The 70,390-nt window shown below is 51.1% G+C and overlaps 2 protein-coding genes and 1 pseudogene across 4 annotated transcripts; all 3 read right to left on the bottom strand.

The window, feature by feature from the left end:
- Positions 1–12,311: 12,311 nt before the first annotated feature.
- On the bottom strand, positions 12,312–17,260 carry LOC126037157 (olfactory receptor 14A16-like). 3 transcript variants are annotated; one of them, XM_049797423.1, is made up of 3 exons: positions 16,907–16,920; positions 14,345–15,272; positions 12,312–12,377 (listed from the first exon to the last, which is right to left on the bottom strand). In XM_049797423.1, exons 2-3 carry the CDS (start codon positions 15,247–15,249, stop codon positions 12,326–12,328), a joined length of 957 nt encoding a protein of 318 aa, XP_049653380.1. In that variant the 5' UTR covers positions 15,250–15,272; positions 16,907–16,920; the 3' UTR covers positions 12,312–12,325. The 3 variants fall into 3 exon arrangements, with proteins under 3 accessions (XP_049653380.1, XP_049653381.1, XP_049653379.1); XM_049797424.1 differs by lacking the exons at positions 12,312–12,377; positions 16,907–16,920 and adding an exon at positions 17,075–17,260 and having other exon boundaries at positions 14,284–15,272; XM_049797422.1 differs by lacking the exon at positions 12,312–12,377 and having other exon boundaries at positions 14,284–15,272; positions 16,907–16,952.
- A 20,526-nt stretch (positions 17,261–37,786) lies between these two features.
- Positions 37,787–38,721, bottom strand: LOC126037169 (olfactory receptor 14C36-like; annotated as a pseudogene).
- Positions 38,722–55,161: 16,440 nt separating this feature from the next.
- Positions 55,162–58,261, bottom strand: LOC126037186 (myosin-6-like). The gene is given in 6 exon segments (XM_049797450.1): positions 55,162–55,324; positions 55,452–55,645; positions 56,251–56,519; positions 56,621–56,759; positions 57,718–57,840; positions 58,199–58,261. Coding segments are annotated over 6 exon segments (951 nt in total).
- Between the last annotated feature and the right edge of the window lie 12,129 nt (positions 58,262–70,390).

The following is a 70,390-nucleotide window of genomic DNA, read 5'->3' as shown; positions in this document are numbered from 1 at the left end:
CACCCCTGCCCTGAAGAACCCTGAGTCCACAAAGTGAGCCCACACCCTAAACACTAACCAGACAGCCAAAGCAGAACACCAGACCATCACCTTAAACCTTTGCCTAATCCCTAACCCTGAAAGGCAAGCTCTAATCCCTAAACCCTAACATGAACACTTAACACCTGAAGCCCTCATTCCCATGCTCTAAGCCACTCCCTTTGAACCCCTCTCCTACCCTAATTTAGGTTGTTTTGTCCCTGGGGGCAGGCCAGGGATGGTGAGTTCCCAAAGCGGAGTCATGGTGTTGGAAGAGGAATGTGAGGTGACCTTTATCTGATCAGATCCTAGGCAAGAAGACATGGGTGGCAATGCTGTGATGAGGTGAGCTGTGCCTCAGGATCTCATGGGCCAGCAGGAGACACATGGCTGGGAAGGTGGCTGTGAGGGCACCTCTGCTGGCATCCCTGATAGGCCCGCAGCAGACTTGTGTGTTGTTTTGCATCAGGAGGTGCTTTTGATCATTGTGCAGCAAGCTGTGTAGATCCCACCCATGTAAGGGTTATTCTGGTTTGGTCCTGGGAGCTCTTTCAGTGTTTTCTTATAAGAAAACAATTCTCATCATCTTTCCGACTATCCCAGAAGGGGATGTTTGTTTCTGCAGTTTTAGATGTCCTTTAGATGTCCTTAACATGCAGGTGGCCTAATTGCTGGTACCAGCTGGGAGCTTCCTGCAGGTTTCTCTGCGACAGTCAAGTTTATCCTGCATTGAGATATGCTTAGCACAACACAGCCTGAAGGCCAAGCTGTACATGGAGCCCAGCCCAGGCCAGGCCTGGGTCTGCTCAGGTTTACTGTTACATGGATCACTAACTCCTCCAGGTACCATGGTCTTCTGGTCAGGACCCCTGAACTGCCTGATGAAGGCTGCGAAGAGGATGAGGTCTCCCTCAGCTGGAGGAAGGGACACAATTTTAGGCCCTCTTAGTCACTGAGGACTTGGGAGACCATGGACCCCTGCTAGAAGGCATCTGTTGAAGGGAAGGTCTGAGGTCTCTGGGACCACAGATCTGTATCTGGGGCAAGAGCGAAGTGATTACTGTTGATGACGGAAATGCCCCTAGCCAAGGTGTAGCCGCCTCCTCAAAACTGACCTTCCAGTCCATGAGTCTTGCAGAGAGAGGCAGGTGGCACACAGCCCAGTACTGATTGTAGGATGTGGCCACCAGCAGGAAACACTCCCTACATGCAAAAGGTACAGAAAGTAGTACTAGCACTGCTGTGAGCAGCGATGGTGCTGTCCCCAGTCAGGCCAGCAGTTGGGACAGGGTGGTGGAGCTGAAGCAGGTCTTCCAGTTGTACACCACCAGCACAATGAAGAGGGTGTTGCCAAGCCCAGTCATGGGGCAGGTCATGAAAGAGAGGAGGTATTCTCTAAGGGTTGGGGACATTCCCAACTCGCAGTTCGGGAAACTCCATCCATGCTGTTTGATTGTCCCATTCCCCTTTCTCCACTGAAGGCTTGAGGTCCTTCTTGTCTGCTCTCTCCTGGTAGGACACCTAGGAGGAAAAACATTTGTTTCTCTGCTAGTGGCTTAAAGAAATCGTGAAGGAAGTTGAGAGGTGAAACGTGGAGATGTGTGTGCCTCTGAGGATATTCACACTCCATAGACATGCTCTGTGCTTTGTGAAAGCTGAGAAATGCCCCCGTCTAGAGAGCAATGCTGCTCATGCTTGCCAAACTCCTCCTAACTGCGGAGGTGAGAGACTCCACAGGCAAGCTACTTTCATGCTGTGTATTTGAGGGCACAGGTGAGAGGGCGATGCAGCAGGCAGGAGTATTTGCAAGGAACGTGTCCAAGGCAGGGGAGATGCATCTCACTGGGACAGTGGGGGTAGTTCCTGGAGTAACAGGGAAATTTCAGGGCTCTGTCAGGCATGCACATGTAAGCTGGCCTTGTGCATTCCTCATCCACAGAGGGGCGTTCAGAAAGAGGTGTCCTTCCTTTGCAGCTGTAGAGGCAGTGCATTGCAGCAGCTGTAGTGTCTCTCTGGCCTCCTGTTGCCACTCCCAGAGGGTGAGAAGCACCTAAGCCCTGTGGTGTAGTGTCCTGTTTTGCACGCCTTTGAGATGCCCCAAGGCACGAGGGATGGGCACGGAAGCTCAGTTCAAGGAAGCACATCTCAATGTGGCATTCAGGTGGTTTCCCCAGGGACATTACTCTCAGTGTGAAGTGACCTCAAGACACCATATGTCCCACAGGCCCTCACGACACCCCCAAGGACAGCTGACGGCATTTGTGCTCACTTAGGTTCATCTCATCACATGCACAAGTGGTCTTCCATCTCATAGAATCATAGAACAGTTTGGATGAGAAGGCACCTTTGAAGACCATCTAGTCCAACTCCCCTGTGATGGGCAGAGACATCTTTCACTAGATCAGAGAGCTCAAAGCCTCACCCAACCTGACTCTGAAGGCTTCCAGTGATGGGGCATCCACAACTTCTCTGTGCAACCTGCTGCAGTGTCTCACCACCCTCATTATAAAAAAAACCCAAACATTTCTTCCTTATGTCCAATCTAAAATTAACCTTTTTTGGTTTAAATCTGTTGACCTGTCTCCTTTCACTACAGGCCTTGGTCAAAAGTCTCTCTCCATCTTTCTTATATGCTGAAAGGCTGCAAGGAAGTCTCCCTGGAGCCTTCTCTTCTCCAGGCTGAACAATCCCAACTCTCCCAGCCTTTCCTCATAGGAGAGGTGTAGCAGCCCTGGCATCATTGTCGTGGCCCTCCTCTGACCCGCTCTAACAGGTCCATGTCTTCCTTGTACTTGGGGAACCCAGAGCTGGACAGAGTGCTCCAGGTGGGCTCTCACCAGAGTGGAGTAGCGGGAGACAATCACCTCCTTTGACCTGCTGGATGTGCTTTTTTTTTAGGCAGCCCAGGATATGGCTGGCTTTCTGGGCTGCCAGCGCACATTGCCGGCCCATGTCCAAGTTTTCACTCACCAATATCCCCAAGGCTTTCTCTGCAGGGCTGCTCTCAAACCACTCATCTCCCAGTCTTTATTGTCAGTGGGGATTTCTCCAACCCACGTGCAGGGCTTTGCACTTGGCCTTGTTGAACTTCATGAGGTTTGCGTGGACCTACTGCTCAAGCCTGTCAAGATCCCTGTGGATGTCATCCCTCCCCTCAAGCAAATCAACTGTCCCACTCAGCTTGGTACCACCTGCAATCTTGCTGAGGGGGCACTCAATCCCACTGATTGCATCATTGATGCAGATATTAAATAGGACTGGTCCCAGAATGGGCCCATGAGGGATACCCCTTGTTACTGGTTTCCACTCAGACATTGAGCCACTGACTGTAACTCTCTGGAGGCACCCAGCCAGCCAGTTCCTTATCCACCTAAGAGTTCATCTGTCAAGTCTGTCTCTTTCCAATTTAGCAGCAAGAATGTTGTGGGGGACCATGTCAAAGGAGTTACGGAAGTCTAGGTAGATGACATCAGCAGCTCTTCCCTTGTCCACTGATGCAGTTACTCTGTGGTAGAAGGCCACTAGGCTAGGCAGGCACAAGTTGCCCTTTGTGAAGCCATGTTGGTTATCTCTAATCACCTCCCTGTCTTCCATACATTTTGACAGCTCTTCCAGGAATATCTCCTCTGTGATCTTACATCTGTACAGCAGAAACATGGACTTCTGGCCTAGGCATTCAGTGTCCCACTGTGGAGGGATAAACCACCTGTATGAGCTGGGAAGACAGTCCAGTGCTGGAAATGGTGATTGTTCTTGGCTCGTCTGTGACCGTTGCCTTGGGGCAGCTTCCCTGGAGTGTACAGCAAACCTGGGCTCAGACCAGAGCCTGCTCTGCTGGTCCCTCCTGTCTCCCTCAGGAGGCCTGGCTGTGCAAAGACACTGCCACATGCTCCCACTCTGAATACCCAAACAGTTTAGCTGTTCAGTCATGTTTTCCTCTCAACAGCACTTTCTTGGGCTTGTTCTTGGGAGAAACGTTGGAAGAAAAAAGGGCCTTTCTTATAGGAAAGATGGGGACAAACTTTTTAGCAGGGCCTGTTGCAATAGGACAAGGGGTAATGGTTTTAAACTAAACCAGAGTAGATTTAGGCTAGATCTAAGGAAGAAAGTTTTTACAGTGAGGGTGGTGAAACACTGGCACAGGCTGCCCAAAGGGGTGGTAGATGCCACATCCCTTGAAACTTTCAAGTTGAGGTTGGATGAGGCTCTGAGCAACTTGATGTAGTTGAGGATGTCCCTGCTCATTGCAGGGGGGGTTGTTCTAGATGACCTTTAAAGGTGCCTTCCAACCCAAAGTATTCTATCATCCTATGATAAGAAGACCTAAGCTTTCAGGTTCTGCCCTCAGGTCATCCCTTTGTGCTTTCTGTTACTGAGGTGTCCTGGTTTTAGCTGGGATACAGTTATTCTTCCTAGTAGCTGGTACTGTGTGTTTTGTATTTAGTGTGAGAATAATGCTGATAACACACTGATGTTTCAGTTGTTGCTAAGTAGCGCTTATCCTAATTTAAGGATTTTTCAGTTTCCCATGCTCTACCAACAAGCAGAGGTACAAGAAGCTGGAAGGGAACATGGCGAGGACAGCTGACCTGAACTAGCCAAAGGGATATTCCATACCAAAGAACGTCATGCTCAGTATATAACCTGGGGGGAGTTGGCCAGGACAGGTGGATTTCTGCTTGAGCATCAGGAGGTGAGCAATTGCATTGTCCATTACTTGTCTTTTCTTGTATTTGTTTTTTTTTTTTTTCCCTTTTTTTTAAAAAAAATTTATTTTATTGAATTCCTTTTCATTACAATGATTAGTATTATTATGTTTTATTATTATTATTGTTAGTGTTCTATTACTTTTACTGCAGTTATGAAAGCATTCTTATCTCAACCCACAGGTTTTACTTATTTTCCGATTCTCCTCCCCACTGGCAGAGGGAAGTGAAACAGTGTCTGTGTAGTGCCTAGTTGCTGGCTGGGGTTAAACCACGACAGTTGATTTTGATGCCCAACATGGGGTCCAAAGGCTTGAGATAATGACAAACCTAACCAGAGCGTGTTAAAACAAATGTGTTATAAGCATTAATTATATTAGCTTAATAGTTGCTGGTCACGGTGTCAATTTATTGGCTCTTTCAGTTGTTGTGCTCATTCTTAGAGTTGTGTTATGTATCACCTTACTTGCCATCTATAGTCCCTGTGCTGCTGCTTATTACCCATAAGCTGAGGTGGATCAAGATTTTCGCTCTGCTGTACTATAGAACACTGGTTTATGGCATGATAAAATTATCATTAGTGGGACGAATCTGGTATTTGTACTGCGGGAGCCCTCTTGCGGAAACTGTTAATAATGACACTTTTTACCTTTTCTCCTTGGAGAGCCAACCTATGGGCAAGGCACCTTTCTTCCCCTTTCCCCTCTCCTCCAGTCTAGTTACAATGGCATTTGAGAATTTTGAAAAATGTGAATCCCTTGGGATGTCGAGACCGGCATGGTCCTATTGCTAGGAACGAGCATGTTCCTGAACGTCGTTCAGGTCTTATTTAGGTTTAAACAACTATTAAGAAGATCACCCAGAGATCAACCCCCACAACACATACTGCAGCTTCTCAGACCCTGGTGGCAGACATGGTGGCCACTCAGATGAGGGCAACAAGCCCTGTAGCCACTCAAACCCTGGCAACAAGCACTGCAGCTACTCCCACCCTGGCGACAAACACTGAGGCTACTCAAACCCCAGGGATGGGTGAGGCAGCTGAACCAGAGCATCAACCTGTGCCAGTATCAGTCGCCCCTATACAGAAGAAGAAATTAAAAAAATTCATTGATGTAGTGAGGGGTGAAGATGAACCAGGGTCATCACAAGAAGAGGAGGAAGAGGCAGAACCAGAGGTAATCAACCGATCCCTATCCCTGAGTGAACTGTGGGATATGCAATAAGATTTCAGCTGTCGTCCAGGTGAGCACCTTATCACCTGGCTGCTCCGATGCTGGGATAACAGAACCAGTAGCTTGGAATTGGAGGGTAGGGAAACCAAGCAACTGGGATCCCTTTCTAGGGAAGGGGGCATTGACAAAATGACTGGAAAAAAGACACACGCCCTCAGCCTCTGGAGGCGACTTCTGTCAGGCGTGAAGGAAAGGTATCCCTTCAAGGAAGATGTTGTATGTCATCCAAGCAAGTGGATTACCAGGGAGAAAGGTATCCAGTACCTGAGGGAATTAGCCATGTGGGAGATGGTTTATAATGAGCCAGACAATGTGCAGTTGCCCACGGGTCCAGATGAAGTCCACTGCACATGACCCATGTGGCAGCAGTTTCCACGGAAAGCACCATCATCATAGGCCAACTCATTGGCAGTAATGGACTGGAAAGATGAAGAGGGACCAACAGTGGATGAATTGCCTGCGCAAATCCTCTGGCAACACAAAGAAAGTCTCTCTTCCTCTCTCATCTGGGCTGTGGAGAAACAGCCAGACATACAAGCTAAGAAACTGTTCCAAGAGTTCTGGTGACTTGAGGATAACTTCTGCCTCCCACCTGTACAGACCAATAGCTCAGCAATTAGGAATAAGCGTCCCTCTGCTCAAGAGAGTGGAGAAAGTATGTACGCACCACGGGATACCCTGTGGTCTTACCTGCATGACCATGGAGAGGATATGATTACGTGGGATGGAAAACCTACCTTAGTCCTAGAAGCATGGATAGATGAATTGCAAGGAAAACCAATCACAAATGGGGTTTCTTCCAGGCAGATTGCTGCTCCAGTCTGCAGTGGGCAGTGTGAGCAGTGTGCCAGACAGAGTGAAAGGACTGATCTTCCTCCTGATCCTATGAGAATGAATTCTAACCAGTTTTTAGAAAAAGCAAGTGGAGAATCCTACGACCAAGACTAAAGGGGCCCTGCTCCAGCCAGGTGGAGGAGAGGGATAACTGGGTTTACTGGACTGTGAGGAGTCAATGGCCTGGCACGTCAGACCTACGAGAATATAAGGCTCTAGTGGACACCAGTGCACCGTGTACCATAATGCCATCAAGCTAGGAAGGGGTAGAACCCCTCTGTATTTCTGGGGGGACAGGGGAATCCCGACAGTTAACTGTCCTGGAGGCTGAAGCAAGCCTAACTGTGAATGAGTGGCAAAACCACCCCATTGTTGCTGGCCCAGAGGCTCTGTGAATGCTTGGCATAGCTTATCTCAGGAGAGGGTATTTCAAGAACCCAAGAGGGCACCAGTGGGCCTTTGCTATAGCTGCCTTGGAGATGGAAGGAATTGAGCAGCTGTCTACCTTGCATGATCTCTTGGAGGAGCCTTCTGTTGAAGGGTTGCTGGAGGCTGAAGAACAACAGGTGTCAGTCGCTACAACAACAGTGCATCAACGGCAATATTGCACCAACCGAGACTCCCTGATTCCCAGGCATAAGTGGATTCATCAGCTGGACAGCTAGGGGGTGATCACTAGGACTCGCTCACCCTTTTAACAGCCCCATATGGGCAGTGCAAAAATCTAATGGAGAGTGGAGACTAACAGTTGACTATTGTGGCCTGAATGAAGTCACGCTGCCGCTGAGTGCTGCCATGCCAGACATGCTAGAACTTCAATACGAACTGGAGTCAAAGGCAGCCCAGGGGTACGCCACAACTGGTATCACTAATGCGTTTTTCTCAATCCCTTTGGCAGCAGAGTGCCGGCCACAGTTTGCTTTCCCTTGGAGGGGCACCTGGAATCGACTGCCCCATGGGAGGAAACGCAGCCCCACCATTTGTCATGGACTGATCCAGGCTGCACTGGAGAAGCGGGCAGCTCTGGAACACCTGCAATACATTGGTGACATCATTGTATGGGGCAACACAGCAGAAGAAGTTTTTGAGAAAGGGAAGAAAGCAATCTAAATTCTTCTGGAAGCAATAACACAAAATAAGGTCAAGGGACCTGCATAGGAGATCCAGTTGTTAGGAACAAAATGGCAAGATGGACGTCATCAGATCCCGATGGACGTGATCAACAAAATAGCAGCTATGTCTCCACTGACTAATGACAAGGAAACCCAGGATTTCTTATGTTTTGTGGGGTTTTGGAGAATGCATATGCCAAATTGCAGTCTGATTTTTAGCCTGCTCTATCAAGTAACCCAGAATAAGAACGGTTTTAAGTAGGGCCCTGAACTACAAGCTTTTGAACAAATTAAATGGGAGATAGTTCATGCAGTAGCCCTTGGGCCAGACCGTGCAGGGCAAGATGTTAAAAATGGTCTTTAGATAACAGCCAGGGAGAATGGCCCCACCTGGAGCCTCTAGCAGAATGCACTGGGGGAGACCTGAGGTTGACCCCTGGGGTTTTGGAGTCTGGTATAGAAAGGATCAGAGGCTCGCTGTACTCCAACGGATAAAGAGATATTGGCAGCATATGAAGGAGTCTGAGCTGCCTCAGAAGTGGTTGGTACTGAAACACAGCTCCTCTTAGCACCCTGACTGCTGGTGCTGGGCTGGATGTTCAAAGGGAGGGTCTCCTCTACACATCATGCAACTGATGCCACGTGGAGTAAGTGGGTTGCACAGACAACACAACGGGCTCGCACAGGAAAACCCAGTAGCCCAGCAATCTTGCAAGCTATCATGGACTGGCCAGAAGGCAAAGATCCTGCTCAAAACAGGGTTGCTCTCCCGTGTCAGCTGCCCCTCGGCCCAGGGCTGCTCAACAAGGCACTGATGTACACAGTCCGGGCAGTTTGCCTGTTGACCACTGGGACAGCTGCCCCAGGGGAATGGGGAAATGGCTCTGCTGCATCCTGCTGCAGGAGCTGGGCTCAGCCTTGGTGTTGAGGGCTGGGAGCAAGTGATCTCCAGACAGCTAAAGACAGGGCTGTCTGTGAGTCTGCCTTGCTGCTCTCCAGCTCCTCTGTGACCAGGAATGGGAAGTATGCAGCTCCAGCACATGCCACCTGTGGATGTCACAGGTCAAACACGGAGTTCATGCCTGCACCAAGTGAGTAACGAGTCTCCAGCCATTCATTCAGGCAAGGCGAGCATGCTTTCTTTTTGGCCTTTGTTAGTGGGGTCCAAAGTGCTCAGCCCATCCCTTGAGGGAGCTGTGCCTGTTTTCAGGCTGCTGGCACTTCTGCAGCTGTTCAGGAGAGCCCCTCCAGGTGAAATTGCCTCCTCGGCTTGAAAAACAAGCCAGAACTTCATTGCTTCTGCGCTCTTGTCCTCTGCCCGAGGTGATGACTGCCCTGGCCAGTCCAAGAGACACATCTGTAAAGGCCCACCTGTGCAGTGCATGTCCTTCTGTCCCGGGGCCATCAAAGAAGACCTCCCTCCAGGTAAGTGAATGCTGGGAAATGCATACTCTTGCAGCCCGAGTGTCTTCTATTGACCATCTGCTGGTCAGCTTCTTCACCAGGGCTAGTTCAAAGCCTATGCAGCAGCATGCAACTGCTGCCCGACAAGTTTTCTTCCTGTCCTGTAAATGCTCAGCGCTGCTAATGCCATTTCTAGCTGGGCTGGGAGACAAGAGGGAAGCAAAGCTCTTGTACCATCCTTCATCTCAAAGATGAGGCGAGGGGAGGTTACCTTTTATTAGATTTTTTGACAATGAAGTCTTTGTGGGTCACTGACCAGACAATCATGGAGGTGGCGGCTGAGATTCTCTAATGCAAATTCTGCTGTTCTGGAACTGAAGCCTGAATCACCCTCTAACAGTCTTAGTCAGACTAGTGAATGTCAAAGTAGATGGTTTCTTTTCTCAAAAGTGAAGATAATGTAATTCGAGGGAGAGCCTGCTTGGGAGTTTTGGTAGTTTTGGGACAGAGGCCAGTTGGGGGCTGAGGCCCTCAGGGGAGGGGGCGATTCCTGCTCCAGTCCCTCGGCCTGGCACTCACAGCTGGGAACGGGCTTTCCAAAATCCTGCTGAAAGGAGTCAGATGTGGGACCTGTGGCCACAGTGGGGGACAGGGAGCCCCCCTGGAGCAGCCTCAGCACCTGCTGACAACCTGCCTTCAACTCAGCTCTTCCCAGCAGGGCACTGCCCAGGAGTAGCTTTGAGTGTTGCTGTTCTCCTTCAGGAAGCGTGGTACGCACCGAGCACACCCAGAGCTGCGCCTGTGCCAGGAGAAGACTTCAAGCACAGCTGGGGCTGATGGTGACAGTTCCCACCAGATGTCCAGCTCCAGAAGATGCAAGTGTGATGCCACAGAGGTGACACCGACTGATTGTCACTTCTTTTGCAGGAACAGGATTTAACAGCAGAAGGGAGGTGGGACAAAGGGTCTTTGAGGTCAAAAAGCACATCTGACAGGTGGCACAGTCACGAAGACAGCAGAGGGAGATGAGAAGGAGATGCAGGTGACCTGGCTGGGATGATGCTTCCGAGGTAACGTCTGCCAGACAAACACAGGGAGAGACAGAGGCATTGGGAGGTGTTGGAACGGGTGAGAAAGGTGCCTGGAAGGGAGAAGAGCATGGGGAGGTGGGAGACCAGAGATGGAGATGGAGGGGAAGAAGCTGGGGTGTTGGCAGTGGGGACACTCCTGCTGTGCAGGTGCTTATGATGTCACTAGTGGCTGCGTAGCTTATAGAGCTGGAGCATGTAACTTGTTCATGCAGATGCTTGTGATGTCACTGGTGGCTCTGTAGATTTTTGGACAGGATAATGCAGATACTGAAAGCATGAACAAGCCCCTAAAGAAGTGGAAGGCAGATGAAAATGCCAAGATTCTGGGGGTGTTGGAGGCCACACTGAGGGCCAAGACTGACAAAGCCATCTCTCACCCTGCACTCGCTCATGTCTCCCAAAAGTTTCTTACTTCCCCTGCAGTAATGAGACCTCACTCCAGGAGGTTCATGCATTCTCCAGGCTCATGGATTTTGCCTGAATTCCAGGCAAGTGTGGGTAGTGAAGGAGACGAAGACAGGAAAGTCATCTCACGGGCCATGAGGAGCAGTGTTCAGCCACCCCCAGCAATGGGCGTTCCCCATCTGCCAGGGTGAGCCATGATGGAAAATTCTCAGGTAACCCCTGGTTTGTGCAGGGTCCTGCAGCCACACTCCCAGGGCACACCTACTCCTCCTCCACCTACAGACATCAACTGCTTTCCCTTGCTGGGCTCAGGAGTGGTTGTAAGGATTTGCTAAAGCCCTGAACCATCACTCTGAATCTCAGTGACTTCCCTCCACCCTCTCTCCCCTCACTACACACCTCCAATCACTGCCTAGTCACTACTGAAAAGTTAAGCAGCTCTCAAGGCTTTCCTCAGTTCATGACAATGTTTCTCCATTCACCATGCATGGATCTGAGAACGACCAGTTGTGGAAACACCCCAAGATGTGTTAGGTGAGGACCTCCCTGAGGCACCTCTGCACTCTTGGAGGGCTGAGTGCTTTTGCAAGGCTCCAGGAGTTCATTTAGTGCCATGTATTTGGTGTTCCTTTCTTGAAACACAAAGCCTTTGTGCTGATCCAGACTCCCTCATGGTGTCCGATTGTACCATAGCTCTTCTTCATGTCAGTAAACTTAAGTTCTTTAATTTTATTTACTTCATTCCTGTGATTCACTGTTACTTGACAAGGTAGCTCTCAGTTCCATGGTGTATAACCTCTGGCATGAACTTTTCAGACTGTGGTGGGTTGACCCTGGCTGGATGCCAGGTTCCCACCCAAGCCGCTCTATCACTCCCCCTCCTCAGCTGGACGGGGGGGGGAGAAAATATAAGAAGAGGCTCGTGGGTCAAGATAAGGACAGTTTAATAAGGTGATAGCAAAGGTCGCACACGAAAGCAAAGAAAACCAAATGATGTTATTCTCTATTTCCCATCAGCAGGTGATGTCTAACCACTTCCTGGGAAGCAGGGCTTCAGTACGTGTAGTGTTTGCTCCGGAAGACAAAAATGCCCCCCTTCCATCTCCCTTTACTTAGCTTTTATATCTGAGCTGACCTCATATGTTATGGAATATCTGTTTGGTTAGTTTAGGTCAGCTGTCCTGGTTGTGTCCCCTCCCAAGATCTTGCCCTGCCCCAGCCTGCCATTGGGGGTGGGGGGGTTGGGGGAGGGCAAAAATGTTGGAGAGACAGCCTTGATGCTGTGCCAGCACTGCTCAGCAGTAGCCAAAACACTGGTGTGTTATCAACACCTTTCTAGCTACTGATGCAGAGCATAGTGCTATTGTTACTGATTTGGTATTGATTTGTTATTAGTTAGAATTAATCATATTCAATTTTAATAGGAATGTAGAATTATAAGAAATATTTTAGCAAAAACTATACATATCCATTATATTCTACACATTTAACCATGGGAGTGTTAAGTTTGAAATACAGAGTCATAGGAACTTAGGAACTTTAGAAAATGTACTATGTGTAACCATACGAATTCAAGTATTGTCTAAAATCATTTAAGCACAGAAACTTTGACAAAGATCTGTTGATCAGTAGTGTTTTGTTTTAAGAAACTAAGGAAACCGTTATGGACACCAGTTTGCTGCTTGGAAACCCCTTACCCTTCCCACCTCGATCTAATTATCGAGGATTCCAATCAGTAGAGTTAAGTGAGATTAACCAATGAGTGTTTTAACATCAGAATATTAATGATATGCTGTGATGGAAGGACCAATGATTAGAAAGGTTATATTTAAGAACAGACATAGTATGCATTTTTAAGAAAATTAATATAGATGATGGTGAGAATTGTACTATGCAGAATCACCTGAGAGGTCAACTATCGGACAAAGTGAGGAAGACTATGAAAGACCACCAGAGGACTCTAGAAGACCACCAGAGACCTTCACTGCACCTGTGTAGAAGGACATTTGTATATGCTAATAACTTCCCAGAAACCTAATGAATATGCATAACCTTTCTCCGAAACCTAATGAATATGAATGAATAAGTTTAATATAAGGTGTATGATTTTGGTGTTCAGGTGTGCGTGTTTTTTTGAGAGGACTCACCCGCGCACCTGGCCGTCAATAAAGAAGTGTCTGCTTATCTACACTAAATAGGTGTTGATAAATTCTTTATTCCAAATTTTTCGGCCACACCAGGTTCCCATGAAAATGAACTCTATCCCAGCTGAACCCAGGACAGACTGTCCTGGAGGACAAGGGGGCTGTGAGTCCCTCCTGGATCTTCAGGGACAATGTTCTCAAAGCCCAGGAAGAAGCCAGCTCGATGCAGAGAGAGTCAAGCAGGGCCTGGCAAGAGGTCAGCGTGGATGAACAGGGACCCCCCTGACTTAGGAGGTCCAACACCAGAAGGAAGTGCAGGGAGGCTGGAGGGGGAACAGCCTGCCCAGGAGGCAGACAGACACCTGGCCTGTGGGTGCAGGGATGGAGACACTAAAGCCAGAGCTTGGTCGTGGCTGGAAATGGCCACGCATGGGGTGGGGACCCAGAAGGGCTTCTCTAAATGTGTTGTCAGCACAAGGAAGGCAGCTGAGGGAACCCTGGTCCCAGTGGCCAGTGGGGCAGGGGACAGAGTGCCAAAGCCAGTGTAAATACAGCAATTCCTCAGAACCAAGATTCTCCCTGGAGACTGCTGCCACACTGCAGGACTGTGGCCGAGCTGCCAGAGCACTCAGGCCTTGCACGAAGCCAGGGTCTCAGAAGGAGAGTGTGGGAGTGGAAAGAGAGCGGCTCTGGTGCTCCCTTGCAGTGCTGCTGTGCTGAGAACATTTTCCCCTTTCCCTCTTGTCCTGGTTTCAGCTGGGATAGATTTAATTGTCTTCCTGGTAGCTTGTATAGTGCTATGTTTTTGAGTTAGGTATGAGAAGAATGTCAGTAACACTGATGTTTCCAGTTGTTGCTAAGTAGTGTTTAGTCTAAAGTCAAGGAATTTTCAGTTTCTGATGACCAGCCTTTGAGAAAGCTGGAGGGGCACAAGAATTTGGTAGGGGACACAGCCAGGGCAGCAGAGCCAATGGGGTATTCTATACCATGTGATGTCCCATCTAGTATAGAAACTGGGGGGAGTGGGGGCGGGGGATTGCCGCTCGGGCACAGACTGAGCGTCCATCGGCAGGTGGTAGCAGTTGTACTGTGCATCATTTGTATATTCCAACCCTTTTATTATTACTGTTGTCATTTTATTAGTGTTATCATTATGATTATTAGTTTCTTCTTTTCTGTTCTATTAAACCGTTCTTATCTCAACCCAAGAGTTTTACATCCACTCCCAGCTCTCTCCCCCATCCCACTGGGTGGGGGGGGGGGGCTGAGTGAGCGGCTGTGTGGTGCTTCGTTGCTGGCTGGGGTGAAACGATGACAGCCTGTAATGAGTTACATTATGAATGCTCTGCAAAAGGAAACAGGCAGTTAATTGCTTCTGAGAAGCACCCCTTCATCATTTTCCACAGGGCATCCTTGAGCTCCTGATTCCTCATGCTGTAGAGGAGGGGGTTCAATGCTGGAGGCACCACCGAGTACAGAACGGCCAACACCAGATCCAGGGATGGGGAGGAGATGGAGGGAGGCTTCAGGTAGGCAAACACTCCAGTGCTGATAAACAGGGAGACCACGGCCAGGTGAGGGAGGCACGTGGAAAAGGCTTTGTGGCGTCCCTGCTCAGAGGGGATCCTCAGCACGGCCCTGAAGATCTGCACATAGGAGAAAAGAATGAAAACAAAACAACCAAATGCCAAAGAGACACTAAGCACAAGAAGCCCAACTTCCCTGAGGTAGGAGCGTGAGCAGGAGAGCTTGAGGATCTGGGGGATTTCACAGAAGAACTGGCCCACAACATTGCCCTGACAGAGTGCTAGTGAAAATGTATTGGCCGTGTGCAGCACAGCATAGAGAAACCCACTGGCCCAGGCAGCTGCTGCCATGTGGACACAAGCTCTGCTGCCCAGGAGGGTCCCGTAGTGCAGGGGTTGGCAGATGGCAACGTAGCGGTCGTAGGCCATGATGGTGAGGAGAGAATACTCCGATGAGATGAAGAAAAGAAAGAAAAAGACCTGTGCAGCACATCCCCAGTAGGAGATGGCCCTGGTGTCCCACAGGGAACTGGCCATGGCTTTGGGGACAGTGGTGGAGATGGAGCCCAGGTCGAGGAGGGAGAGGTTGAGGAGGAAGAAGTACATGGGGGTGTGGAGGCGGTGGTCGCAGGCTATGGTAGTGATGATGAGGCCATTTCCCAGGAGGGCAGCCAGGTAGATGCCCAGGAAGAGCCAGAAGTGCAAGAGCTGCAGCTGTCGCGTGTCTGCAAATGCCAGGAGGAGGAACTCAGTGATGGAGCTGCCGTTGGACATTAGCTTCTTCTGGGCATGGGGCACTGTTCAACAGGGAAAAAGAAGGTGACAAGTTAGAACAGACTTCTCTGAGCAAAACCTAATGCATTTCTCAAAGAAACCCCACCAAAGCTGCCTCTCCTATTTCAGAAAGACCTTTGTCGGGTCCCATTCACGAGCTATGCTTGGTGCTGGCTGAGGCTGCACTGGGAGCAGTAGGCTCTGCTGTGGGCTCCAGGGGACTCAGTCCTGCCCTACAGCAAGAGGTAAATAGGAACGCGGCGTGACCTAATATTGAATCTACTTGTCCTATCACAGAGTTTTTCAGCATTGTCGCTTCCAATTCAACGAAAAGTGGGGAAGAGCCGAGGAGATTTTCTTTGGAGTATTTAGTTCTGGTTTCCCCACCAAACTTACGGAGTGCATTGGGTAGGGAAAAAAGCGAATGTCCTAAAGATGGGGTGTCCTGAAAGGAGACTTTTGTCATTTGTATCCCTGGGAGCCTGGGGATTAGGAGGGGATTGGGATATTTAATTAACATGGACAAATCTCTGCAATGCACCCAAATCCCCTCTCCCCATTCCTCTCCAGGGAAAAGGACAAGAGGAGCAGGGACAGGAGGATGAAAATGGATAAACACTACAGCTGGTGCTGCCAATGGAGGCAGGAGAGGGACAGATGGTAGGGCATTTGATAATTTCTTCTCTTCAGGGCTGAGGCCACTGAGAGGGTGACGGAGTCCCCCTGGCCGTAAGGGCAGAGGATCTGCTGGGTGGGACAAAAGACCACGGGTTTTCTCCAGTGATGGCAGGGACATGCCTGAATCCCCCTTCCCACAGCATTTCTGGAAGCAGCTCCCTCTCACTGCCTGCCCCTGTCTCTGCTGCATAGAACTGTCCCTGTCAGCAGCTGCTTCTCCCTCCCCTTGGCTGCTCCCTCTCCCTGCTCACAGACCCCATCCCACCCGCTGTGGGCTCAGCTCTGCCCTGCAGACCCCTCCTGGCAGACAAGCACTGCCCAGGGACATCTCTGTGTGTGCAGGGGCTAAGAAGCACCTCAGACAAGTCCAAAGGACAACTGGGGTCTCGGTGCCTTCTCCAGAGGGGAGAATTAAATTCTAGTCTCACACTGCCCACCTGCCCACCAAGATGATAAAAATTTAAAGCAAAACCTCCTTAACTTTCAGGAGAATGCTGCCTTGACGTTCTTCTTGAAAGTCCCCTCGGAAATGCCCAGGACTAAACCTGACCCACGCAGCACCCTCTCGACAGCAGCAGCACCCTGCTCTGCCCTTCCAGGGGTCGTTTCTTTCACCCACACCTTCTCCCCACACTGTCATGGGGGAGTGCAGGCTGAGTGCTGACCCTGGCAGGCAGCAAAGTCCCTGCTCCACCACTCAGCCCCTGAAACACCAGGACCCTGCTCTGAAGGACAGCCCTGGGCACCCCTGCATGCACACCCGGCTTCACAGCCCTGCAGCTGGTGCCAGCAGAAGGCAGCCTCATGCCCTGTCCCTCTGACAGGGCAGCAGGGAAGCCCTGCTCTGGAGCACACCCTTCTCCTCTACACCAGAGAAATGAAGAGTCCTCCTGCCAGATCCCATACACTGTCAGCTGTGCCAGTGTTCGGAGATCCCTGCAGGAGCTGACGCTCTATTGCCCTGCACCCACAGACTCACCATGCAGAGGGCTGTGAAGATTTCTCCCGCAGTGAGCTCTCAGCATCCTCCCACTCCACACTGCCTTTAAGCTCTCTCTGCCTTGCAGGTCTCCTCTCGATGCCTGCAGGCAGTGCCCCCAGCCCTGCTCCTGGGCAGAGCTGTCTCTCTGCAGCGCTGCCCGCTTGCCAGGAGCTCCCTCTGTCCCAGGAGCCCAGCCCAGCTCAGCAGCAGAGGACCAGCCCACGGTGACACTTTTTCTTCCCTCTCTGGGCTCCCTGCAGATGTGTCCCTGGGCCTCCAGGGGAACCTGCTGGGAAACAGGCTGAAGCAATCACTGATGTTCCCTCCCGCACCTGGGGAGAGACACTGCTTTCCAGCAGGGTCATTGCTCTGCTGAGAGACAGACTTGGGTCCAAGAATCAACTTTTCTGAGAATCATAAGAATCGTTGAAGTTGGAAAAAGACGCTTAAGACCACCAAGTCCAATTGTGAACCTAACACTCGCAAGTCCACCAGTAAACCGTGTCGCTAAACACCGTGTCTTTTAAATACCTCCAGTGAGGGTGACTCAGCCCCTTCCCTGGGCAGCCTCTTTCTTGTTCCATCATTGGGCAGGACACCCAGACAGTGACAGGCAGGGATCTCCTTTATCTCTGCTGAGTCCATGGAGGCATCTCATGCTGGGTCTGTAGTCCTAGGGCTGGAAGGGGACTCAGCTCCCTCCCATGCCCTCCACAAACCCACAGGAGGTGGGATCCCTCTTGCCTCAGTGCAGTAAATAGGCACCTGCACGTCAGCTCCTTGTCTCAGCTCCCATGATAAATAATGTTGATAGAGGCCGTGAGTGAGGTGTTCAGATGCAAACGTCTGGTGTCACTGGAGGTGCCAGAGGTGGTCAAAGATGTGTGCAGGTAATAGAGACAGATCTACGATCTGTGCAGGCATATATTGAGACAGGACAACATCTGAGTGCCTCTTAGCAGCTCCTGGGAATTTCCGTTGGCCAACTGAAATGACAGCTGATGCCCAAATTAAGGGCAATGGAACCTGTCCCTCCTCATGATGTTCAGGGTGGCCTATAGAGATATTCCTCCGACAGAATGGAGTCATGTGCCATAGGGAGAGATCAGTCTGTGTCTTCCTCTTCTCCTTCTGTTGGATTTACTAGGTCTTGGCTGACAATATTGGCTGTAGTCTCATGTTCAGCCCCAGAGTGGGTTACAGAATTCAGAGCAGATACTCAATTCCAGGTTCAGATCCAGGCCCACAGAGCTACAGGAAATGTCAGGGCTGGCATGGAAATCACAGTTCCTACACGAAAAGCAATTCTTCAAGGGATGATGTGGAACAAACCACCCAGACGGCATCTCAGAGAGTATGATTTGGTGCCTTTGTGCCATTGATAGTTGCCATCAGTCAGAGGCACCAGTCACCAGATGCCATCAGGGATGCATATTCTGTCCCTTCTTCGACCCGTTAGCTGCTGAAATTGCCTGATCACAAAGCACATCACAAGGGGTCCTTTCTCACTCCCATGATTATCCAACCAAGGAACATCCCAAGCATTTGAACAGTGTTCCTGGGTACATCTTGCCTTCAACGGCAGCACCATCTAGGCACAGCAATGGTTCATAGCAAAACTCAGCTGACACTCAAAAGGCAATTTAAGGCCACCAAGATGAGCTGTTGCTACTTCAGGAAGTTAAAGAAGAAAGAGAAATTCTATGGGACCACTAATACATTAAGTGAGAGTAGGTGTAGAGAGATTTGCAATTGCCTATGTCGTCTTTGGCTCAATTACCACCAGCAAGGTCTCCCAGGCCTTTGTGCTTTCAGGACTCTGGAAGGGAAGGGGGTCAACCAGTGGTGGATGAGGATCATGCCTGGGATTACCTAGCAAACTACACCCTTACCAATCCATGGGACCAGAGGGGTTGCTATCAAAGGTGCTGAGGAGGTGCTGGTCTGTTGTGATCCCAGTAAGGAAGGCACTCAGACTCTGTGAGGCATCATTTAGAATGCTGTGCCTTAGGTCTAGCACTCTAAGGAGAGAATTGTACAGATAATCTTATGTCCCTTTAGATGGCTGGAACCCCAGAAGGTGTAGCAAGGCTACAAGAAGGATGAGGAGGGTGGATGCCCGGTGTATGAAGTGGTAGCTTGGATTTATGAGGGTACTCTGTGTGACAGGCATCAGGTTGGGTTAGCTTTTGTCACTGAGGATCAGAGGAGTCAGTAAGAGTGACATTGTGCTGGCAGTTACAAACTACCTAATCATGGGAGAGGAAACAGAAAAGGTCTTTTATCAGCAGCCGAGGAATTCCCCAGGTTTATGAGCAGGTGCCTATGGGGGACTGGAAGTGCCCTGGCATTCACTGGCCAGGCAAAGCAACAGGGTGCCAACAGCCTGAAGGACCTTGGGACAACTTCTTAACAGGGCTGCTAGGTGGGCCAACGAGGGTGATGGTCACCTGGACCTGACCCTGGCTCACAAGGAAAAGCTGGTCAGGATGTGATCACCAGCATCTGCCTTGGCTGTCATGACCATGAAACAGTGGGGTCTCAGACCCCAAAGGGCAGTGAGGAAGGCCAGCAGCAGAGCACAGACTCTGGACTCCAGACGAGAAGTCTTTGTCTTACTTGGGAGACTGACCCAGGTGGTGCCATGGGAAGCAGCTCTGAAGGGTGAAGATGCATGAGCAAATCTGACAGGCCTGACAGGGCAGCCTCCTCCAAGCACAAGAATCATCTCTCCAAGTACCCATGCAAAGAAGCACTCCTCTCAGGAGAGAGCTCTTGCCATTAAATGATAACAGTTAGCAATGAGATAAAAAGCACTGGTGTGAAAACTTCATGCCAGAGGTTACACACTGTGAAATTAAGAGCTACCTTGTCAAGAAAAAGGAAATTACAGGAATGAAATTAATTGAATTAAAGAACTTAAGTTTATTGAGGTGAAGAAGTGCTGGGTTACAATAGGCCATGATAACTCAGGCCATCAGGGAAGAGATGCAACATAGAGATGGGCTTGTGATCGAGGGGTGGACTTGACCATGGACACTGTTGCACAGATTATCGATGAATGTGAAACATGTGCTGCAATGAAGCAAGCCAAGCATTTAAAGCCCCTGTGGTATGGAGGGCGATGGCTGAAATAGAAGTTTGGGGAGGCCTGGCAGATTGACTATATCTCACTCCCACAGACTCTCCAAGGCAAGCGCCACGTGCTTACAATGGTGCAAGTAACCACTGGATGGCCGGAAAGATATTCTGTGCCTCATGCCACCACCCAGAACACTATCCTGGGCCTTGAAAACCAAGTCTTATGTTGACACAGTACCCCAGAAAGAACTGAGTCAGACAACGGGACTCATTTCCCGAACAACCTCACAGACACCTGGGGCAAAGAGTATGGCACTGAGTGGGTGTATCACTTCCCCTATCATGCACCAGCCTCTGGGAAAATTGAATGATACAATGGACTGTTAAAGACTACATTGAGAGCAATGGGGGGTGGAACCTTCAAACATTGGGATACACATTTAGCAAGAGCCACCTGGTTAGGCAACACCAGAGGATCTGCCAGTCGGGGTGTGTCGCGTCCCAAAGTTGGAGCGACTGAGGTTCGTGGATTTCCTTTGTCAGAATTAAGGTGAAACGACACCAGGGGAGTTCAAACAACAACCAACATTTATTCAACCCAGCTAACTTTGTCCAAGTACACGTGAATTTGTTAATATGAACCTTGCAACATGTCACTAAGCCGCTATTTGAGAAGAGGAGGGAAGGACAGGAAAATGAAATGGAAAAAGGAACATGAAATGTATCAGAAGGAGAGCCCTCCCGTTGAGACACGAGGTTCAGAACACACCCCCTTGCTTTCTGGACTCCTTCTCAAAGAGGAGCTCAGGGGCGGCGAGGTCCACTCTTAGTCTCAGACTTGGTCAACGGTTTATGTTTCAAAGGATGAGGTGTAGGGACTGTGGAAAAGAGAGAAGGAAAAGAGGGGGAGCGTGAGAAAGAGAAAGAAAGAAAGAGAGAAGAGAGGGGTTTCACCAGTCCTGGGTCCAGCGTAGAGATCCAGTTCCGGAGGGCGCACACTGAGGATTCGTTCTCTCCTCTTTTATAGCGTGTTAGTTGATGATCTCAACATGCGCAGTTCCCACACCCGGGGTTCACTGGAATCGGTTAGTGAGCTTTGGGGAGGGGTGTTCATTGTGGAGTTGCCTCTCTTTTCCTGCTGGCATGACCACTTAAGATAGAAGCACAGCCCCAACTTCCATGGGGCCTTCTTCCTCCAGGAAGGCATAAATCGTGTTCCTTCTCCTGGTCACTTCAGATAAGGAATTGGGGCTTTGGAGAAGTGCGTTCCCACCCTCCGTGGGGCCCTCTCCTCTGTCCACATTGTCCTGTTCACAAAACTCCAGCATTTTTACAGAGGTCGTTTTGTCCACCAAAGCTCTTTTAGTGGATGTTTGAGACATTGAATTTGTCAGATGATCACAGGGCGGCCCTGCCCAGTCAGAACTTTTAGGTACTGTAGAAGGGGTTAAAGTCTCTGTAGTGCACATAAAACATACGTTAGGGAAGACAGTCTGTGTTAGTCCTGTCTCAGGCAAAGGCAAGGCCATTGGTGGGATTGCTTTTGCTCAAGGGCCTGGGTGCGCTTGTTGGGTGATGGGAAAAGATGGGGAAGTCCGATGTGTGCCTCAAGGGGATTTCATTTTCACCTGCTCGCCACACCGCACTGAAGCCCAACCCTGCTCTGCCGACAGAGAGGACTTTGCACCATGCCTCCTGCCCAGAAAGACGGGTATGGCAGATGGAGCCCCGAGTCGGGAACTAAATGAACTCAATGAACTTTCTATGAACTTGACCCATAAACTAAAGCAATGATAACTGTGTGTATATACATGTATATCTACACATAATCAGGCGGCAATGAGACCAGCAGCAGCAACAGTAGTCGGCAGCTAAGCGTGAGACTGAGGGGAACGAGGAGGTTCCTGAAGCCCAGGAACCCCGAGGAAGAGAAGAGAGACCCATCCAGAGCCACCAGCTCTCACGAGAGAGGCTGATGTGGTGTGGGCATTGCCAGGGGCAACCACGGGAGATTTAAACAGCCCTGAGGAGCGCCAGTGACCAGGAGCATGTTGAACAGGGTGGGCAAACAGGACGTGGCATGTCAGAAAGGGCATGGGCGCAGCAGTTTGTGTGGCAGTTCACGCAGGCAGGGTGTGCAGGCAGGGCCCAGACCCTCTTCCCGGCTCGAGAAGGCTACTCAAGCGGTGGGCATAGGCCTCAGAAGGAGACCCAGGTATGGTTGCCACTCGGGTGAAAGGCATTGTTAGGACAAATGTGGCGATGCAGACAGAGCTCCCAAGCAAACATGCAGCTGTCCAGGTGTCTGGCCGCAGGGAGTGCCTGAGTCTATCCCTGGTGCCGGAGGGCAGCAGGGACATCTCCTCTGTGTGGTGTGACCAGGCGGATGATCTGCTCAGCCTGGTGGCAGAGCTGAAGGAGGAAGTGGAAAGGTTGAGGAGTATCAGGGAGTGTGAGAGGGAGGTAGATTGGTGGACCCACACCCTACCATCCCTGAGGCAGAGGCAGCAGCTGGAGGCTCCACAAGAAGTGGAGGACCCCCTGCCCTCTTGCCACCAGGCAGGATGGGACCTAAGAGATGCAGGGGAATGGATACAGGTCCCTGGTCAGGGAGGCAGATGAATCCCCTCCCAGTCTCCCTCATCTTCCCGGTTGCCCCATACAACAGGTATGGGGCTCTGGAACTTGAGGACCAGGCCAATGAAGATCAGGGTGTAGATGAAGGCCTATCCAGGGGGGTGCCTAGGATGAGTCAGGCAGCCCCATGCATTCTCATAGCATCTGAAAAAAGAAAAAAGGAGGGTAATTGTCATAGGCCATCCCCTTGTGATGGGGACAGAGGGGCCAATTTTCAGAGCTGACCCATCCCACAGGGAAGTCTGCTGCCTCCCTGGGGCCTGGGTAAAAGACATTGCTAGGAGACTCCCTGGTGTGGTTCGGCCCTCTGATTATTACCCGCTATTAGTTGTGCAGGTTGGCAGTGATGAGATGCAGGGAGAAATCCAAAGGCAATCAGAAGGGACTTACTTCAGGGCACTGGGACGGTTAGTGGAAGGATCGGGAGCACAGGTAGTGTTTTCCTCAATCCCTTCAGTGGCAGGGGAATATTACTGAAAGGAACAGGAAAACACACCTGATTAATACGTGGCTCAGAGGCTGGTGCCATTGGTGGTATTTTGGTTTTTTTTGATCAGGGGGAGGTTTACAGAGCACGGGGCTTGCTGGTAACAGATGGAGTCCAGCTATCTCAAAGGGGGAAAAGGATTCTCGCTCATGAGATGGTGGGGCTCATAGAGAGGCCTTTAAACTAGGTTTGAAGGGGAAAGGGGATAAACCTAGGCACACCAGAGATGAGCCTGGGAGCAACGTGCCGATGTTGGGGGTGGATTCGATAGCCCAGCTCAAGTGCATCTATGCCACTGCACGCAGCATGGGCTATAAACAGGAGGAGTTGGAAGCCATCATGCAGCAGGGTAGATATGACTTAGTTGCCATCACAGAAACATGGTGGGGTGACCCCCATGACTGGAGTGCTGCAGTGGATAGCTATAAGCTCTTCCGAAGGGATAGACAAGGATGGAGAGGTGGTGGGGTGGCTCGCTCTGTTAGGGAGTGTTTTGACTGTGCAGAGCTACACGATTGAGATGTCAAAGTTGAGTGCTTATGGGTAAGGATGAGGGGGAGGGCCAACAAGGCAGATATTGTGCTGGGAGTCTGTTATAGAGCACTCAACTAGGTTGAAGAGGCAGATGAATCATTCTACAGGCAGCTGGCAGTAGTCTCAGAATCACGCAGCCTTGTTCTCACGGGAGACTTCAACTTTCCAGACGTCTGCTGGAAATGCAACACAGCAGAGAGTAAGCAGTCTAGGAGGTTCCTGGAGTGTGTGGAAGATAACTTCCTGAGACAGATGGTAGGTGAGCCTACCAGGGGAGGAGCCTTGCCAGACCTACTGTTTACAAAGAGGGAAGGACTGGTGGGAGATCTGATGGTCAGAGGCCGTCTCGGGCTTAGTGACCCTGAAATGACAGAATTCACAATTTTTGGTGAGTCAAGGAAGGAGGGCACCAAAACTGCCACTATGAACTTCCGGAGGGCAAACTTTGGCCTTTTCAGGACACTGGTTGAGAGAGTCCCTTGGGAGACAGTCCTGAAGGGCAAAGGGGTCCAGGAGAGATGGACATTCTTTAAGAAGGAAATCTTGATGGCTCAGGACCATGCGCCACAGGACGAACCGCCAAGGAAGACGACCAGCCTGGCTGAACAGGGAGCTTTTGCTAGGAGTCAAGAAAAAAAGGAGACTTTATCATCTCTGAAGGAAAGGTCGGGCAACTCAGGAGGAGTACAGGGATCTTGTTAGGTCATACAGAGAGAAAATTAGAAAGGCAAAAGCTCAGCTAGAACTCAATCTGGCCACTATTGTAAGAGACAACAGAAATGTTTTTACAACTATGTTAACAATAAAAAGAAATCCAAGGAGAATATCTGTCCTTTAGTGGATACAGAAGGAAACATTGCCACCAGAGATGAGGAAAAGGCTGAGGTACTTAATGCGGCCTTTGCCTCAGTCTTTAATAGAGAGACCAGTTATCCTCAGGGTACTCAGCCCCCTGAGCTGGAAGGCAAGGACGAAGAGCAGAATATGCCCCCCCACCCCCACCCCCTTAATCCAGGAGGAAATAGATAGTGACCTCCTATAAGATCTGGATGCTCACAAATCTATGGGACCAAACAGGATCCATCCAAGAGTACTGAGGAAACAGGCAGAGGTGCTTGCCAAGCCACTCTCCATCACCTATAAGCAATCCTGGTCAACAGGGGAGGTCCCAGAGGACTGGAGGCTTGCCAATGTGATGCCCATCTACAAGGAGGGTTGGAGGGAGGATCTGGGGAACTACAGGCCTGTCAGCTTGACCTCGGTACCAGGGAAGATTATGCAGCAGTTTCTCTTGAGTGTGCTCACATGGCACATGCAGGACAACCAGGGGATCAGGCCCACTCAGCATGGGTTCATGAAAGGCAGGTCCTGCTTGGCCAACCTGATCTCCTTCTATGACCAGGTGACCCGCCTAGTGGATGAGGGAAAGGCTGTGGATGTTGTCTACCTGGACTTCAGCAAGGCCTTTGACTCTCTCTCTCATGGCATACTGCTTGAGAAGCTGGCGTCTCATGGCTTGGACAAGTGTACACTTCACTGGGCGAAAAACTGGCTGGGTGGCCGAGCCCAGAAGGTTGTGGTGAATGGACTTAAATCCAGTTGGTGGCCAGTCACAAGTGGTGTTCCCCAGGGCTCACTATTGGGGCCAGTTCTGTTTAATATCTTTACCAATGATCTGGATGAAGGGATCGAGTGCACCCTCAGTAAGTTCACAGACGACACCAAGCTGGGAGGGAAGGTTGATCTTCTCGAGGGTAGGAAGGCTCTGCAGAGAGATGTGGACAGGCTGGATCAATGGGCAGAGGCCAGTTGTCTGAGGTTCAACAAGGCTCAGTTCCAATTCCTGCACGTGGGTCACAGCAACCCCACGTGGCGCTACAGGCTTGGGGAAGAGCGGCTGGAAAGCTGCCCAGCAGAAAAAGACCTGGGGCCACTGGTTGACAGCCAGCTGAATATGAGCCAGCAGCGTGCCCAGGTGGCCAAGGCGGCCAACAGCGTCCTGGCCTGCATCAGAAATAGTGTGGCCAGCAGGAGCAGGGAAGTGATCATTCCCCTGTACTTGGCACTGGTGAGGCCACACCTCGAGTCCTGTGTTCAGTGTTGGGCCCCTCACTACAGGAAAGACATGGAGCTGCTGGAGCATGTCCAGAGTAGGGCAACCAAGCTGGTGAAGGGCCTGGAGCACCAGTCTTATGAGGAGCTGGGGTTGTTTAGTCTGGAGAAGAGGAGGCTGAGGGGAGACCTTATTGCTCTCTACAACCACCTGACAGGGGGTTGTAGTGAAGTGGGTGCTGGTCTTGTCTGTAGGTGGCTGGAGACAGGACGATAGGAAAGGGCCTCAAGTAGGTGGCAGGGGAGGTTTAGCTTGGATATTAGGAAAAAACTTCTTTACTGAAAGGGTTGTCAGGCATTGGAACAGGCTGCCCAGGGAAGTGGTGGAGTCACCATCTTGGGAGGTATAAAAAAAGCGTGTAGAAAAGGCATACAGAACATGGTTTAGTGGGCATGATGATGGTTGGACGCGGTGATCTGGAAGGTCTTTCTTCAAAATAAATGATTCTATGCTGCTGTGATTCTATGAGCTGAATCCTTGAGCTACAGACTTTAGAGGGAAAAACTTAGATTTGAGAAATCATGATGCAAGCCCTACATGGCCACTGAGAGAAATGATGAATGGGGGTGGGGGAGCAGGACCAATGATGGTGAAGAGACACAAGGACTAAGATGGCCCATACACTGACTGACAGAAACAATCTTACCTTTCCTACATTTTCGGACTTCATCCTGTGATGCTCTGGCTAGATATGAATTGGAAAAGACTGATATCACTTTTTCTGGTAGCAGAAAGACAAAGAAAATTGGAAAAAAACCCAAGAAATCCTGATTTCTTGTTCCTTATCATTTCAATCTCCTCTGCTTCGCCACAGAAGACTTGAAGAGTTGGGGAAAATGATGCACAGAGACCTGGCTTGTTAGGGCGTTTTGCGTGTTAAGGAGCCCTCTGGTGCCCAGTTCCTGAACTGCAGATACTGAAAGCAGGAACAAGGCTCTGACAAAGTGGAAGGCAGAAGAAAACCCCAAGTTTCTGGGGGCGTTGGAGGCCCCAATGAGGGCCAACACTGACAAAGCCATGAAGGGAATGACTAGTCAGCGTGTCAGTCCCTGGGGCTAATTATGCAAAAAATTGGAGACAAGAGTTGCAGGTGGCAAAGGCAATGTTCTGGTGGCTCTGATCACAAGTAAGCCTTTGGTGTTTGTTCATCATCAGAATGGCCAAGCCCTGACCCCCAGGGCCTGGTAGAAGAGGTCCTTTCCCTCGTGCATTGCTCAGGCCTCTAATGAGGGTCAGTGTGAGTGCGGCTCTGTGTACATCTTAGTGGTAGATTTTGTTGCTTTATACACAAAGCTGTGGTGTTCTGGGGATTTGGCAATCCCTCTGAGTTCCCCATAACCCATCCAGCCTGTTCATAGTCCTGCTGACATTCCTCAGTCACCTGAGATATCCCAGGCCCAGACTTGTTTGCATCCTCAATTTGGATCCATATCCCAGCACTGCACTGCCATTACTATGGCGGCTGCTGCCGCCCTAAAATCACAGCTTGAACTATTCCACAGTATCATGATCCTTCACGTCGTCTTCTGGCCTGTAACACACTCTCTGCTACACACACCCTGCTTTCTCCCTGCACTCGCACGTGTCTCCCAAAGCCTTCTCACTTCCCCTGCAGTAATGAGACCGCACTCCAGGAGGTTCATGCATTCTCCAGGCCCGTGGATGTTGCCTGAATTCCAGGCAAGTGTGGGTAGTGAAGGAGAGGAAGACAGGAAGGTCGGCTCACAGGCCATGAGGAGCAGTGTTCAGCCACCCCCAGCGACGGGCATTCCCCATCTGCCAGGCCGAGACATGGTCTCAGGACAGAAACTTCTCATGCAACCCCTGGTTTGTGCAGGGTGCTGCAGCCACACTCCCAGGGCACACCTACTCCTCCTCCACCTACAGACATCAACTGCTTTCCCTTGCTGGGCTCAGGCGTGGTTGTAAGGATTTACTAAAGCCCTGAACCATCACTTTGATTCTCACTGACTTCCCTCCACCCTCTCTCACATCACTGCACACCTCTAATCACTGCATAATCACTACTGAAAATTAAGCAGCTTTCCAGGCTTTCCTCAGGTAATGACCATGTTTCTCCATTCATCATTCATGGAGCCGAGAAATAACAGTTGAGGAAGCACCTCAAGACTTGTGAGGGGAAGATATCCCTGAGGGACCTCTGTGCTCATGGGGATCTGAGTGCTTTTGCAAGGCTCCAGGAGTTCATTTGGTGCCATGTATTTGGTGTTCCTTTCTGGAAACACAAAGCCTTGAGCTGATCCAGACTCCCTCAGGGTGGCCTATTGTACCACAGGACTTCTTGATGTGATAAGTTTATTCATTTCATTCCTGTCATTCAGTCTTACTTGACAAGGTAGCTCTTAATTTCACAGTTTGTAACATCTGGCATGAGGTTTTCAGAGCAATGATTTTTCTCTCATTCCTGACTGTTATCATTTAATGGGAAGAGCTCTCTCCTGAGGGGAGTGCTTCTTTGCATGGGTACTTGGAGGGATGTTTCTTGTGCTTGGAGGAGGCTGCCCTGTCAGGCCTGTCAGAGTTGTTCATGTTCCTTCACCCTTCAGAGCTGCTTCCCATGGCACCACCTGGATCAGTCTCCCAAGTAAGTCAAAGACTTCTCCTCTGGAGTCCAGAGACTGTGCTCTGCTGCTGGCCTTCCTCACTGCCCTTTGGGGTCTGAGACCCCACTGTTTCACGGTCATGACAGCCAAGGCTGACGCTGGTGATCACATCCTGACCAGCTTTTCCTTGTGAGCCAGGGTCAGGTCTAGGTGACCATCACTCTCGTTGGCCCACCTAGCAGCTCTATTAAGAATTTGTCCCAAGGTCCTTCAGGCTGTTGGCACCCTGTTGCTTTGCCTGGCCAGTGAATGCCAGGGCACTTCCAGTCCCCCATAGGCACCTGATCATTAACCTGGGGAATTCCTCGGCTGCTGATAAAAGACCTTTTCTGTTTCCTCTCCCATGATCAAGTGGTTTGTAACTGCCAGCACAGTGTCACTCTTACAGACTCCTCTGATCCTCAGTGACAGAACCTAACCCAACCTCTTGCCCATCACAAGGAGAACCTCCATAACTCCAAGCTTCCTCTTCGTACAGGGGGCATCCATCCTCCTCATTCTTCTACCTCCATGCTACACTTCTGGGGTTCCAGCCATCTAAAGGGACATAAGATTATCTGTACAATTCTATCTTTAGAGCGCTAGGTGTAAGGAAGAGCATTTTAAATGATGCCTCACATTGTCTGAGTGCCTTCCTTACTGGGATCACAACAGACCAGCACCTCCTCAGAACCCTTGATAGCAACCCCTCTGGTCCCATGGATTGGTAAGGGTGTAGTTTGCTTGCTAAGCCCAGGCGTGATCCTCATCCACCACTGGTTGTTCCCCTTTCCCTTCCAGAGTCCTGAAAGCGCAAAGGCCTTGGAGACCTTGCTGGTGGTAACTGAGCCAAAGACGACATAGGCAGTCTCAGATCTATCTACACCTGTTATCAACTAATTTAATAGTGGTCCCATAGTATCTCTCTTTCTTCTTTAACTGTTCCTGATGTAGCAACAGCTCATCTTGGTGCCCTTGCATTCCTTTTTGAGTTTCAGCAGAGTTTTGATATGAACCATGGCTGTGCTTGGAGGATGCTGTTTTTGAAGGGAAGATGTACCCAGGAACACTGGTAAATGCCTTGGGCTGTTCCTTGGTTGGATCATCAAGGGAGTGAGAAAGGACCCCAGTGTGACAGGCTTTGTGATCATGCAATGCCTGCAGCTAGTGGGTAGAAGAAGGGACAGAATTTGCCTCTCTGATGGCATCTGATGACAGTGCCTCTGACCGATGGCAATCGTCAATGGCATGAAGGCACCAACTCATACTCTCCGAGATGCCATCTGGGGTGTCTGTCGCACACCCTCCCTGAAGGAGAACTGCTTTTCGTATAGGTCCTGTGATTCCCAGGCCAGCCCTGGCATCTCCTGTAGCTCTGTGGGCCTGCATCTGCACCTGGAATTGAGTAGCTCATCGGAATTCTGTAACCCAAGGTGGGGCTGAACATGAGACAACTGCCAATACATTCAGTCAAGGTCTCTTAAATCCAACAGATGGAGAAGAGGAAGAGAAAGACTGAGCTCTCCCTATGGCACATGACTCCATTCTATTGGAGGAATACCTCTGTATAGCTCCATATGCCACATTGAACATCTTAAGGAGGGACAGGTTCCATTGTTCTTAATTTGTGCTTGTACAAGCGTGTCTCCACCCTCACTGGCTGTTCGTTGAAACACAAAGCCGTGGACTTATGCAGACTCCTTCTGGGTAACCTCTTGCACCACACCACTACCGTTCAAGTGACATTTCCTCCTCCTGACATCCAGGCTCCATCTGCCAAGTTCCACTTTGTGGCATTCTTTTTCTCTCTCCTGCTTTTACCTGCTACCAAGGAAATCTCGACCATCTCAGAAACTACCCTTCAAGCAGGGAACCCAACCCATTCGCCTTCTTGTGGTCTTTCACCTGGCCAGAGAGAAGTAACCTCACCACGATCTTCTAAATCACATGACTGCTGCTGGCCTTTCAGCTTCTCGGATAGACACAATGTGTGCCTGCTGCTGTCCCATCATGTACTCAGGTGTATCGCCCTGCTCTGCACTCCTCTGAGGTGCTCCGTTGTCATGAGGAGTGGACACAGGGACCTCAGTTCAAGAAAGCACATGGCACCCAGTGCTGCATTCAGGCAGTTTCCCATGGGATGTTACTCCCAATGTGAAGTGACCTTGAGGCACTGCCTGTGCCACAAGCCTTCATGGAACCCCCAGGTATAGCTGATGGCGTTTGTGCTCGCTTGGGTTCATCGCACTTCAAATACATGATGCGCATGCTTACATCTCCTCTGGACAATGCAAACGTGGACTTTTGACCTACTCATTCAGTGTCCTTCCATGGAGGGACAAAGAACCTCTCCAAGCTGGAGTGAAAGGCCAGTGCTGGAAATGGTGGTTGTGAGGGGCTAGTGGAGGATGATTGCCCAGGGACAGCTTTCCCAGCATGTCCAGCAAACATTGGCAGAGAACAGACCCTGCTCTGCTGGTCCTTCAGATCTCTTGCAGGAGGCCTGGCTGTACGAGGACACTGCTGTTTGCCCCAACCCTGCACACTCACACTGTTGAGCTATACACTTGTGTTTTCATCTGGGAGCCACTTTGTTGGGCATGCTCGTGAGAGAAACTTTGGAAGAAGACCTAAGCCTTCAGGCACTGCCCTAAGGAGATCACGTTTCTTTACAGAAATGCTGCTATGGAGGCCAGCTCTGTCACAGAAGTGTCCATTGCCTGTTCCTGCCTGTGGTCACAGGACTACCACACAGCAGGAGGTTGATTAATCTGCCAGAGCACTCAAACCTTACACCAACACAAGGGATCAAAGAGGGTGTGGAAGTGCTCGTGCTCCCTGGCAGTGGTGCCATGCTGAGACTCTTTTTCCCTCCACCTATACACACAGGAACTGTCCCTGCAGGTCCAAAAAGTCTTTGGAGGAAGGATCTCGGGGAAAAATAACAACTTGCTGCAGGGCCCTTTATTTTGTTTAAGCACACAGGGAGCACAGATCCTCATTTACAGAGCCACTCGGTCAGAAATGTAAAGCAGACAGTGAATTAGAAAGGGAATGACAATATTATCGCAAGTAAAAAGCATGACCAACAACAAAAAATACAGAAGGCAGGCTGGGCTTGCAATGACTCATAGAATCTTAGGATCACAGAATGTTTTGGGTTGGAAGGGACCTTAAAGATCACCTAGTTCCAACCCTACTGCCATGGGCAGGGGCACTTTCCACTAGACCAGGTTGCTCAAAGCCCCGTCCAACCTGGCCTTCATCACTTCCAGGGATGGCACATCCAAAAACCTCTCTGGGCAACTTCTTCCAGTGCCTCAAGACCCTCACAGTGAAGAACTTCCTTACATCTAATCTAAGTCTACCTGCTTTCAGTTTAAAGACTACTATCTTCTACACTTCTATCACTACATGCCCTTGGAAAAAGTCCCTCTCCGCCTTTCTTGTAGGCCCCCTTTCAGTACTGGGAGGCTGCTCGAAGGTGTCCCCAGACCCTCTCTTTTCCAGGCTGAACAACCTCAACTCTCTCAGCCTGTCTTCATAGGAGAGGTGCTCCAGCCCTCTGATCATCCTCGTGGCCCTTCTCTGGACTCTCTCCAACAGGTCCATGTCCTACTTATGCTGGGAGCTGCAGAGCTGGACGCAGCAGTCCAGGTGGGGTCTTACAAACGCAGAGTAGAGGGGGAGAGTCACCTCCCTTGACTTGCTGGTCATGCTTCTTTTGATGCAGCCATAGATATGGTTGGCTTTCTGGGCTACGAGCGCATATTGTTGCATCACGTTGAGCTTCTTGTCAACACCCAAGTCCTTCTCTTCAGGGCTGCTCTCAATCCACTCATTGCCCAGCCTGTATTTGTGCCTGGGATTACCATGACCCACGTGCAGGACCTTGCACTTGGCCTTATTGAACTTCAGGAGGTTCGCACGGGCCCACCTCTCAAGCCTGTCAAGGGATGCTCTGGATGGCATCCCTTCCCTCCAGCATGTCAACCGCACCACACAGCTTGGTGTCCTTGGTAAACTTGCAGAGGGTGCGCTCAATCCCGCTGTCCATGTCACCGACAAAGATGTTAAACAGTGCCAGTCCCAATACCAGCCCCTGAGGAACACCCCTCATCACTGCTGTCTACTTGGACATCAAGCCTTTGACCACAACTCTTTGAGTGTGACCATCCAGCTAATTCCTTATGCACCGAGTGCTCCATCCGTCAAATCCATGTCCTTCCAATTGAGACACAAGGATGTTGTGCTGGACAGTGTCAAATGTTTTGCACAATCCAGGTAGATGACATCCGATGTTCTTCCCTTATCCACCGATGTCTTAAGGTAGTTGTAGAAGGCCACCAGATTTGTCAGGCACAACTTTCCCTTGTTGGCTGTCACCAATCACCTCTTTATTTCCCATGTGCCCTAGCATAGTTTCCAGGAGGATCAGCTCCGTGATCTTGGTGGGCACAGAGGTGAGACTGACTGGCCTGTAGTTCCCTGGGTCTTCCTTTTTCCCTTTTTAAAAATGGGGGTTATGATTCCCCTTCTCGAGTCAGTGGGAACTTCCCTGGACTGCCACAACTTCTCAAATAGGATGGATAGTGGCTTAGCCACTTCATCTGCCAGTTCCCTCAGGACCTCTGGATGCATCTCATCAGCGCCCATGGACTTGTGCAACCTCAGGTTCCTTAGATGGCCTTGATCCTGATTTTCTCCTACTGTGGGTGGTTCTTCATTCTCCCAGGCGCTGCCTTTGCCTTCTGTGACTTGCATGGTGTGGCTGGAGCACTTGCCGCTGAAACCTGAGGCAAAGATGTCACTGCATACCTCAGCTTTTTCCATATCCTGGGAAACCCGCTCTCCTGTTTCCTTCCAGAGAGGTCCAACATTTTCCCTGGTCTTCTTTTTATCACCGACGTACCTACAGAAGCTTTTCTTATTGCCCTTGACATCCCTTTCTGGATTTCATTCTGTCAGGGCTTTAGCTTTCCTAACCTCATGCCTGGCTGCTCAGGCAATTTCTCTGTATACCTCCCAGGCTACCTGTCCTTACTTCCACACTCTGTAGGCTTCCTTTTTGTGTTTGATTTTCTCCAGGAGCTCCTTGTTCATCCGTGTAGGCCTCCTGACATTTTTACCTGACTTTCTCTTTCTTGGGATGCATGGCTCCTGAGCTTGGAGGAGCTGATCCTCAACTATTAAGCAGCCCTGTTCCCTCCAGGGCTTCATCCCATGGTACTCTACCAAGCAGATCCCTGAAGAGGCCAAAGCCTGCTCTCCTGAAGTCCAGGGTAGCCAGCCTGCTGTGCACCCTCCTCGCTGCCCTAAGGACCTTGAACACCACCATTTCACAGTCGCTGCAGCCAAGGCTGCCCTTGAGCTTCACATTCCCCACCAGCCCCTCCTTGTTGGTGAGAACAAGGTCCAGCATAGCGCCTCTCCTCATTGGCTTCTCTATCACTTGGAGAAGGCAGTTATCATCAACGCATTCCAGGAACCTCCTGGATTGCTTATGCCTTGCTGTGTTGTCCCACCAACAGGTAGCAGGGTGGTTGAAGTCCCCCATGAGGACTGGGGCTTGTAAACGTGAGGCTGCTCCCATCTGTCCATAGAGGGCCTCATCTGCTCGATCTTCCTCGTAGCAGACCCCCACAAGAATGTCACCTGTCCCTCCCCTCCCTTTATTCCTGACCCATAAGCTCTCTGTCAATCCCTCATCCATCCCCAGGTGGACCTCCACGCATGCGAACTAGTCACTGGCATTGAGGGCGACACGCCCTCCTTGTCTCCTCACTCACCTTCCTAAAAAGCCTTTACCCATCCATTCCAACACTGCAGTCACAGGTGCCATCCCACCATGTCTCCATGATGCCAGTAAGATGTCATGTTGTGATAACGCGTTGTCTGTCACATCCCACAATTTCTCCTGCCATGTCCCATAGGTTCCCAGATCACATACAGGTGGCTTCACCTCAGGGCAGGGCCTCACCAGGGGCCCAGCCATCTGTCTGCAGCCTTCGCAGCTGGTGTCCTCCATGACCTCATGATGCCAACCCATGTAGGCAATCACATTGCTATCATTAGATAACCTCACAAGCAACAGCCCAACCATGTTGCCTTTGCCTACATCTACCCCTCTCCACTGCATGAGCTGTCATCTGTGTCTTACTGTGGTTTGTGATGAGCTTGATGATATCACAGCATCTGCCTGCCTGCCACAAGTCAGTCGTGTTACTCCAACAGAAATGGCCTCACACTCCACCTCCCAGCCCTGCCATCTTCACCTTCCTCTGCATCTCCCCTCTCCCAAGATCTCAGCACTGCTGCGTGGGTTTTCCAACACTCCAGGTGACATCACTGGGCCTGCCTCAGCACCTGGCCAATTGGGCTGCTTCCAAAGGAGTGACTTCAAAATCCACCTCCCACCTCCCATGCCTCTCCTTGCATCATCCTCTTCTGGCAACAGGAGTCACCTCCCAGACAACCTCCCACAACCCTTCCCCTTTACCTGCCTCTCCTCTCCCCTCCCCAGCGCTGTTCTTTCTGCCGGGCAAGCAACAACGTGCTCCCCCACACCACCATAACAGCAGAGCCCTGGTGGGACAGCTGGAGTGGTGGGAGGGCAGCCATGGGTGCCAAGGGCTCCTCAAGAAGGCAGGTGGAGGGTGAGGAGGTGGAGGGGAGCTCTGTGCAAAGGGGAGGCTGGCGTGCACAGAGCCTTGCCTTGGGGGAAGCCTCGTGGTCACAGGTCCTCGATGACATGGAGAGTTGAAGCACCCCACAGTCTGCTGGGAGAGCAGAAGGGCTGGGCACAAGCAAACCAGGAGATTCCTGTAGGATGCAAAATATAGCGTTTTGACAGACACACTTGTTGAGCTGTCTAGGGCTGGTCTCTTCCTGACAGACAGGGTGGATCTGGCTGGGGATGGGTGTGATGGGTTGACCCTGGCTCAACACCAGGTGCCCACCAAAGCCTTCTATCACTCCCCCATCCTCAGCTGGATAGGGGAGAGAAAATATAACAAAAGGCTCGCGGGTCGAGATAAGGACAGGAGAGATCATTCACTATTACCGTCACGGGCAAAACAGACTCAATTTGCAAAATTAACTCAATTTATTACAAATCAACCAGAGCAAGGTAATGAGAAGTAAAATGAAATCTCAGAACACCTTCCCACCACCCCTCCCTTCTTCCCGGGCACAACTACCCTCCCGGATTGCACCACCAAGCCCCCCCAGCAGCACAGGGGGACAGGGATGGGGTTTATGGTCATCACAGGTTATTTTCTGCCGCTTCACCTCCTCAGGACGAGGGCTGATCACAATCTTCCCCTGCTCCAGCGTGGGGTCCCACCCACGGGAGACAGTCCTCCACGAACTCCTCCAACGTGGGCCATTCCCACGGGCTGCAGTTCTTCACGAACTGCTCCAGCATGGGTCCATTCCACGGTGTGCAGTCCTTCAGGAGCACACTGCTCCAGCGCGGGTCCCCCACGGGGTCACAAGTCCTGCCAGAAAACCTGCTCCGTGGGCTCCTCTCTCCACAGATCCGCAGGTCCTGCCAGGAGCCTGCTCCAGCGCGGGGCTCCCACGGGGTCACAGCCTCCTTCGGGAACCCACCTTCTCCGGCGTGGGGTCCTCCACGGGCTACAGGTGGAGATCTGCTCCACCGTGGACCTCCCTGGACTGCAGGGGGACAGCCTGCCTCACCAGGGTCTTCACCACGGGCTGCAGGGGAATCTTCACTCCGGCGCCTGGAGCATCTCCTCCCCCTCCTTCTTCACTGACCTTGGTGTCCGCAGGCTTGTTTCTCTTACATGTTCTCACTCCTCACTCCGGCGGCAGTTTCTCTCCGTCCCAACTTTTTTTTCCTTCTTAAAAATGTTATCACAGAGGCGTTACCACTATCACTGATTGGCTCGGCCTTGGCCAGCGGCGGGTCCGTCTTAGAGCCAGCTAGTATGGGCTCGCTCTCTCTCGAACACAGGGGAAGCTTCCAGCAGCTTCTTACAGAAGCCACCCCTGTAACCCCCCCCCCCCCCCCCCCCGCTACCAAAACCTTGCCAAACAAAAACCAATACAATGGGAAGGAGGAGGGCAGCCATGGCTGCTACCATGATGAGATGGTGGAGAAGTAGGACAACCAGCAGAATGGCAGTGTGGGACTGCAGGAGAGCTGATTTCCATTAGCCGAGGCTCTGCTTGGACAGTCCTGGAGGACAAAGGGGCTGTGAGTCCCTCCTGGATCTTCAGGGACAAGGTTCTATAACCCAGAAAGATGCCTGCCTGATGTGCAGGGAGTCGAGCAGGGCCTGGCAAGAGGTCAGCAAGGATGAACAGGGACCCCCCTGACTTAGGAGGTCCAACACCAGAAGGAAATGCAGGGAGCCTGGAGGGGGAACAGCCTGCCCAGGAGGCAGACAGACACCTGGCCTGTGGGTGCAGGGATGGAGACACTAAAGCCAGAGCTTGGTCGTGGCTGGAAATGGCCATGCATGGGGTGGGGACCCAGAAGGGCTTCTCTAAATGTGTTGTCAGCACAAGGAAGGCAGCTGAGGGAACCCTGGTCCCAGTGGCCAGTGGGGCAGGGGACAGAGTGCCAAAGCCAGTGTAAATACAGCAATTCCTCAGAACCAAGATTCTCCCTGGAGACTGCTGCCACACTGCAGGACTGTGGCCGAGCTGCCAGAGCACTCAGGCCTTGCACGAAGCCAGGGTCTCAGAAGGAGAGTGTGGGAGTGGAAAGAGAGCAGCTCTGGTGCTCCCTTGCAGTGCTGCTGTGCTGAGAACATTTTCCCCTTTCCCTCTTGTCCTGGTTTCAGCTGGGATAGATTTAATTGTCTTCCTGGTAGCTTGTATAGTGCTATGTTTTTGAGTTAGGTATGAGAAGAATGTCAGTAACACTGATGTTTCCAGTTGTTGCTAAGTAGTGTTTAGTCTAAAGTCAAGGAATTTTCAGTTTCTGATGACCAGCCTTTGAGAAAGCTGGAGGGGCACAAGAATTTGGTAGGGGACACAGCCAGGGCAGCAGAGCCAATGGGGTATTCTATACCATGTGATGTCCCATCTAGTATAGAAACTGGGGGGAGTGGGGGCGGGGGATTGCCGCTCGGGCACAGACTGAGCGTCCATCGGCAGGTGGTGAGCAGTTGTACTGTGCATCATTTGTATATTCCAATCCTTTTATTATTACTGTTGTCATTTTATTAGTGTTATCATTATGATTATTAGTTTCTTCTTTTCTGTTCTATTAAACCGTTCTTATCTCAACCCAAGAGTTTTACATCCACTCCCAGTTCTCTCCCCCATCCCACTGGGTGGGGGGGGGGGCTGAGTGAGCGGCTGTGTGGTGCTTCGTTGCTGGCTGGGGTGAAACGATGACAGCCTGTAATGAGTTACATTATGAATGCTCTGCAAAAGGAAACAGGCAGTTAATTGCTTCTGAGAAGCACCCCTTCATCATTTTCCACAGGGCATCCTTGAGCTCCTGGTTCCTCATGCTGTAGAGGAGGGGGTTCACTGCTGGAGGCACCACCGAGTACAGAACTGCCAACACCAGATCCAGGGATGGGGAGGAGATGGAGGGGGGCTTCAGGTAGGCAAACACTCCAGTGATGACAAACAGGGAGACCACGGCCAGGTGAGGGAGGCACATGGAAAAGGCTTTGTGGCGTCCCTGCTCAGAGGGGATCCTCAGCACGGCCCTGAAGATCTGCACGCAGGAGAAAAGAATGAAAACAAAACAACCAAATGCCAAACAGGCACTAAGCACAAGAAGGCCAACTTCCCTGAGGTAGGAGCGTGAGCAGGAGAGCTTGAGGATGTGGGGGATTTCACAGAAGAACTGGCCCACAACATTGCCCTGACAGAGTGCTAGTGAAAATGTATTGGCCGTGTGCAGCACAGCATAGAGAAACCCACTGGCCCAGGCAGCTGCTGCCATGTGGACACAAGCTCTGCTGCCCAGGAGGGTCCCGTAGTGCAGGGGTTGGCAGATGGCAACGTAGCGGTCGTAGGCCATGATGGTGAGGAGAGAATACTCCACTGCGAACAAGAAGGCAAAGAAAAAGACCTGTGCAGCACATCCCCTGTAGGAGATGGCCCTGGTGTCCCACAGGGAACTGGCCATGGCTTTGGGGACAGTGGTAGAGATGGAGCCCAGGTCGAGGAGGGAGAGGTTGAGGAGGAAGAAGTACATGGGGGTGTGGAGGCGGTGGTCACAGGCTACCGCGGTGATGATGAGGCCATTTCCCAGGAGGGCAGCCAGGTAGATGCCCAGGAAGAGCCAGAAGTGCAAGAGCTGCAGCTGTCGCGTGTCTGCAAATGCCAGGAGGAGGAACTCAGTGATGGAGCTGCTGTTGGACATTAGCTTCTTCTCGGCATGGGGCACAGTTCAACAGGGAAAAAGAAGGTGACAAGTTAGAAGAGACTTCTCTGAGCAAAACCTAATGCATTTCTCAAAGAAACCCCACCAAAGCTGCCTCTCCTATTTCAGAAAGACCTTTGTCGGGTCCCTTTCACGAGCTATGCTTGGTGCTAGATGAGGCTGCACTGGGAGCAGTAGGCTCTGCTGTGGGCTCCAGGGGACTCAGTCCTGCCCTACAGCAAGAGGTAAATAGGAACGCGGCGAGACCTAATATTGAATCTACTTGTCCTATCACAGAGTTTTTCAGCATTGTCGCTCCCAATGCAACGAAAATTGGGGAAGAGCCGAGGAGATTTTCTTTGGAGTATTTAGTTCTGGTTTCCCCACCAAACTTACGGAGTGCATTGGGTAGGGAAAGAAGCGAATGTCCTAAAGATGGGGTGTCCTGAAAGGAGACTTTTGTCATTTGTATCCCTGGGAGCCTGGGGATTAGGAGGGGATTGGGATATTTTACTCACATGGACAAATCTCTGCAATGCACCCAAATCCCCTCTCCCCATTCCTCTCCAGGGAAAAGGACAAGAGGAGCAGGGACAGGAGGATGAAAATGGATAAACACTACAGCTGGTGCTGCCAATGGAGGCAGGAGAGGGACAGATGGTAGGGCGTTTGATAATTTCTTCTCTTCAGGGCTGAGGCCACTGAGAGGGTGACGGAGTCCCCCTGGCCGTAAGGGCAGAGGATCTGCTGGGTGGGACAAAAGACCACGGGTTTTCTCCAGTGATGGCAGGGACATGCCTGAATCCCCCTTCCCACAGCATTTCTGGAAGCAGCTCCCTCTCACTGCCTGCCCCTGTCTCTGCTGCATAGAACTGTCCCTGTCAGCAGCTGCTTCTCCCTCCCCTTGTCTGCTCCCTCTCCCTGCTCACAGACCCCATCCCACCCGCTGTGGGCTCAGCTCTGCCCTGCAGACCCCTCCTGGCAGACAAGCACTGCCCAGGGACATCTCTGTGTGTGCAGGAGCTAAGAAGCACCTCAGACAAGTCCAAAGGACAACTGGGGTCTCGGTGCCTTCTCCAGAGGGGAGAATTAAATTCTAGTATCACACTGCCCACCTGCCCACCAAGATGATAAAAATTTAAAGCAAAACCTCCTTAACTTCCAGGAGAATGCTGCCTTGACGTTCTTCTTGAAAGTCCCCTCGGAAATGCCCAGGACTAAACCTGACCCACGCAGCACCCTCTCGACAGCAGCAGCACCCTGCTCTGCCCTTCCAGGGGTCGTTTCTTTCACCCACACCTTATCGACACACTGTAATGAGGAGTTGACCATGCAGGCTGAGTGCTGTCCCTGGCAGGACGCAAAGTCCGTGCTCCACCACTCAGCCCCTGAAACACCAGGACCCTGCTCTGAAGGACAGCCCTGGGCACCCCTGCATGCACACCCGGCTTCACAGCCCTGCAGCTGGTGCCAGCAGAAGGCAGCCCTCGTGCCCTGTCCCTCTGACAGGGCAGCAGGGAAGCCCTGCTCTGGAGCACACCCTTCTACTCTACACCAGAGAAATGAAGAGTCCTCCTGCCAGATTCCATACACTGTCAGCTGTGCCAGTGTTCGGAGATCCCTGCAGGAGCTGACGCTCTATTGCCCTGCACCCACAGACTCACCATGCAGAGGGCTGTGAAGATTTCTCCCGCAGTGAGCTCTCAGCATCCTCCCACTCCACACTGCCTTTAAGCTCTCTCTGCCTTGCAGGTCTCCTCTCGATGCCTGCAGGCAGTGCCCCCAGCCCTGCTCCTGGGCAGAGCTGTCTCTCTGCAGCGCTGCCCGCTTGCCAGGAGCTCCCTCTGTCCCAGGAGCCCAGCCCAGCTCAGCAGCAGAGGACCAGCCCATGGTGACACTTTTTCTTCCCTCTCTGGGCTCCCTCCAGATGTGTCCCTGGGCCTCCAGGGGAACCTGCTGGGAAACAGGCTGAAGCAATCACTGATGTTCCCTCCCGCACCTGGGGAGAGACACTGCTTTCCAGCAGGGTCATTGCTCTGCTGAGAGACAGACTTGGGTCCAAGAAGCAACTTTTCTGAGAATCATAGAATCTTTTCAGTTGGAAAAGACCCTTAAGAACAGCAAGTCCAACCGTGAACCTAACACTAGCAAGTCCACCAATAAACTGTGTCCCTAAACACTGTGTCTTTGAAATACCTCCAAGGAGGGTGACTCAGCCCCTTCCCTGGGCAGCCTCTTTCTTCTGCCATCATTGGGCAGGACACACAGACAGTGACAGGCAGGGATCTCCTTTATCTCTGCTGAGTCCATGGAGGCATCTCATGCTGGGTCTGTAGTCCTGGGGCTGGAAGGAGACTCAGCTCCCTCGCATGCCCACCACAAACCCACAGGAGGTGGAATCCCTCTTGCCTCAGTGCAGGTCTGCAGTAAATAGGCACCTGCACGTCAGCTCCTTGTCTCAGCTCCCATGCTAACTAATGGTGATGGAGGCCAGGAGTGAGGTGTTCAGATGCAAATGTCTGGTGACATTGGAGGTGCCAGTATTGGAGGTGCCAGAGGTGGTCAGAAAAGTGTGCAGGTAATAGAGACAGATCCATGATCTGTGCAGGCATATATTGAGACAGGACAACATCTGAGCACCTCTTCCTGGCAGCTCCTGGGAATTTCCTTTGGCCAACTGAAATGACAGGTGATGATTAAATTAAGGGCAGTAGAACCTGTCCCTCCTCATGATATTCAGGGTGGCCTGTAGAGGTATTCCTCTGCTGGAATGGAGTCATGTGCCATAGGGAGAGATCAGTCTCTCTCTTCCTCTTCTCCATCTGTTGGATTTACTAGGTCTTGGCTGACAATATTGGCTGTAGTCTCATGTTCAGACTCACAGTGGGTTACAGAATTCAGAGCAGATACTTCAATTCCAGATTCAGATCCAGGCCCACCGAGCTACAGGAGATGTCAGGGCTGGCCTGGGAATCACAGGGCGTATACGAAAAGCAATTCTCCTTCAGGGAGGGTGTGCAACAGACCCCCCAGATGGCATCTCGGACAGTATGATTTGGTGCCTTTGTGCCATTGGCAGTTGCCATCAGTCAGAGGCACCAGTCATCAGATGCCATCAGAGGTGCAAATTCTGTCCCTTCTTCTACCCATTAGCTGCTGAAATTGCCTGATCACAAAGCACATCACACTGGGGTCCTTTCTCACTCCCTTGATTATCCAACCAAGGAACAGCCCAAGCATTTTACCAGTGTTCCTGAGTACATCTTGCCTTCAACGACAGCATCATCTAAGCACAGCTATGGTTCATACCAAAACTCAGCTGAAACTCAAACGGCAATGCAAGGTCACCAAGATGCGCTGTTGCTATATCAGGAACAGTTAAAGAACAGAGATACTACAGGACCACTATTAAATTAATTGATAGTAGTTGTAGATAGATATTCCACAGCCTATGTCGCCTTTGCCTCAGTTACTGACAGGAAGGTCTCCCAGGCCTTTGGGCTTTCAGGACTCTGGAAGGGAAAGGGGAACAACCAGTGGTGGATGAGGATCACGCCTGGGCTTACCTAGCAAACTACACCCTTACCAATCCATGGGACCAGGTGGGTTGCTATCAAAGGTGCTGAGGAGGTGCTGGTCTGTTGTGATCCCAGTAAGGAAGGCACTCAGACTCTGTGAGGCATCATTTAGAATGCTGTGCCTTAGGTCTAGCACTCTAAGGAGAGAATTGTACAGATAATCTTATGTCCCTTTAGATGGCTGGAACCCCAGAAGGTGTAGCAAGGCTACAAGAAGGATGAGGAGGGTGGATGCCCGGTGTATGAAGTGGTAGCTTGGATTTATGAGGGTACTCTGTGTGACAGGCATCAGGTTGGGTTAGCTTTTGTCACTGAGGATCAGAGGAGTCAGTAAGAGTGACATTGTGCTGGCAGTTACAAACTACCTGATCATGGGAGAGGAAACAGAAAAGGTCTTTTATCAGCAGCCGAGGAATTGCCCAGGTTTATGAGCAGGTGCCTATGGGGGACTGGAAGTGCCCTGGCATTCACTGGCCAGGCAAAGCAACAGGGTGCCAAGAGCCTGAAGGACCTTGGGACAACTTCTTAACAGGGCTGCTAGGTGGGCCAACGAGAGTGATGGTCACCTGACCCTGACCCTGGCCCACAAGGAAAAGCTGGACAGAATGTGATCACCAGCATCAGCCTTGGCTGTCATGACCATGAAACAGTGGGGTCTCAGACACCAAAGGGCAGTGAGGAAGGGCAGCAGCAGAGCACAGACTCGACTCCAGAGGAGAAGTCTTTGACTTACTTGGGAGACTGACCCAGGTGGTGCCATGGGAAGCAGCTCTGAAGGGTGAAGGAACATGAGCAAATCTGACAGGCCTGACAGGACAGATTCCTCCAAGCACAAGAATGATCTCTCCAAGTACCCATGCAAAGAAGCACTCCTCTCAGGAGAGAGCTCTTGCCATTAAATGATAACAGTTAGCAATGAGATAAAAAGCACTGGTGTGAAAACTTCATGCCAGAGGTTACACACTGTGAAATTAAGAGCTACCTTGTCAAGAAAAAGGAAATTACAGGAATGAAATTAATTGAATTAAAGAACTTAAGTTTATTGAGGTGAAGAAGTGCTGGGTTACAATAGGCCATGATAACTCAGGCCATCAGGGAAGAGATGCAACATAGAGATGGGCTTGTGATCGAGGGGTGGACTTGACCATGGACACTGTTGCACAGATTATCGATGAATGTGAAACATGTGCCGCAATTAAGCAAGCCAAGCATTTAAAGCCCCTGTGGTATGGAGGGCAATGGCTGAAATAGAAATATGGGGAGGCCTGGCAGATTGACTATATCACACTCCCACAGACTCTCCAAGGCAAGCGGCACGTGCTTACAATGGTGCAAGTAACCACTGGATGGCTGGAAAGATACTCTGTGCCCCATGCCACCACCCAGAACACTATCCTGGGCCTTGAAAACCAAGCCTGATGGCAACACAGTTCCCCAGAAAGAACTGAATCAGACAACAATGTTTGGGACTCATTTCCCAAACAACCTCACAGACACCTGGGGCAAAGAGCATGGCATTGAGTGGGTGTATCAATTCCCCTATCATGCACCAGCCTCTGGGAAAATTGAATGATACAATGGACTGTTAAAGACTACATTGAGAGCAATGGGGGGGTGGAAGCTTCAAACATTGGGATACACATTTACCAAGAGCCACCTGGTTAGGCAACACTAGAGGATCTGCCAGTCGGGGTGTGTCGCATCCCAAAGTTGGAGCGACTCAGGTTCGTGGATTTCCTTTGTCAGAATTAAGGTGAAACACCACCAGGGGAGTTCAAACAACAACCAACAGTTATTCAACCTAGTTAACTTTGTCCAAGTACACATGAATTTGTTAATATGAACCTTGCAACATGTCACTAAGCCGCTATTTGAGAAGAGGAGGGAAGTACAGGAAAATGAAATGGAAAAAGGAACAGGAAATGTATCAGAAGGAGAGCCCTCCCGTTGAGTCACGAGGTTCAGAGCACACCCCCTTGCTTTCTGGACTCCTTCTCAAAGAGGAGCTCAGGGGCGGCGAGGTCCACTCTTAGTCTCAGACTTGGTCAACGGTTTATGTTTCAAAGGATGAGGTGTAGGGACTGTGGAAAAGAGAGAAGGAAAAGAGGGGGAGAGTGAGAGAAAGAAAGAAAGAAAGAAAGAGAGAAGAGAGGGGTTTCACCAGTCCTGGGTCCAGCGTAGAGATCCAGTTCCGGAGGGCGCACACTGAGGATTCGTTCTCTCCTCTTTTATAGCGTGTTAGTTGATGATCTCAACATGCGCAGTTCCCACACCCGGGGTTCACTGGAATCGGTTAGTGAGCTTTGGGGAGGGGTGTTCATTGTGGAGTTGCCTCTCTTTTCCTGCTGGCGTGACCACTTAAGATAGAAGCACAGTCCCAACTTCCATGGGGCCTTCTTCCTCCAGGAAGGCATAAATCGTTTTCCTTCTCCTGGTCACTTCAGATAAGGAATTGGGGCTTTGGAGAAGTGCGTTCCCACCCTCCGTGGGGCCCTCTCCTCTGTCCACATTGTCCTGTTCACAAAACTCCAGCATTTTTACAGACGTCGTTTTGTCCACCAAAGCTCTTTTAGGGGATGCTTGAGACATTGAATTTGTCAGACCATCACAGGGCGGCCCTGCCCAGTCAGAACTTTTAGGTACTGTAGAAGGGGTTAAAGTCTCTGTAGTGCACATAAAACATGTGTTAGGGAAGACACTCTGTGTTAGTCCTGTCTCAGGCAAAGGCAAGGCCATTGGTGGGATTGCTTTTCATCAAGGGCCTGGGTGCACTTGATGGGTGATGGGAAAAGATGGGGAAGTCCGATGTGTGCCTCAAGGGGATTTCATTTTCACCTGCTCACCACACCGCACTGAAGACCAACCCTGCTCTGCCGACGGAGAGGACTTTGCACCATGCCTCCTGCCCAGAAAGGCTGGTATGGCAGATGGAGCCCCGAGTCGGGAACTAAATGAACTCAATGAACTTTCTATGAACTTGACCCATAAACTAAAGGATTGATATCTCTGTGTGTGTATACATGTATATATACACATAATCAGGCAGCAATGAGACCAGCGGCGGCTACAGTATGTCGGCAGCTGAGCGCAAGACTGAGGGGAATGAGGAGGTTCCTGAAGCCCAGGAACCCCGAGGAAGAGAAGAGAGACCCATCCAGAGCCACCAGCTCTCACGAGAGAGGCTGATGTGGTGTGGGCATTGCCAGGGGCAACCACGGGAGATTTAAACAGCCCTGAGGAGTGCCAGTGACCAGGAGCGTGCTGAACAGGGTGGGCAAACAGGACGTGGCATGTCAGAAAGGGCATGGGCGCAGCAGTTTGTGAGGCAGTTCACGCAGGTAGGGTGTGCAGGCAGGGCCCAGACCCTCTTCCCGGCTCGAGAAGGCTACTCAAGCGGTGGGCATAGGCCTCAGAAGGAGACCCAGGTATAGTTGCCACTCGGGTGAAAGGCATTGTTAGGACAAATGTGGCGATGCAGACAGAGCTCCCAAGCAAACATGCAGCTGTCCAGGTGTCTGGCCGCAGGGAGTGCCTGAGTCTATCCCTGGTGCCGGAGGGCAGCAGGGACATCTCCTCTGTGTGGTGTGACCAGGCGGATGATCTGCTCAGCCTGGTGGCAGAGCTGAAGGAGGAAGTGGAAAGGTTGAGGAGTATCAGGGAGTGTGAGAGGGAGGTAGATTGGTGGACCCACACCCTACCATCCCTGAGGCAGAGGCAGCAGCTGGAGGCTCCACAAGAAGTGGAGGACCCCCTGCCCTCTTGCCACCAGGCAGGATGGGACCTAAGAGATGCAGGGGAATGGATACAGGTCCCTCGTCAGGGAGGCAGATGAATCCCCTCCCAGTCTCCCTCACCTTCCCGGTTGCCCCTACGCAACAGGTATGGGGCTCTGGAACTTGAGGACCAGGCCAATGAAGATCAGGGTGTAGATGAAGGCCTATCCAGGGGGGTGCCCAGGATGAGTCAGGCAGCCCCATGCATTCTCATAGCATCTGAAAAAAGAAAAAAGGAGGGTAATTGTCATAGGCCATCCCCTTGTGATGGGGACAGAGGGGCCAATTTGCAGAGCTGACCCATCCCACAGGGAAGTCTGCTGCCTCCCTGGGGCCTGGGTAAAAGACATTGCTAGGAGACTCCCTGGTGTGGTTCGGCCCTCTGATTATTACCCGCTATTAGTTGTGCAGGTTGGCAGTGATGAGATGCAGGGAGAAATCCAAAGGCAATCAGAAGGGACTTACTTCAGGGCACTGGGACGATTAGTGGAAGGATCGGGAGCACAGGTAGTGTTTTCCTCAATCCCTTCAGTGGCAGGGGAATATTACTGAAAGGAACAGGAAAACACACCTGATTAATACGTGGCTCAGAGGCTGGTGCCATTGGTGGTATTTTGGATCTTTTTTGATCAGGGGGAGGTTTACAGAGCACGGGGCTTGCTGGTAACAGATGGAGTCCAGCTGTCTCAAAGGGGGAAAAGGATTCTCGCTCATGAGATGGTGGGGCTCATAGAGAGGCCTTTAAACTAGGTTTGAAGGGGGAAGGGGATGAACCTAGGCACACCAGAGATGAGCCTGGGGGCAGCGTGCCGATGTTGGGGGTGAATTCGATAGCCCAGCTCAAGTGCATCTATGCCACTGCACGCAGCATGGGCAATAAACAGGAGGAGTTGGAAGCCATCATGCAGCAGGGTAGATATGACTTAGTTGCCATCACAGAAACATGGTGGGGTGACCCCCATGACTGGAGTGCTGCAGTGGATAGCTATAAGCTCTTCCGAAGGGATAGACAAGGACGGAGAGGTGGTGGGGTGGCTCGCTCTGTTAGGGAGTGTTTTGACTGTGCAGAGCTACACGATTGAGATGTCAAAGTTGAGTGCTTATGGGTAAGGATGAGGGGGAGGGCCAACAAGGCAGATATTGGGCTGGGAGTCTGTTATAGAGCACTCAACTAGGTTGAAGAGGCAGATGAATCATTCTACAGGCATCTGGCAGTAGTCTCAGAATCACGCAGCCTTGTTCTCACGGGAGACTTCAACTTTCCAGACGTCTGCTGGAAATGCAACACAGCAGAGAGTAAAGCAGTCTAGGAGGTTCCTGGAGTGTGTGGAAGATAACTTCCTGAGACAGATGGTAGGTGAGCCTACCAGGGGAGGAGCCTTGCTAGACCTACTGTTTACAAAGAGGGAAGGACTGGTGGGAGATGTGATGGCCAGAGGCCGTCTTGGGCTTAGTGACCCTGAAATGACAGAATTCACAATTTTTGGTGAGTCAAGGAAGGGGGGCACCAAAACTGCCAGTATGAACTTCCGGAGGGCAAACTTTGGCCTTTTCAGGACACTGGTTGAGAGAGTCCCTTGGGAGACAGTCCTGAAGGGCAAAGGGGTCCAGGAGAGATGGACATTCTTTAAGAAGGAAATCTTGATGGCTCAGGACCAGGCTATTCCCATGTGCCGCAGGACGAACCACCAAGGAAGACGACCAGCCTGGCTGAACAGGGAGCTTTTGCTAGGAATCAAGAAAAAAAGGAGACTTTATCATCTCTGAAGGAAAGGTCGAGCAACTCAGGAGGAGTACAGGGATCTTGTTAGGTCATACAGAGAGAAAATTAGAAAGGCAAAAGCTCAGCTAGAACTCAATCTGGCCACTATTGTAAGAGACAACAGAAATGTTTTTACAACTATGTTAACAATAAAAAGAAATCCAAGGAGAATAACTGCCCTTTAGTGGATACAGAAGGAAACATTGCCACCAGAGATGAGGAAAAGGCTGAGGTACTTAATGCGGCCTTTGCCTCAGTCTTTAATAGAGAGACCAGTTATCCTCAGGGTACTCAGCCCCCTGAGCTGGAAGGCAAAGACGAAGAGCAGAATATGCCCCCCCACCCCCTTAATCCAGGAGGAAATAGATAGTGACGTCCTATAAGATCTGGATGCTCACAAATCTATGGGACCAAACAGGATCCATCCAAGAGTACTGAGGAAACAGGCGGAGGTGCTTGCCAAGCCACTCTCCATCACCTATAAGCAATCCTGGTCAACAGGGGAGGTCCCAGAGGACTGGAGGCTTGCCAATGTGATGCCCATCTACAAGAAGGGTTGGAGGGAGGATCTGGGGAACTACAGGCCTGTCAGCTTGACCTCGGTACCAGGGAAGATTATGCAGCAGTTTGTCTTGAGCGTGCTCACATGGCACATGCAGGACAACCAGGGGATCAGGCCCACTCAGCATGGGTTCATGAAAGGCAGGTCCTGCTTGGCCAACCTGATCTCCTTCTATGACCAGGTGACCCGCCTAGTGGATGAGGGAAAGGCTGTGCATGTTGTCTACCTGGACTTCAGCAAGGCCTTTGACTCTCTCTCTCATGGCATACTGCTTGAGAAGCTGGCGTCTCATGGCTTGGACAAGTGTACACTTCACTGGGCTAAAAACTGGCTGGGTGGCCGAGCCCAGAAGGTTGTGGTGAATGGACTTAAATCCAGTTGGTGGCCAGTCACAAGTGGTGTTCCCCAGGGCTCACTATTGGGGCCAGTTCTGTTTAATATCTTTACCAATGATCTGGATGAAGGGATCGAGTGCACCCTCAGTAAGTTCACAGACGACACCAAGTTGGGAGGGAAGGTTGATCTTCTCGAGGGTAGGCAGGCTCTGCAGAGAGATGTGGACAGGCTGGATCAATGGGCAGAGGCCAGTTGTCTGAGGTTCAACAAGGCTCAGTTCCAATTCCTGCACGTGGGTCACAGCAACCCCACGTGGCGCTACAGGCTTGGGGAAGAGCGGCTGGAAAGCTGCCCAGCAGAAAAAGACCTGGGGCCACTGGTTGACAGCCAGCTGAATATGAGCCAGCAGCGTGCCCAGGTGGCCAAGGCGGCCAACAGCGTCCTGGCCTGCATCAGAAATAGTGTGGCCAGCAGGAGCAGGGAAGTGATCATTCCCCTGTACTTGGCACTGGTGAGGCCACACCTCGAGTCCTGTGTTCAGTGTTGGGCCCCTCACTACAGGAAAGACATGGAGCTGCTGGAGCATGTCCAGAGAAGGGCAACCAAGCTGGTGAAGGGCCTGGAGCACCAGTCTTATGAGGAGCTGGGGTTGTTTAGTCTGGAGAAGAGGAGGCTGAGGGGAGACCTTATTGCTCTCTACAACCACCTGATAGGGGGTTGTAGTGAAGTGGGTGCTGGTCTCGTCTGTAGGTGGCTGGAGATAGGACGATAGGAAATGGCCTCAAGTAGGTGGCAGGGGAGGTTTAGCTTGGATATTAGGAAAAAACTTCTTTACTGAAAGGGTTGTCAGGCATTGGAACAGGCTGCCCAGGGAAGTGGTGGAGTCACCATCTTGGGAGGTATAAAAAAAGCGTGTAGAAAAGGCATACACAACATGGTTTAGTGGGCATGATGATGGTTGGATGCGGTGATCTGGATGGCCTTTCTTCAAAATAAATGATTCTATGCTGCTGTGATTCTATGAGCTGAATCCTTGAGCTACAGACTTTAGAGGGAAAAACTTAGATTTGAGAAATCGTGATGCAAGTCCTACATGGCCACTGAGAGAAATGATGAATGGGGGTGGGGGAGCAGGACCAATGATGGTGAAGAGACACAAGGACTAAGATGGCCCATACACGGACTGACAGAAACAATCTTACCTTTCCTACATTTTCGGACTTCATCCTGTGATGCTCTGGCTAGATATGAATTGGAAAAGACTGATATCACTTTTTCTGGTAGCAGAAAGACAAAGAAAATTGGAAAAAAACCCAAGAAATCCTGATTTCTTGTTCCTTATCATTTCAATCTCCTCTGCTTCGCCACAGAAGACTTGAAGAGTTGGGGAAAATGATGCACAGAGACCTGGCTTGTTAGGGCGTTTTGCGTGTTAAGGAGCCCTCTGGTGCCCAGTTCCTGAACTGCAGATACTGAAAGCAGGAACAAGGCTCTGACAAAGTGGAAGGCAGAAGAAAACCCCAAGTTTCTGGGGGCGTTGGAGGCCCCAATGAGGGCCAACACTGACAAAGCCATGAAGGGAATGACTAGTCAGCGTGTCAGTCCTGGGGGGCTAATTATGCAAAAAATTGGAGACAAGAGTTGCAGGTGGCAAAGGCAATGTTCTGGTGGCTCTGATCACAAGTAAGCCTTTGGTGTTTGTTCATCATCAGAATGGCCAAGCCCTGACCCCCAGGGCCTGGTAGAAGAGGTCCTTTCCCTCGTGCATTGCTCAGGCCTCTAATGAGGGTCAGTGTGAGTGCGGCTCTGTGTACATCTTAGTGGTAGATTTTGTTGCTTTATACACAAAGCTGTGGTGTTCTGGGGATTTGGCAATCCCTCTGAGTTCCCCATAACCCATCCAGCCTGTTCATAGTCCTGCTGACATTCCTCAGTCACCTGAGATATCCCAGGCCCAGACTTGTTTGCATCCTCAATTTGGATCCATATCCCAGCACTGCACTGCCATTACTATGGCGGCTGCTGCCGCCCTAAAATCACAGCTTGAACTATTCCACACTATCATGACTGCCACTTGATCCTTCACGTCCTCTTCTGGCCTGTAACACACTCTCTGCTACACACACCCTGCTTTCTCCCTGCACTCGCACGAGTCTCCCAAAGCCTTCTCACTTCCCCTGCAGTAATGAGACCTCACTCCAGGAGGTTCATGCATTATCCAGACTCGTGGATGTTTCCTGAATTCCAGGCAAGTGTGGGTAGTGAAGGAGAGGAAGACAGGAAGGTCGGCTCACGGGCCATTAGGAGCAGTGTTCAGCCACCCCCAGCAATGGGCATTCCCCATCTGCCAGGCCGAGACATGGTCTCAGGACAGAAACTTCTCATGCAACCCCTGGTTTGTGCAGGGTGCTGCAGCCACACTCCCAGGGCACACCTACTCCTCCTCCACCTACAGACATCAACTGCTTTCCCTTGCTGGGCTCAGGCGTGGTTGTAAGGATTTACTAAAGCCCTGAACCATCACTCTGATTGTCACTGACTTCCCTCCACCCTTTCTCACATGGCTGCACACCTCTAATCACTGCATAATCACTACTGAAAGTTAAGCAGCTCTCCAGGCTTTCCTCAGGTAATGACCATGTTTCTCAATTCATCATTCATGGATCCGAGAAATATCAGTTGAGGAAACACCTCAAGATGTGTGCGGGGAGGATATCCCTGAGGCACCTCTGTGCTCATGGGGATCTGAGTGCTTTTGCAAGGCTCCAGGAGTTCATTTGGTGCCATGTATTTGGTGTTCCTTTCTGGAAACACAAAGCCTTGAGCTGATCCTGACTCCCTCAGGGTGGCCTATTGTACCACAGGACTTCTTGATGTGATAAATTTATTCATTTCATTCCTGTCATTCAGCCTTACTTGACAAGGTAGCTCTTAATTTCACCGTGTGTAACCTCTGTCATGAAGTTTTCAGAGCAATGATTTTTCTCTCATTCCTGACTGTTATCATTTAATGGGAAGAGCTCTCTCCTGAGGGGAGTGCTTCTTTGCATGGGTACTTGGAGAGATGATTCTTGTGCTTGGAGGAGGCTGCCCTGTCAGGCCTGTCAGATTTGCTCATGCTTCTTCACCCTTCAGAGCTGCTCCCCATGGCACCACCTGGATCAATCTCCCAAGTAAGTCAAAGACTTCTCCTCTGGAGTGCAGAGTCCGTGCTCTGCTGCTGGCCTTCCTCACTGCCCTTTGGTGTCTGTGACCCCACTGTTACACGGTCATGGCAGCCAAGGCTGTCGCTGGTGATCACATCCTGACCAGATTTTCCTTGTGAGCCAGGGTCAGGTCTAGGTGAGCATCAGCCTCGTTGACCCACCTAGCAGCTGTGTTATGAAGTTGTCCCAAGGTCCTTCAGGCTGTTGGCACCCTGTTGCTTTGCCAGGCCAGTGAATGCCAGGGCACTTCCAGTCCCCCATAGGCACCTGCTCATTAACCTGGGGAATTCCTCAGCTGCTGATAAAAGACATTTTCTCTTTCCTCTCCCATCATCAAGTAGTTTGTAAGTGCCAGCACCGTGTCACTCTTACTGACTCCTCTGATCCTCACTGACAAAAGCTAACCCAACCTCTTGCCTGTCACAAGGAGGACCCCCATAACTCCAAGCTTCCCCTTCATACAGGGGGCATCCACCCTCCTCCTCCTTCTTGCCTTCATGCTACACTTCCTGGGGTTCCAGCCATCTAAAGGGACATAAGATTATCTGTACAATTCTCTCCTTATATTGCTAGATCTAAGGAAGAGCATTTTAAATGATGCCTTACAGAGGCTGAGTGCCTTCCTTACTGGGATCACAACAGACCAGCACCTCCTCAGCACCCTTAATTGCAGCCCCTCTGCTCCCATGGGTGTCGTTTTCTGAGTAAGCCCTGGCGTGATCCTTGTCCACCACTGGCTGTTCCCCTTTCCCTTCCAGAGTCCTGCCTCAAAGCCCAAAGACCAGGGAGACCTTGCTGGCAGTAACTGAGGCAAAGGCAGTCTCAGATCTCTCTACACCTGTTATCAATTAATTTAATAGTGGTCCCATAGTATCTCTCTTTCTTCTTTAACTGTTCCTGACATAGCAACAGATCATCTTGGTGCCCTTGCATTCCTTTTTGAATTTCTGCAGAGTTTTGATATGAACCATGGCTGTGCTTGGAGGATGCTGTTTTTGAAGGGAAGATGTACCCAGGAACACTGGTAAATGGCTTGGGCTGTTCCTTGGTTGGATATTCAAGGGAGTGAGAAAGGACCCCGGTGTGATGTGCTTTGTGATCACGCAATGTCAGCAGCTAATGGGTAGAAGAAGGGACAGAATTTGCCTCTGTGATGGCATCTGATGACTGGTGCCTCTGACTGATGGCAACTGCCAATGGCACAAAGGCACCATATCATAGTTTCTGAGATGCCATCTGGGGGGTCTGTCACACACCTTCCCTGAAGGAGAATTGCGTTTTGTGTAGGCCCTGTGATTCCCATGCCAGCCCTGACATCTCCTGTAGTTTTGTGGGCCTACTCTGAACACTGAATTGACTAGCTGCTCTGAATTCCGTAACCCACTCTGGGGCTGAACATGAGACTACAGCCAATGTTGTCAGCCAAGACCTAGTAAATCCAGCAGACGGAGAAGAGGAAGACAAAGACTGAGCTGTCCCTATGGTACATAACTCTATTCCAGCGGAGGAATACCTCTATAGGCCACCCTGAACATCATGAGGAGGGACGGGTTCCATTGCCCTTAATTTGGGCACCAGCTGTCATTTCAGTTGACCAAAGGAAATTCCCAGAAGCCACGAAGAAGAGGTGCTCAGATGTTGTCCTGTCTCTATATCAGCCTGCACCCAGTTCTCCTTAGGACTTGTCTGCACACACAGAGATGTCCCTCAGCAGTGCTTGTCTGTCAGGAGGCATCTGCAGAGCAGAGCTGAGCACACAGCGGGTGGGATGGGGTCTTTGAGCAGAGATAGGGAGGAGACAAGCACATGGAGAAGCAGCTGCTGACAGGGACAGTTCTATGCAGCAGAGACAGGGGCAGGGAGTGAGAGGGAGCTGCTCCCAGAAATTCCATGGGAGGGGGGATTCAGGCACGTCCCTGCTAACACTGGGGAAAACCCATGGTCTTTGCTCCCACCCAGCAGATCTTCTGCCCTTACAGCCATTGGGACTTAGTCACCTTCTCAGTGGCTTAGCCCTGAAGAGAAGAAATTATCAAATTCCCTACCATCTGTCCCTCTCCTGCCTCCTGCAGCAGCAGCACTGTAGCATTTGCGCATTTTCTTCCTCTTGCTGCTGCTGCTCCTCTTTTTATTATCACTGGACTGGGGGGGGGGAGGGGGGGGGGGGCGTGGGATTCAGGTGCACTTCACAGACCAAGCCTGTTGTCTTGCCATGCAGATTTGTCCATGGGATTAAAGTGTCCCCATCCCCTCCTAATACCCAGGCTCCCAGTGATACAAATGACAAAAGTCTCCTTTCAGCACACGCCATCTTTAGGACATGTGCTTCTTTCCCTGCCAAAAGCACTCCTTAAGTGAGGGTGGGAAACTAGAACAAAATACACAAAACAAAATCTCCTCAGCTCTTCTCTGTTGTTGCCTGAATTGGGAGCCAAAATGCTGAAAAGCTCTTTGATATAACAAGTGGATTTTATCTGTATATCAGCCAATGTCCCCATTTACCTTCTGCTGTAGGTCAGGACTGACTCCTCAGGAGCTCAGAGCAGAGCGCGCTGCTCCCAGTGGTGCCCTCAGCCAGCACCACCAACTACCCATGGAATGGACTGACAAAGGTCTTCTGAAATACAAGAGGCAGCTTCAGTGGATTATTTTTTGCGAAATGCATTAGGTATAGCTCAGAGAAGTCTCTTCTAACTTGTCACCTTCTTTCCCTGTTGAACAGTGCCCCATGCCTGGAAGAAGCTAATGTCCAACACCAGCTCCATCACTGAGTTCCTCCTCCTGGCATTTGCAGACACACGACAGCTGCAGCTCTTGCACTTCTGGCTCTTCCTGGGCATCTACCTGGCTGCCCTCCTGGGAAATGGCCTCATCATTACTACCATAGCCTGCGACCACCACCTCCACAGCCCCATGTACTTCTTCCTCCTCAACCTCTCCCTCCTCAACCTGGGCTCCATTTCCACCACTGTTCCCCAATCCATGGCCAGGTCCCTGTGGGACACCAGGGCCATCTCCTGCTGAGGATGTGATGCACAGGTCTTTTTCTTTTTCTCCATCAGCCCACCGCCCGTCCACCCACGACATCTGCCGCAGCGTAGTTGGAGAAGTGGTTGGCCAAGAGCTTGAGGGCCGACTTCTGGTACAGCCCCACCACCATCTTGTTGAGGGGGTCCTTGTTCTTCTCCAGCCACCCCAGGATGTTGTAGCCTACCGTGCCGGCCTAGTGGACGAGCGAGAAGTGGGTCTTTGGCTTCCCCTTTATGTTGCGCAGTTTCCCAAAGTTGGCCGACTTGCCCGGGTGGTTGTTGTAGAGCTTGGCCTTGAAGGTCATGTCTTAGGCCTTGGGGAACATGCCCTCCTCCTCCAGGATGGACATGATCCCCATGCGCTTGGGAGGAGACAACCTCGTCGGCCACGGAGGATGGCGAGCGCCACCCAGCCGGCCGCCGTCGGGGTCCCTGGTGAGCTCCGACAGGAAGGATCCTTCTCCGGGAGCCCCCTCCGCCCCCAGGAGGCCCCAGGGGAGGTGGTACCTTCTCGATGAGGTCGATGCAGGCCTGGAGGTCCATGCTGAAGTCAATGGACTCCCACTCGATCCCCTCCTTCTTGTACTCCTCCTGCTCCAGCACGAACATGTGATGGTTGAAGAGCTGCTGCAGCTTCTCGTTGGTGAAGTTGATGCAGAGCTGCTCGAAGCTGTTGAACTGGAAGGAGGGAGCAGTCCAGAGTCTCAACGTATCGCCCAATGGGATCAACAGGGTCATCGCAACAGCCAATGGGATCAAGGCAACACCCAGTGGGATAAATGGGGCTACCACAACACCCAACAGGGTCAACTGAACACCCAGTGGAGTCAACCAAACGCCCAATGGGGTCAACAGGATGAACTCAAATCCCAACGGGGTGAACACAACACTCAACGGGGTCAACCGAACTCCCAACAGGGTCAATGGGATCAACTTAAAACCCAACGGGGTGAACACAACACCCAGTGGGGTCAACCAAATGCCCAACGGGGTCAACGGGATCAACTCAACACCCAACGGGGTGAACACAACACGCAATGTGGTCAACCAATTGCCCAATGGGATCAATGGGGTCACACCAACACCCAACGGGGTCAATTGAACACCCAGTGGGGTCAACAGCATCAACTCAACACCCTACAGGGTGAACACAACGCCCAAAGAGGCCAAGTTTCCACCAGAGGTCAACGGGAAGCTTAAGGAGATGGCCTCAACAGCCAAGCAGAAGAAGCCAACCCCCAAGAAGAGCGACCCAAATACCCCGTGGCCCCCTCAAGCCTCACGTCAAAGATCTCAAAGCTGGCGATGTCCAGCACGCTGATGAAGTACTGATGCGGCTGCTTGGTCTCCAGCGAGTTGTTGATCCTCACCACCATCCAGTTGAACATCTTCTCGTAGACGGCCTCGGCCAACGCTCCGATGGAGTAGTACACCTGCTGGACATTCTGCCTCTTGGTGACGTACTCATTGCCCACCTTCACCCGAGGGTGGCACAACCCCTTGAGGAGATCGGCCGAGTTCAGCCCCATCAGGTAGGCCGACTTGTCGGCATCTGCAGAGCACAGAGAAGACAAGTCGCGGTCAGGTCCCACCTTGCACCCAGCTCGGAGGAAGCCCAGGGACCCCAAAACCCACGTGTCCTTTCTGCCCCACCTTCGGTGCCATCTGGCTCCGCCTGCTCCTCCTGTTGCTTCTGCTTGAACTTCATGTTGCCGAAGTGCATGATGGCGCCCGTCAGCTTGCAGACGCCGGCCTTCTCCTCGGCGGTGAAGCTCAGGACATCGAAAGCGCTCTGCGGGGTGGGTGGAGGGGGCTCGGGAGAGGGCCCGGCCGCCCCCACAGCCGAGCCCAGGGGACGTCCGTCTGCTGTCTGCTGTCTGTGTGTCCTTCCCATCTTCCTGCTCATCAGCCTGTCCAGCCATCCACTTAAAGGACTCATCCATGGACACATCCATCCATCTTAGGACTCCTCCATCCATCCATCCATCCATGGACTCATCTACCCATGGACTCCTCCATCCATCCACGGACTCCTCCATCCATCTATCCATCCTTATGAGGACTCCTCTATCCATCCATGGACTCATCCATCCATCCATCCATCCTTTTTGGAACTCCTCCATCCATCAAAGGACTTCTCTATTCATCCATCCATGGACTCCTCCTTCCATCCATCCATGGACTCATCTACCCATGGACTCCTCCATCTTTCCGTAGATGCATCTGTCCATCCATGGAGTCATCCATCCATCCACCCATCCTTCCAATGACTCCTCCATCCATCCATGGACTTCTTCATCCATCCATCCACAGACTCTTCCATCCATCCATCCATGGACTCATCTACCCATGGATTCCTCCATCCATCCATGGATACATCTGTCCATCCATGGACTAATCCATCCATCTATGCATCCTTCTAAGGACTCCTCCATCCATCCACGGCCTTCTCCAACCATCCATCCATGGACTCATCTACCCACAGACTCTTCCATCCATCCAGGAACTCCTCCATCCACCCAAGGACTCACCCACCCAAGGACTCATCCATCTACCTCCAACTCCACCCAACCCCCCTCCTCACATCCTACCTACTGTCCCTCACCCACCTCCTCCCCTCCCGTCCACCCTTCCCACCCTTCCCTTCCTCCTCTCCTCCACCCACCCGCCTTCTGCCAGCTCAACTCTCCACCCGGCCCTTTGCCTTCTCCTCATCCGGGGGACGTCCACCTGCCCACCCCACCGCTTACGTTGGTTGCCAACAGCTCTTCCGAGTCGTCGATGGAGGCCACGGTCACCTCTCCTTGGGAGGTGGGGCAATGACCTTCAGACACTGCAGCTGTGAGCTCCAGCCCAATCAGGCAGATCTTGTCCTGGGACCAACTCTCTCACTTGCTGCTTGGTAATGGTGCTCCCCAACCATCTGCAATACAAATGTGGGTGCCAAATGAGCTCCATCCTCAGGTTTGCACAAGGTCTTGGGACTCACAAAGTGCAGACGTGCCTTGGGGAGGTCTTCCCCTCACCAAAATGTGTTTCCTCAACTGGTAGCTTGGGGTCCCTGAATGTGGAATGGAGAGACGTGGTCAATACCCAGGGAGGAAAGGGCAAGTGCTGCTGAGAAACACGGCTGCTGCCTGGTGCAGGCCCAGGGAATCACCCTCCGGGGATGCAGGTGTTGCTAAGGAAGCTGTCCCAAACAAGGTCCCTTGCCCCCAGAGCATGGGGTACCTTGCACCCAAGGACCCATCCTTTTCCTTTGGCTTCTTCCAGGAAGTTCTCAATCCAGACCATTGGCATTCCCCATTGCTCTCCCATGCTGCTTGGTTTTCTATATGGATGGCATCACCCATTCATCTAGAAGCCTCATTTAGATGGTCTTGCTCATTCTGTGGGACTTGTCCTGTAGGTCTAAGACATCCTTAGCAGCATGTCACAGAATGACGGAATGGTTGAGGTTAGGAGGGACCTCTGGGGTCATCTGGTCCAAACCCCTCCTCAGGCAGGGCCACCTAGAGCTGCTCACCCAGGGCAGTGTTCAGATGGCTTTTGAATAGCTCCAAGGATGGAGACTCCACAACCTCTCTGGGCAACCTCTGCCAGTGCTTGGACAACCTCACAGTCAGAAAGTCTTTCCTGATGATCAGAGGGGACCTTCTGAGTTTCACTTTGTGCCCATGGCCTCTTGTCCTGTCACCGGGCACTACTGAAAAGAGCCTGGCTCGATCTTCTTTGCACCCTCCCTTCAGGTATTTTTACAGACTGATTAGATTCCCCTGAGCCTTCCCTTCTCCTGGCTGAACAGTCCCAGCTCTCACAGACTTTCCTGCCAGGAGAGATGCTCTGGTCCCTTCATCATTATCTTAGTGGCCTTTTGTTGGACTCTCTCCAGTATGTCCATGTCCCTCTAGTCCTGGGGAGCCCAGAACTGACCACAGTGCTCCAGGTGCGGCCTCACCAGTGCTGAGTAAAGGGGAAGGATCCCCACCACCAGCCTGCTGGCAACACTTCTCCTAATGCAACCCGGGATACCCTCAGCCTTCTTTGCAGCAAGGGCACATTGCTGGCTCATGGTCAACTTGGTGCCCACCAGGACATTTTCTCCAAAACTCTGTTCCAGCTTTGCAGGTAGCTGGGTTGCCCCCAGCACAGAGTGGTGCCTGCAGTTATTGCCCCCGTCCCAGGGGCAGGACTTTACACTTTCCCTGGTTGTATTTCATGAGGTTCCACTCTCCCCATTTCTGTTTGGCCCTTCCTTTGTTTCTAAACAACAACATTAGCTCACAACCCTACCCCTAAATGGCACCCCCTAAATGGCACCACTCACCCTGTTGGGAATCCACTACTCTAATCCTTTACCTCAAGACTTACCTCTGAGCTAAATCTTACTCTTACCCTCTGAATGTTACCCTATCGCTCCAGCCACTCCCTGACCCTTATAGCTAGCATTAAAAAGTTGCCCTTAAGCCTAGCCCTCACCCCTGCCCTGAAGAACCCTGAGTCCACAAAGTGAGCCCACACCCTAAACACTAACCAGACAGCCAAAGCAGAACACCAGACCATCACCTTAAACCTTTGCCTAATCCCTAACCCTGAAAGGCAAGCTCTAATCCCTAAACCCTAACATGAACACTTAACACCTGAAGCCCTCATTCCCATGCTCTAAGCCACTCCCTTTGAACCCCTCTCCTACCCTAATTTAGGTTGTTTTGTCCCTGGGGGCAGGCCAGGGATGGTGAGTTCCCAAAGCGGAGTCATGGTGTTGGAAGAGGAATGTGAGGTGACCTTTATCTGATCAGATCCTAGGCAAGAAGACATGGGTGGCAATGCTGTGATGAGGTGAGCTGTGCCTCAGGATCTCATGGGCCAGCAGGAGACACATGGCTGGGAAGGTGGCTGTGAGGGCACCTCTGCTGGCATCCCTGATAGGCCCGCAGCAGACTTGTGTGTTGTTTTGCATCAGGAGGTGCTTTTGATCATTGTGCAGCAAGCTGTGTAGATCCCACCCATGTAAGGGTTATTCTGGTTTGGTCCTGGGAGCTCTTTCAGTGTTTTCTTATAAGAAAACAATTCTCATCATCTTTCCGACTATCCCAGAAGGGGATGTTTGTTTCTGCAGTTTTAGATGCCCTTTAGATGTCCTTAACATGCAGGTGGCCTAATTGCTGGTACCAGCTGGGAGCTTCCTGCAGGTTTCTCTGCGACAGTCAAGTTTATCCTGCATTGAGATATGCTTAGCACAACACAGCCTGAAGGCCAAGCTGTACATGGAGCCCAGCCCAGGCCAGGCCTGGGTCTGCTCAGGTTTACTGTTACATGGATCACTAACTCCTCCAGGTACCATGGTCTTCTGGTCAGGACCCCTGAACTGCCTGATGAAGGCTGCGAAGAGGATGAGGTCTCCCTCAGCTGGAGGAAGGGACACAATTTTAGGCCCTCTTAGTCACTGAGGACTTGGGAGACCATGGACCCCTGCTAGAAGGCATCTGTTGAAGGGAAGGTCTGAGGTCTCTGGGACCACAGATCTGTATCTGGGGCAAGAGCGAAGTGATTACTGTTGATGACGGAAATGCCCCTAGCCAAGGTGTAGCCGCCTCCTCAAAACTGACCTTCCAGTCCATGAGTCTTGCAGAGAGAGGCAGGTGGCACACAGCCCAGTACTGATTGTAGGATGTGGCCACCAGCAGGAAACACTCCCTACATGCAAAAGGTACAGAAAGTAGTACTAGCACTGCTGTGAGCAGCGATGGTGCTGTCCCCAGTCAGGCCAGCAGTTGGGACAGGGTGGTGGAGCTGAAGCAGGTCTTCCAGTTGTACACCACCAGCACAATGAAGAGGGTGTTGCCAAGCCCAGTCATGGGGCAGGTCATGAAAGAGAGGAGGTATTCTCTAAGGGTTGGGGACATTCCCAACTCGCAGTTCGGGAAACTCCATCCATGCTGTTTGATTGTCCCATTCCCCTTTCTCCACTGAAGGCTTGAGGTCCTTCTTGTCTGCTCTCTCCTGGTAGGACACCTAGGAGGAAAAACATTTGTTTCTCTGCTAGTGGCTTAAAGAAATCGTGAAGGAAGTTGAGAGGTGAAACGTGGAGATGTGTGTGCCTCTGAGGATATTCACACTCCATAGACATGCTCTGTGCTTTGTGAAAGCTGAGAAATGCCCCCGTCTAGAGAGCAATGCTGCTCATGCTTGCCAAACTCCTCCTAACTGCGGAGGTGAGAGACTCCACAGGCAAGCTACTTTCATGCTGTGTATTTGAGGGCACAGGCGAAAAAGTCATGAGAGGGCGATGCAGCAGGCAGGAGTATTTGCAAGGAACGTGTCCAAGGCAGGGGAGATGCATCTCACTGGGACAGTGGGGGTAGTTCCTGGAGTAACAGGGAAATTTCAGGGCTCTGTCAGGCATGCACATGTAAGCTGGCCTTGTGCATTCCTCATCCACAGAGGGGCGTTCAGAAAGAGGTGTCCTTCCTTTGCAGCTGTAGAGGCAGTGCATTGCAGCAGCTGTAGTGTCTCTCTGGCCTCCTGTTGCCACTCCCAGAGGGTGAGAAGCACCTAAGCCCTGTGGTGTAGTGTCCTGTTTTGCATGCCTTTGAGATGCCCCAAGGCACGAGGGATGGGCACGGAAGCTCAGTTCAAGGAAGCACATCTCAATGTGGCATTCAGGTGGTTTCCCCAGGGACATTACTCTCAGTGTGAAGTGACCTCAAGACACCATATGTCCCACAGGCCCTCACGACACCCCCAAGGACAGCTGACGGCATTTGTGCTCACTTAGGTTCATCTCATCACATGCACAAGTGGTCTTCCATCTCATAGAATCATAGAACAGTTTGGATGAGAAGGCACCTTTGAAGACCATCTAGTCCAACTCCCCTGTGATGGGCAGAGACATCTTTCACTAGATCAGAGAGCTCAAAGCCTCACCCAACCTGACTCTGAAGGCTTCCAGTGATGGGGCATCCACAACTTCTCTGTGCAACCTGCTGCAGTGTCTCACCACCCTCATTATAAAAAAAAACCCAAACATTTCTTCCTTATGTCCAATCTAAAATTAACCTTTTTTGGTTTAAATCTGTTGACCTGTCTCCTTTCACTACAGGCCTTGGTCAAAAGTCTCTCTCCATCTTTCTTATATGCTGAAAGGCTGCAAGGAAGTCTCCCTGGAGCCTTCTCTTCTCCAGGCTGAACAATCCCAACTCTCCCAGCCTTTCCTCATAGGAGAGGTGTAGCAGCCCTGGCATCATTGTCGTGGCCCTCCTCTGACCCGCTCTAACAGGTCCATGTCTTCCTTGTACTTGGGGAACCCAGAGCTGGACAGAGTGCTCCAGGTGGGCTCTCACCAGAGTGGAGTAGCGGGAGACAATCACCTCCTTTGACCTGCTGGATGTGCTTTTTTTTTAGGCAGCCCAGGATATGGCTGGCTTTCTGGGCTGCCAGCGCACATTGCCGGCCCATGTCCAAGTTTTCACTCACCAATATCCCCAAGGCTTTCTCTGCAGGGCTGCTCTCAAACCACTCATCTCCCAGTCTTTATTGTCAGTGGGGATTTCTCCAACCCACGTGCAGGGCTTTGCACTTGGCCTTGTTGAACTTCATGAGGTTTGCGTGGACCTACTGCTCAAGCCTGTCAAGATCCCTGTGGATGTCATCCCTCCCCTCAAGCAAATCAACTGTCCCACTCAGCTTGGTACCACCTGCAAACTTGCTGAGGGGGCACTCAATCCCACTGATTGCATCATTGATGCAGATATTAAATAGGACTGGTCCCAGAATGGGCCCATGAGGGATACCCCTTGTTACTGGTTTCCACTCAGACATTGAGCCACTGACTGTAACTCTCTGGAGGCACCCAGCCAGCCAGTTCCTTATCCACCTAAGAGTTCATCTGTCAAGTCTGTCTCTTTCCAATTTAGCAGCAAGAATGTTGTGGGGGACCATGTCAAAGGAGTTACGGAAGTCTAGGTAGATGACATCAGCAGCTCTTCCCTTGTCCACTGATGCAGTTACTCTGTGGTAGAAGGCCACTAGGCTAGGCAGGCACAAGTTGCCCTTTGTGAAGCCATGTTGGTTATCTCTAATCACCTCCCTGTCTTCCATACATTTTGACAGCTCTTCCAGGAATATCTCCTCTGTGATCTTACATCTGTACAGCAGAAACATGGACTTCTGGCCTAGGCATTCAGTGTCCCACTGTGGAGGGATAAACCACCTGTATGAGCTGGGAAGACAGTCCAGTGCTGGAAATGGTGATTGTTCTTGGCTCGTCTGTGACCGTTGCCTTGGGGCAGCTTCCCTGGAGTGTACAGCAAACCTGGGCTCAGACCAGAGCCTGCTCTGCTGGTCCCTCCTGTCTCCCTCAGGAGGCCTGGCTGTGCAAAGACACTGCCACATGCTCCCACTCTGAATACCCAAACAGTTTAGCTGTTCAGTCATGTTTTCCTCTCAACAGCACTTTCTTGGGCTTGTTCTTGGGAGAAACGTTGGAAGAAAAAAGGGCCTTTCTTATAGGAAAGATGGGGACAAACTTTTTAGCAGGGCCTGTTGCAATAGGACAAGGGGTAATGGTTTTAAACTAAACCAGAGTAGATTTAGGCTAGATCTAAGGAAGAAAGTTTTTACAGTGAGGGTGGTGAAACACTGGCACAGGCTGCCCAAAGGGGTGGTAGATGCCACATCCCTTGAAACTTTCAAGTTGAGGTTGGATGAGGCTCTGAGCAACTTGATGTAGTTGAGGATGTCCCTGCTCATTGCAGGGGGGGTTGTTCTAGATGACCTTTAAAGGTGCCTTCCAACCCAAAGTATTCTATCATCCTATGATAAGAAGACCTAAGCTTTCAGGTTCTGCCCTCAGGTCATCCCTTTGTGCTTTCTGTTACTGAGGTGTCCTGGTTTTAGCTGGGATACAGTTATTCTTCCTAGTAGCTGGTACTGTGTGTTTTGTATTTAGTGTGAGAATAATGCTGATAACACACTGATGTTTCAGTTGTTGCTAAGTAGCGCTTATCCTAATTTAAGGATTTTTCAGTTTCCCATGCTCTACCAACAAGCAGAGGTACAAGAAGCTGGAAGGGAACATGGCGAGGACAGCTGACCTGAACTAGCCAAAGGGATATTCCATACCAAAGAACGTCATGCTCAGTATATAACCTGGGGGGAGTTGGCCAGGACAGGTGGATTTCTGCTTGAGCATCAGGAGGTGAGCAATTGCATTGTCCATTACTTGTCTTTTCTTGTATTTGTTTTTTTTTTTTTTTCCCTTTTTTTTAAAAAAAATTTATTTTATTGAATTCCTTTTCATTACAATGATTAGTATTATTATGTTTTATTATTATTATTGTTAGTGTTCTATTACTTTTACTGCAGTTATGAAAGCATTCTTATCTCAACCCACAGGTTTTACTTATTTTCCGATTCTCCTCCCCACTGGCAGAGGGAAGTGAAACAGTGTCTGTGTAGTGCCTAGTTGCTGGCTGGGGTTAAACCACGACAGTTGATTTTGATGCCCAACATGGGGTCCAAAGGCTTGAGATAATGACAAACCTAACCAGAGCGTGTTAAAACAAATGTGTTATAAGCATTAATTATATTAGCTTAATAGTTGCTGGTCACGGTGTCAATTTATTGGCTCTTTCAGTTGTTGTGCTCATTCTTAGAGTTGTGTTATGTATCACCTTACTTGCCATCTATAGTCCCTGTGCTGCTGCTTATTACCCATAAGCTGAGGTGGATCAAGATTTTCGCTCTGCTGTACTATAGAACACTGGTTTATGGCATGATAAAATTATCATTAGTGGGACGAATCTGGTATTTGTACTTCGGGAGCCCTCTTGCGGAAACTGTTAATAATGACACTTTTTACCTTTTCTCCTTGGAGAGCCAACCTATGGGCAAGGCACCTTTCTTCCCCTTTCCCCTCTCCTCCAGTCTAGTTACAATGGCATTTGAGAATTTTGAAAAATGTGAATCCCTTGGGATGTCGAGACCGGCATGGTCCTATTGCTAGGAACGAGCATGTTCCTGAACGTCGTTCAGGTCTTATTTAGGTTTAAACAACTATTAAGAAGATCACCCAGAGATCAACCCCCACAACACATACTGCAGCTTCTCAGACCCTGGTGGCAGACATGGTGGCCACTCAGATGAGGGCAACAAGCCCTGTAGCCACTCAAACCCTGGCAACAAGCACTGCAGCTACTCCCACCCTGGCGACAAACACTGAGGCTACTCAAACCCCAGGGATGGGTGAGGCAGCTGAACCAGAGCATCAACCTGTGCCAGTATCAGTCGCCCCTATACAGAAGAAGAAATTTAAAAAATTCATTGATGTAGTGAGGGGTGAAGATGAACCAGGGTCATCACAAGAAGAGGAGGAAGAGGCAGAACCAGAGGTAATCAACCGATCCCTATCCCTGAGTGAACTGTGGGATATGCAATAAGATTTCAGCTGTCGTCCAGGTGAGCACCTTATCACCTGGCTGCTCCGATGCTGGGATAACAGAACCAGTAGCTTGGAATTGGAGGGTAGGGAAACCAAGCAACTGGGATCCCTTTCTAGGGAAGGGGGCATTGACAAAATGACTGGAAAAAAGACACACGCCCTCAGCCTCTGGAGGCGACTTCTGTCAGGCGTGAAGGAAAGGTATCCCTTCAAGGAAGATGTTGTATGTCATCCAAGCAAGTGGATTACCAGGGAGAAAGGTATCCAGTACCTGAGGGAATTAGCCATGTGGGAGATGGTTTATAATGAGCCAGACAATGTGCAGTTGCCCACGGGTCCAGATGAAGTCCACTGCACATGACCCATGTGGCAGCAGTTTCCACGGAAAGCACCATCATCATAGGCCAACTCATTGGCAGTAATGGACTGGAAAGATGAAGAGGGACCAACAGTGGATGAATTGCCTGCGCAAATCCTCTGGCAACACAAAGAAAGTCTCTCTTCCTCTCTCATCTGGGCTGTGGAGAAACAGCCAGACATACAAGCTAAGAAACTGTTCCAAGAGTTCTGGTGACTTGAGGATAACTTCTGCCTCCCACCTGTACAGACCAATAGCTCAGCAATTAGGAATAAGCGTCCCTCTGCTCAAGAGAGTGGAGAAAGTATGTACGCACCACGGGATACCCTGTGGTCTTACCTGCATGACCATGGAGAGGATATGATTACGTGGGATGGAAAACCTACCTTAGTCCTAGAAGCATGGATAGATGAATTGCAGGGAAAACCAATCACAAATGGGGTTTCTTCCAGGCAAATTGCTGCTCCAGTCTCCAGTGGGCAGTGTGAGCAGTGTGCCAGACAGAGTGAAAGGACTGATCTTCCTCCTGATCCTATGAGAATGAATTCTAACCAGTTTTTAGAAAAAGCAAGTGGAGAATCCTACGACCAAGACTAAAGGGGCCCTGCTCCAGCCAGGTGGAGGAGAGGGATAACTGGGTTTACTGGACTGTGAGGAGTCAATGGCCTGGCACGTCAGACCTACGAGAATATAAGGCTCTAGTGGACACCAGTGCACCGTGTACCATAATGCCATCAAGCTAGGAAGGGGTAGAACCCCTCTGTATTTCTGGGGGGACAATGGAATCCCAACAGTTAACTGTCCTGGAGGCTGAAGCAAGCCTAACTGTGAATGAGTGGCAAAAGCACCCCATTGTTGCTGGCCCAGAGGCTCTGTGAATGCTTGGCATAGCTTATCTCAGGAGAGGGTATTTCAAGAACCCAAGAGGGCACCAGTGGGCCTTTGCTATAGCTGCCTTGGAGATGGAAGGAATTGAGCAGCTGTCTACCTTGCATGATCTCTTGGAGGACCCTTCTGTTGAAGGGTTGCTGGAGGCTGAAGAACAACAGGTGTCAGTCGCTACAACAACAGTGCATCAACGGCAATATTGCACCAACCGAGACTCCCTGATTCCCAGGCATAAGTGGATTCATCAGCTGGACAGCTAGGGGGTGATCACTAGGACTCGCTCACCCTTTTAACAGCCCCATATGGGCAGTGCAAAAATCTAATGGAGAGTGGAGACTAACAGTTGACTATTGTGGCCTGAATGAAGTCACGCTGCCGCTGAGTGCTGCCATGCCAGACATGCTAGAACTTCAATACGAACTGGAGTCAAAGGCAGCCCAGGGGTACGCCACAACTGATATCACTAATGCGTTTTTCTCAATCCCTTTGGCAGCAGAGTGCCGGCCACAGTTTGCTTTCCCTTGGAGGGGCACCTGGAATCGACTGCCCCATGGGAGGAAACGCAGCCCCACCATTTGTCATGGACTGATCCAGGCTGCACTGGAGAAGCGGGCAGCTCTGGAACACCTGCAATACATTGGTGACATCATTGTATGGGGCAACACAGCAGAAGAAGTTTTTGAGAAAGGGAAGAAAGCAATCTAAATTCTTCTGGAAGCAATAACACAAAATAAGGTCAAGGGACCTGCATAGGAGATCCAGTTGTTAGGAACAAAATGGCAAGATGGACGTCATCAGATCCCGATGGACGTGATCAACAAAATAGCAGCTATGTCTCCACTGACTAATGACAAGGATACCCAGGATTTCTTATGTTTTGTGGGGTTTTGGAGAATGCATATGCCAAATTGCAGTCTGATTTTTAGCCTGCTCTATCAAGTAACCCAGAATAAGAACGGTTTTAAGTAGGGCCCTGAACTACAAGCTTTTGAAGAAATTAAATGGGAGATAGTTCATGCAGTAGCCCTTGGGCCAGACCGTGCAGGGCAAGATGTTAAAAATGGTCTTTAGATAACAGCCAGGGAGAATGGCCCCACCTGGAGCCTCTAGCAGAATGCACTGGGGGAGACCTGAGGTTGACCCCTGGGGTTTTGGAGTCTGGTATAGAAAGGATCAGAGGCTCGCTGTACTCCAACGGATAAAGAGATATTGGCAGCATATGAAGGAGTCTGAGCTGCCTCAGAAGTGGTTGGTACTGAAACACAGCTCCTCTTAGCACCCTGACTGCTGGTGCTGGGCTGGATGTTCAAAGGGAGGGTCTCCTCTACACATCATGCAACTGATGCCACGTGGAGTAAGTGGGTTGCACAGACAACACAACGGGCTCGCACAGGAAAACCCAGTAGCCCAGCAATCTTGCAAGCTATCATGGACTGGCCAGAAGGCAAAGATCCTGCTCAAAACAGGGTTGCTCTCCCGTGTCAGCTGCCCCTCGGCCCAGGGCTGCTCAACAAGGCACTGATGTACACAGTCCGGGCAGTTTGCCTGTTGACCACTGGGACAGCTGCCCCAGGGGAATGGGGAAATGGCTCTGCTGCATCCTGCTGCAGGAGCTGGGCTCAGCCTTGGTGTTGAGGGCTGGGAGCAAGTGATCTCCAGACAGCTAAAGACAGGGCTGTCTGTGAGTCTGCCTTGCTGCTCTCCAGCTCCTCTGTGACCAGGAATGGGAAGTATGCAGCTCCAGCACATGCCACCTGTGGATGTCACAGGTCAAACACGGAGTTCATGCCTGCACCAAGTGAGTAACGAGTCTCCAGCCATTCATTCAGGCAAGGCGAGCATGCTTTCTTTTTGGCCTTTGTTAGTGGGGTCCAAAGTGCTCAGCCCATCCCTTGAGGGAGCTGTGCCTGTTTTCAGGCTGCTGGCACTTCTGCAGCTGTTCAGGAGAGCCCCTCCAGGTGAAATTGCCTCCTCGGCTTGAAAAACAAGCCAGAACTTCATTGCTTCTGCGCTCTTGTCCTCTGCCCGAGGTGATGACTGCCCTGGCCAGTCCAAGAGACACATCTGTAAAGGCCCACCTGTGCAGTGCATGTCCTTCTGTCCCGGGGCCATCAAAGAAGACCTCCCTCCAGGTAAGTGAATGCTGGGAAATGCATACTCTTGCAGCCCGAGTGTCTTCTATTGACCATCTGCTGGTCAGCTTCTTCACCAGGGCTAGTTCAAAGCCTATGCAGCAGCATGCAACTGCTGCCCGACAAGTTTTCTTCCTGTCCTGTAAATGCTCAGCGCTGCTAATGCCATTTCTAGCTGGGCTGGGAGACAAGAGGGAAGCAAAGCTCTTGTACCATCCTTCATCTCAAAGATGAGGCGAGGGGAGGTTACCTTTTATTAGATTTTTTGACAATGAAGTCTTTGTGGGTCACTGACCAGACAATCATGGAGGTGGCGGCTGAGATTCTCTAATGCAAATTCTGCTGTTCTGGAACTGAAGCCTGAATCACCCTCTAACAGTCTTAGTCAGACTAGTGAATGTCAAAGTAGATGGTTTCTTTTCTCAAAAGTGAAGATAATGTAATTCGAGGGAGAGCCTGCTTGGGAGTTTTGGTAGTTTTGGGACAGAGGCCAGTTGGGGGCTGAGGCCCTCAGGGGAGGGGGCGATTCCTGCTCCAGTCCCTCGGCCTGGCACTCACAGCTGGGAACGGGCTTTCCAAAATCCTGCTGAAAGGAGTCAGATGTGGGACCTGTGGCCACAGTGGGGGACAGGGAGCCCCCCTGGAGCAGCCTCAGCACCTGCTGACAACCTGCCTTCAACTCAGCTCTTCCCAGCAGGGCACTGCCCAGGAGTAGCTTTGAGTGTTGCTGTTCTCCTTCAGGAAGCGTGGTACGCACCGAGCACACCCAGAGCTGCGCCTGTGCCAGGAGAAGACTTCAAGCACAGCTGGGGCTGATGGTGACAGTTCCCACCAGATGTCCAGCTCCAGAAGATGCAAGTGTGATGCCACAGAGGTGACACCGACTGATTGTCACTTCTTTTGCAGGAACAGGATTTAACAGCAGAAGGGAGGTGGGACAAAGGGTCTTTGAGGTCAAAAAGCACATCTGACAGGTGGCACAGTCACGAAGACAGCAGAGGGAGATGAGAAGGAGATGCAGGTGACCTGGCTGGGATGATGCTTCCGAGGTAACGTCTGCCAGACAAACACAGGGAGAGACAGAGGCATTGGGAGGTGTTGGAACGGGTGAGAAAGGTGCCTGGAAGGGAGAAGAGCATGGGGAGGTGGGAGACCAGAGATGGAGATGGAGGGGAAGAAGCTGGGGTGTTGGCAGTGGGGACACTCCTGCTGTGCAGGTGCTTATGATGTCACTAGTGGCTGCGTAGCTTATAGAGCTGGAGCATGTAACTTGTTCATGCAGATGCTTGTGATGTCACTGGTGGCTCTGTAGATTTTTGGACAGGATAATGCAGATACTGAAAGCATGAACAAGCCCCTAAAGAAGTGGAAGGCAGATGAAAATGCCAAGATTCTGGGGGTGTTGGAGGCCACACTGAGGGCCAAGACTGACAAAGCCATCTCTCACCCTGCACTCGCTCATGTCTCCCAAAAGTTTCTTACTTCCCCTGCAGTAATGAGACCTCACTCCAGGAGGTTCATGCATTCTCCAGGCTCATGGATTTTGCCTGAATTCCAGGCAAGTGTGGGTAGTGAAGGAGACGAAGACAGGAAAGTCATCTCAC

The sequence above is a fragment of the Accipiter gentilis genome, unplaced genomic scaffold (assembly GCF_929443795.1).
Source record: "Accipiter gentilis unplaced genomic scaffold, bAccGen1.1, whole genome shotgun sequence".
In the NCBI taxonomy this organism is placed as follows: domain Eukaryota; kingdom Metazoa; phylum Chordata; class Aves; order Accipitriformes; family Accipitridae; genus Astur; species Astur gentilis.
Note: the sequence above shows the minus strand (reverse complement) of the source record. Positions and strands in the feature narration are given on the sequence as shown.

What these genes read in the sequence shown, in the direction of transcription:
- LOC126037157 (XM_049797422.1), bottom strand. Translation starts at nt 16,952, where the DNA reads ATGCTGAGAGCTCACTGCGGGAGAAATCTTCACAGCCCTCTGCATG. An exon ending in TCTTCACAGCCCTCTGCATG is followed by an intron (nt 15,273 to 16,906) that starts GTGAGTCTGTGG and finishes CCTGTTGAACAG; the next exon opens with TGCCCCATGCCCAGAAGAAG.